The sequence below is a fragment of the Chlorocebus sabaeus genome, chromosome 6, assembly GCF_047675955.1.
Source record: "Chlorocebus sabaeus isolate Y175 chromosome 6, mChlSab1.0.hap1, whole genome shotgun sequence".
Taxonomy (NCBI): Eukaryota; Metazoa; Chordata; class Mammalia; order Primates; family Cercopithecidae; genus Chlorocebus; species Chlorocebus sabaeus.
This window is the reverse complement of record NC_132909.1, coordinates 50,834,717-50,906,433: the sequence shown is the minus strand read 5'-3', so window position 1 is coordinate 50,906,433 and position 71,717 is coordinate 50,834,717. Positions and strand designations below refer to the sequence as shown.

The 71,717-nt window shown below is 43.3% G+C and overlaps 3 protein-coding genes across 5 annotated transcripts in view; all 3 read left to right on the top strand.

The window, feature by feature from the left end:
• Nucleotides 1-9,545, top strand: part of ZNF441 (zinc finger protein 441) — a 16,488-nt gene extending 6,943 nt beyond the window's left edge. For both annotated transcript variants that reach the window (XM_037992289.2, XM_037992290.2), the window contains exons 2-4: nt 2,302-2,428; nt 3,631-3,694; nt 5,299-9,545. In XM_037992289.2, the coding sequence (XP_037848217.2) occupies nt 2,302-2,428; nt 3,631-3,694; nt 5,299-7,186 (2,079 nt within the window). In that variant the 3' untranslated portion in view covers nt 7,187-9,545. The remainder of the gene's footprint in view (nt 1-2,301; nt 2,429-3,630; nt 3,695-5,298) is intronic.
• Nucleotides 9,546-37,782: 28,237 nt separating this feature from the next.
• Nucleotides 37,783-46,446, top strand: LOC103233945 (zinc finger protein 844-like). Of its 2 annotated transcripts, none has more exons than XM_037992319.2 (4): nt 37,783-37,991; nt 44,179-44,305; nt 44,512-44,572; nt 45,765-46,446. In XM_037992319.2, the coding sequence occupies exons 1-4, from the start codon at nt 37,989-37,991 to the stop codon at nt 46,036-46,038; spliced, it is 465 nt and encodes a 154-aa protein (XP_037848247.2). In that variant the 5' UTR covers nt 37,783-37,988; the 3' UTR covers nt 46,039-46,446. The 2 variants fall into 2 exon arrangements, with proteins under 2 accessions (XP_037848247.2, XP_007993534.3); XM_007995343.3 differs by having other exon boundaries at nt 45,597-46,446.
• A 480-nt stretch (nt 46,447-46,926) lies between these two features.
• LOC103233944 (uncharacterized) lies at nt 46,927-67,774 on the top strand. Its single transcript, XM_073016924.1, is given in 8 exon segments — nt 46,927-48,097; nt 61,030-61,165; nt 61,372-61,432; nt 62,430-63,532; nt 63,876-64,350; nt 64,352-64,486; nt 64,692-64,891; nt 64,894-67,774. Coding segments are annotated over 8 exon segments (2,223 nt in total). The 5' UTR covers nt 46,927-48,094; the 3' UTR covers nt 65,004-67,774.
• The last annotated feature ends 3,943 nt before the right edge of the window (nt 67,775-71,717 follow it).

The window sequence follows — 71,717 nt, the reverse complement described above, 5'->3', positions numbered from 1 at the left end:
GATAGATTTCCTGAATGCTAGCAGCTAAAAGTGAAAAAGACATGCCAAACAAAAACCTGACCTCTCCAGTGTTTGTGGATGAGTCTGTGATGTAGTTTAGTATTTGAACACTTAGCCAGACTGCTTAAAACTCTGCTTTAGCCTTCCCTTTCTGTTTTACCAAACCGAGAGATATTGCAGAGCTGAAAATGAGGGCCTCCCCAGGTCTTTTGTGAAAATGTGTTCTTTCCAGTGCATGCATTTCCAGTGCATGCATTCTCAATTCCCCAAAACACTTGAGTGCTTTTGAATGCCCCCCTTTTTTTTTTTTTTTTTTTTTTTGAGACGGAATCTTGCTTTATCGCCCAGGCTGGAGTTCAGTGGCTCGATCTCGGCTCACTGCAACCTCCGATTCCCAGGTTCAAGCAATTCTCGTCCCAAAGCCTCTGGAGTAGCTGGAACTACAGGTGCCCACCACCACGCCTGACTAATTTTTGTATTCTTAGTAGAGACGGGGTTTCAACATGTTGGCCAGGCTGGTCTCGAACTCCTGACCTCAGGTGATCCTCCCGCCTCGGCCTCCCAAAGTGCTGGGATTACAAACGTGAGCCACCGCGCTGAGCCTGAATGCCCTAATTTCTGGGGGAAATTGTTCTCTCCTTTTTTATTCCCAGGACTTAGATGTTCTACCATTTGTCTTAATCATAATTTGTTGTCCCAGTTGTTTGAAGATTTTTTATGTATTTTGCAACATTTTGAAGCAGTTCCTGCCAAGCTTGACCTAATTAGGCTCCATCATTGATGAAATAAAAAAGAGAGCTTTCTTTCAGACCTTTGGATGGTCCACAGATGGATTGAAAAATACAAAGGGGCAATAACTTATAAATAAGATCTGATCTCCTCTCTCTAGAGATCCACATTGGAAATTTGGTCTGCTGTCTTCAAGACTGGCTCTGATGTGAGGAGGGGTTGGGACAAGGACAAACAAAACTCCACAAAGCTTTCCTACTATTTTTCATCTTCCTTATTCTATTTGTTTTTATCTCTGTGTTAATAGTACAGGATACTGAATATAGTATATTCACAATACTTTATCGGTTTTTGGAAAGCTGTTGCTTTTTTGATTAGAAGGATTTTAGCATTTTTAGACGTTTGTGACTTCTATTAGATTTGGTCATGTCATTTTTAATGATGACAAAAAGGTCTGTTTAGGGATTTAGGGAATATTATAGATATTCATGAGAGGTGACACTGAGTTTTTTTCTAAGAACATATGCAATCTTTGCCCTTCTTTTCTTCTTCTTTGACATTACTTAATAAAGTTTAACATTTTTCCATTGGGATGGTAAAATATCCTTATTAGTCTTTTGTCATACTAAACTACATTTGTTCTGCAGAAAACCATTTGCTAGCTTCCAAATGTTCTCTCTTAGTGTAGTCACATAGCACAGGCTAAATTCCCCAAGGCACAAGGGTCACTCATTACAGATACAGTGACCAGAGTGTTTTTCCCTTATTTTTTTATTTTTTTGAGACAGAGTTTCGCTCTTGTTGCCCAGGCTGGAGTGCAATGGCGCGATCTCGGCCCACCGCAACCTTCATCTCCCAGGTTCAAGCAATTCTTCTGCCTCAGCCTCCTGAGTAGCTGGGATTATAGGCATGCGCCACCACGCCTGGCTAATTTTTTGTATTTTTAGTAGAGGCGGGGTTTCTCCATGTTGGTCAGACTGGTCTCGAACTCCCAACCTCAGGTTATCTGCCTGCCTTGGCCTCCCAAAGTGCTGGGATTACAGGCGTGCGCCACTGTGCCTGGCCTCAGAGTGTTGTTTTCATGGCTGTCTTAGTCTGTTTTTTGTTGCTTATAACAGAATACTTTTACCTGGGTAATTTATAAGAAATGATATTTATTTTTTACACTTCCGGAGAGTGGGAAGCCCAGCATCAAGGTTGGGCATCTGGTGAGAGCCTTCTTGCTGGTAACTCTCTTTTACACAATAGGTAGTAGGCCTTTGTCATGACAAGAACTGCAGACCCACTGTAGAAATAGAAATTAGGAGTGATTCAGGCGATAAGACTCACTTTCTTAACTCACCAACAAGAGGCGTGTTCCTATTCAACTGTTACTTTACCAAACATGTTCAATTCTAGCATCAGAATTGTTGTGTGGGATAAAATGGTATAAAGAGAGAATAAGAGTGGGTTTACCATGTCCTTGAATAAATGTTTGGAAACCACAGCATCATGTGAAGGTTATGAAGTGAATCCAGATTCCCAGTGCCTTCAGTTTTAATCTTCCTCCTCTGTAAATGTGGAATGTTTCAGGACTCAGTGGCATTTGAGGATGTGGCTATAAACTTCACCTGTGAGGAGTGGGCTTTGCTGGGTCCATCACAGAAGAGTCTCTACAGGGATGTGATGCAGGAAACCATCAGAAACCTGGACTGTATAGGTAAGGATGACATCATGCCTTCACTTAGTCAATTAGAGACATGTGTTTCTTGGTCATCAGTGCTGTTCAATGATTTGAAATATGAAAAGGGGATATAAGGCCGGGCGCGGTGGCTCAAGCCTGTAATCCCAGCACTTTGGGAGGCCGAGACGGGCGGATCACAAGGTCAGGAGATCGAGACCAGCCTGACTAACACGGTGAAACCCCGTCTCTACTAAAAAAATACAAAAAACTAGCCGGGCGAGGTGGTGGGTGCCTGTAGTCCCAGCTACTCGGGAGGCTGAGGCAGGAGAATGGCGTAGACCCGGGAAGCGGAGCTTGCAGTGAGCTGAGATCCGGCCACTGCACTCCAGCCTGGGTGACAGAGCAAGACTCCGTCTCAAAAAAAAAAAAAAAAAAAAAGAAAAGGGGATATAATTGGCCCTTGAACCAGCCACCCAAGCAGTCATATGTTTTCTTCTCCCCTACAACTTAACCACTAGTAGCCTACTGTTTACTGGCAGCATTATTGGTAACATAAACAATTGATTAATACATGTATTTTATGTCATATGTATTACATGCTATATATTCTTACAGTACAGTAAGCTAGAAAAAGAAAATATTAGGAAACTATAGGGAAGTGGAACATTATTTAGTATTCATAGAAAGTTTTCATTCTGATTTTTTTTTTTTTTTTTGAGACAGAGTCTCACTCTATTGGCAGGCTGGAGTGCAGTGGCACGATCTGGGCTCACTGCAACCTCTGCCTCCTGGATTCAAGCAATTCTCCTGCCTCAGGCTCCCGAGTATCTGAGACTACTGGTGCACACCACCATGCCCAGCTAATTCTTGCATTTTTAGTAGAGATGGGGTTTCACCATGTTGGCCAGGATGGTCTTGATCTCTTGACCTCATGATCCACCCGCCTCAGCCTCCCAAAGGGCTGGGATTACAGGTGTGAGCCACCGTACCTGGCCCATTCTAACTGTCTTTACATTGAGTAGACTGAATAAGAGGAGGGGTTGGTCTTGCTGTCTCAAGAGTAGCAGAGACTGAAGAAATTAATCTGTAAATGGACCTGTGCAGTTCAAACCTGTGTTGTTAAGAGTCAACTGTAGTTTGGTGTGTGAATAATGCATGATTGCAGTGTACATAAAATCTTACAGTCTTTCTGTAATTTTGTAATAATTTATAGTCATTTTTCTGGTTCTAACTTTCAGGAATGATATGGCAAAATCACGATATAGAAGAAGATCAGTACAAAGATCTCAGGAGAAATCTAAGGTAATTTGCACCCACAAGAGAAAGCTGTGTCCTTGGAGTGATTCATAGTATGCCAGAAATGTTATTTTATTTTGTTTGTTTTAGAGACAGTGTCTCACTTTGTTGCTCAGGCTGGAGTACAGTGGTATGATCATAGCTTGCTGTATAGCCTCAGACTCCTGTGCTCAATGGTCCTCCCATTTCAGCCTTCCGAGTAGCTAGGGTTACAGGCATGTACCACCACATGTGGCTACATATTTTGTTTTTGTAGAACTAGGGTCTTGCTATGTTTGACCAGGCTCATCTCAAGCTCCTGTCCTTAAGCATTCCTCCTGCCTTGGCCTCTCAAAAGGCAGGTATTACAGGCATGAGCCACTGTGACCAACCCAAAATTTTAAAAAGAAGCATGGAAAATTAACAAGCCCACCTTAAATTTATTTATTCTTAGAAAATTTTCTTCAAAAACGTATACTTAAATGTGACATAGCTATTCAGTGCTTGCAAAATAATTATCTTGGAAACAGTATTAAGAATTCCCATAGGAATGTCACTGTCTTCAAAACAGCTGGGGTTGAGTTATCTTCCACATCGTTCTGTCCATTCATGTTCAAAGAGGGCATGAAACCTACTATTTGCATGATAATGTTAGAAATGTAAATCCAGGCCAGGTGGGATGGCTCACACCTGTAATCCCAACTATTTGGGAAGCTGAGGCAGGAAGACTGCTTGAGCCCAGGTGTTCAAGCAGTCTGGGCAACGTGGCAAGACCCCCTTTCTACAAAAAATACAAAAATTAGCTAGGCATGGTGGCCTGTGCTTGTGGTTTCCGTTACTTGGGAGGCTGAGACAGGAAGGTTGCTTGAGCCCAGTAGGTCAAGACTGCAGTAAGCCCTGTTCACATCACTATACTCCAGCCTGGGCAACAGAGCAAAACCCAGTTTCAAAAAGAGAAAGAAAGAAAAAGAAAGGCTGGGTATGGTGGCTCACCCTTGTAATCCCAGCACTATAGAAGGTCAAGGTGGGCAGATTGCTTGAGCTGAGGAGTTCAAGACTAGCCTAGGCAACATGGTGAAACCTCATCTCTACAAAAAATACAAAAATCTAATCCCAGCACTTTGGGAGGCAAAGGTGGGTAGATCACGAGGTCAGGAGATTGAAACCATCCTGGCTAACATAGTGAAACCCTGTCTTTACTGAAAATACAAAAAATTAGATGGGCATGGTGGTGGGCGCCTGTAGTCCCAGCTACTTGGGAGGCTGAGGCAGGAGAATGGCGTGAACCTGGGAGGCGGAGCTTGCAGTGAGCCAAGATTGTGCCACTGCACTCCAGCCTGGGCAACAGAGCGAGACTCTGTCTCAAAAAAAAAAAAAAAAAAAATCAGCCAGGCATGGTGGCATTTGCCTGTAGTCCCAGCTATTTGAGAGGCTGAGGTGGGAGGATGGTTTGAGTCCGGGAGGTGGAGGTTGTAGTGAGCTGAGATCACACCACTGCACTCCAGCCTGGGCAACAGAATGAGACCCTGTCTAAAAAAAAAAAAAAAAGAAAAGAAATGTAAATCCAATACTTATTAATACAAAATCATTTATAAACAAACCTTTACTAATATACTTCTTATTTTTTACAGATGTCATATGGTAGAGAGATCCTGTGAAATTAAAGATAATAGTCAATGTGGAGGACCCTTTACCCAGATTCAAGACAGTATTGTGAACGAGAAAATTCCTGGAGTAGATCCATGGGAAAGCAGTGCATGTGCGGAAGTCCTCATGGGTCGTTCATCTCTTAATTGCTACATTAGAGTTGACAGTGAACACAAACCATGTGAGTATCAAGAATATGGAGAGAAGCCATATACACATACACAATGTGGGACAGCTTTCAGTTATCAGCCCTCCTTTCAAATACGTGAAAGGCCTCAGCATGGAAAGAAACTCTATGATTGTAAGGAATGTGCAACCTTCAGTTCTCTTGAAAACCTCCAAAGACACATGGCAGCACACCATGGAAATGGACGTTGTATGTGTAAGTTGTGTGGAAATGCCTTTATTTGGCCTAGTTTATTTCATATGCTTGGAAGAACTCACACTGAAGAGAAACCATATGAATATGAGCAATGTTCTACAGCGTTTCCTGCTTACAGTTCCTCTCTAAGTCATGAAAGAACACACAGTGGAGAGAAACCCTATCAGTGTAGTCTATGTGGGAACACCTTCAGTTGTTCCTGTTACACTCAACTATATGAAATGAGTCACACTGGAGAACAATCCTATGAATGTCAGCAATGTGGGAAAACATTTTATCATCTTGGAAGCTTTCAAAGACACATGATAATGCACACTGGAGATGGACCTCATAAATGTAAGATATGTGGAAAAGGCTTTCTTTCTCCCAGTTCAGTTCGAAGACATAAAAGAACTCACACTGGAGAGAAACCCTATGAATGTAAGTATTGTGGGAAAGCATTCTCTGATTGCACAGGTTTTCGAAGACACATGATAACGCACACTGGAGATGGACCTCATAAATGCAAGGTATGTGGGAAAGCCTTTGATTCTCCCAGTTTATGTCGAAGGCATGAAAAAACTCATACTGGGGAGAAACCCTATAAATGTGAATGTGGGAAAGCCTTTAGTGATTTCTATTACTTTCGAAATCATGAAACTACTCACACTGGAGAGAAGCCATATAAATGTAAACAATGTGGAAAAGCCTTCATTTGTTGCACTTACCTTCAAATACATGAAAGAATTCACACTGGGGAGAGACCCTATAAATGTAAACAATGTGGAAAAGCCTTCAGGTCTTCCAATTACATTCGAGTACATGAAAAGACTCACACTGGAGAAAAGCCCTATGAATGTAAGCAGTGTGGAAAAGCACTTTCTCATCTGAAAAGCTTTCAGAGACACATGATAATGCACACTGGAGACGGACCTCATAAATGTAAGATATGTGGGAAAAGCTTTGATTCTCCCAGTTCATTTCGAAGACATGAAAGAATTCACACTGGAGAGAGACCCTATAAGTGTAAACTATGTGGGAAAGGCTTCAGGTCTTCCAGTTACATTCAACTACATGAAAGGACCCACACTGGAGAGAAACCCTATGGTTGTCAGCAATGTGGGAAAGCATTATCTGATCTCTCAAGTTTTCGAAGACACATGATAACGCATACTGGAAATGGACCTCATAAATGTAAGATATGTGGGAAAGGCTTTGATTATCCTAGTTCAGTGCAAAGACATGAAAGAACTCACACTGGAGAGAAACCCTATGAATGCAAGGAATGTGGGAAAGCCTTCAGTCATTCAAGTTACTTACGGATACATGAAAGAGTTCATACTGGGGAGAAGCCATATAAATGTAAGGAATGTGGGAAACCATTCCATTGTCCCAGTGCCTTTCATAAACATGAAAGGACCCACAGTGTAGAGAAATCCTATAAGTGTAAAGAAGGTGGGGAAACATTTCATTGTATCAGTTCCTTTCATAAGCATGAAGGGACCCACTAGAGAAAACCCCTGTGAGTGTTGAACATGTGGGAAAGCCTTAAGTACTTTCAGCTTCTTACAAATACACAAAAGGACTCACACTGAAAAAAGTTGTATGATTGTAAAAATGTACTAAAACCTTCCATTTTTTTCAGTACCTTTTGAAAACATGACCAAACTCATACTTCAAAAAAATATGTATAATGAATATGAGGAATATGAAAAAGACTTTCTTTAGCTAGCAGACTTTCAAAGGTGGATATTATGACATACTAGCAGTGGACCTTACTACTCTAAGGAATGTAGAAATGCATTTACTAGTCCTAATTCATTTCAGTTACATGAAAGATTTCAAATTGCAGAGAACCACTATGAATGTAAACAATATGGTGAAGCATTTAGTAGCTTCAGTTTCTTTTGAATACAGTCCTCCTTAGTTTCTGAGGTGAATTGATTCCAACACCCTCGGGAATACCTATATTCAGAGATATTCAAGTCCCTGATATTAAACAGCATGTTTGCATATAACCTAGGCACATTCTTCTGTATATTTTAAATCATTTCTAGATTACTTATAATACACAATGCATTGTAAATTCTATATAAGTTGTTTTTGTATTGTTTAGGGAATCATGACAAGAAACAAGTCTACATGTTCAGTACAAACACAGCTGTCATTGTCCTAAGTACATGTTCATGTCAGCAACAATGTCAGGATCTGTGGAGTTTGCGAGTATAAGATCTTTAAGTGTTGAAGGTTCCATCTCTATAATTGCAGCTGCTTTAGCTACAAATATTATAGGAAGCTGTTCCTTCTTTTTCTTTACATCACCAAACCTTCCAGTGGTTATAGGCATTTTGTTATCCTTCAAGTGACCTGGAACCTTTGTTATATTACAGGATTGTACCTGAAGATCACATTCTTTAACAATTGTACCTACTGAATCTATAAAACTACTGGGAGAAAACATTTTGAAAATACTTCAGGACATTGGTTTAGGCAAAGATTTTATGGCTAATACCTCAAAGCACAGACGACAAAGACAAAAATAGACAAATGAGACTATATTATACTAAAAAATAGCTGTGCTAAGTAAAGGGAACAATGAGTGCAGAGAAAACCTGTTGATTATGAGAAAATATTTGCAAACTATGTGACAAGGGACTAATATCCAAATATACAAGGAACTCAAACATCTCAACAGCAAAAAATATAAATAATCCCATTAAAAGTGGAAAAAGGACATGAACAGACAATTCTCAAAAGAAGACATGCAAATGGCCAAAAAGTATATGAAAATATGTGCAACATCACTAATGGTTAGGAAAATGCAAATTGAAACCACAATGAGATACCCTACTTAGAACTGTTTTTACTAAAAAAGATAAAAAAAAAACAAATGCTGATGAGGATGTGGAGAAAAGAAAACTCACTGTTGGTCAAAGTGTAAGTTAGTACAACCACTGTGGAAAACAGTATGTAGATTTCTCAAAAACCTAAAAATAGAACCACCATATGATCCAGCAAACCCAGTATATCCACAGGAAAAGCAATCAATATATCAAAGAGATACTCACACTTGCTTATTTATCACAGCACTACTCACAATAACAAAGATATGGAATCAATCTAAGCGTCCATCAGTGGACACATGGATAAAGAAAATGTGGTTTGTGTACACAGTGGAATACTATTTGGCCATAAAAAAGAATAAAATGCCATTGCTAACAACATGGATGGAGCTTGAGGTCATTATGGTAAGTGAAATAAGCCAGGCATAGAAAGACAAATACCACATGTTCTCACTTATATGTGGGAGGTGAAAAACTTGATCTCATGGAGATAGGGAGTAGAATAGCAGGTACCAGGGGCTGAGAAGGGGAAATGAAGAGAAGTTGGTGAATACGTACAAATTTCCATTTACATCAAAGGAATGAGTTTGAAAGCAGACTAGAGTGAACTATAGTTAGCAATAATATATTGCATATGTTAAAGTAGTTGGAAGAGAGGACTTGAAATGTTACCAACACATAGAAATGATAAATACTCAAGAGATCATGGATACCCCAAATACCCTGACTTGACCATTACACATTCTATGCATGCAACAAATACATGTACCTTATATATATGTAAAATATGTATCAATAAAAGAAAATATATAAAATAGTTTTAAAATAACACTATTGTTAGGTGCGTGTGGGCTGAGGAACAGCCTGAGGTGTAAACTTAAGTTCTTCTCGGGTCTTTTCTTAGTTGCACCTGTCCCTGGGCATGTGTGGTAACTTTCTAATTTTCTCTGTATGGTTATTTTTGCACAACCTAATTTTCAGTGGCTGTCAAAAGGAGGGGAATAAAAACATTATGGGAAAAATAAAAGGCACCAGCCTAGAAGTCACTTCAGATGGAGGGCAAGGGCCTTTGAAAAATGGAGAGAGATGCAGCAGCAGCAATCACCATCCACTTCTTTGTCTGTAACTCTGTGATCAGAAGCAGCAATTATCAAAGAGTGCACAGATCCCCAATATTTGGAAGACAGGTCCTTTTTGTCCACCCTGGCCTCCCCAGAACTGCATGCAAACTGCTGTTAGAACTTATGCATAGCTACCTGTCGTGGAGCTGAGGAGGGGAAATGAGTCAGGGCTGCTGACTCAAGAGTTGAAATTGACCAAACTTAACCAAATTTTATTAGCCAATTTCCCTGGAAGCTGCAAGCTTTTAATAGTATCCACAGTTTCAAAATAGCTACATCAGTTGGATTCTGCTAACGCAAATCCAGTTGGGGATACAGATTCTTCATGCTTTCTATTCTGCCATCTTCCCTGAATCCTCTAACCTGACTTTTTATGCTAATACATTACTTCAGGTCCCATCCCACATGTCACCTCCTCAGCAAGTCTTTCTGTCACCTCAGTTACTCCTTTCCACATGTACATTTTTTTTCAATGCACTTTTCAGAATCGGGGAAATCCAATCTAGGTTTACAGACTTTACTGCTTTCTTATCAACCTATGAAAAGTCAAATCATATAAATGAACCAAGCCGAACAGTGTCACTGTTACTTTTATGAAGTGTTATCCTATAGATTTTAAAAAAAAAAATGGGCACGGTGGCTCACGCCTGTAATCCCAGCACTTTGGGAGGCCAAGGAGGGTGGATCAACTGAGGTCAGAAGTTCAAGACCAGCCTGGTCAACAGGGTGAAACCCCATCTCTACTAAATATACAAAAATTAGCCAGGTGTGGTGGCGGGTGCCTGTAATCCCAGCTACTCGGGAGGCTGAGGCAGGAGAATTGCTTGAATCCGGGTGGCGGAAGTTGCAGTGCGCCGAGATCGCGCCGTTGTGTTCCAGCCTGGGCAACAAGAGCAAAACTTTGTCTCAAAAGAAAAAAAGAAAACTGCTTTGCATCGATTTGCAGAAAAAGAAAGGCAATGAACTCCCTCTTGTGGTGAGGATGGCATTAACATCCACACATACTCCTCTAGGGTGTGGATTTCTGAGTTGTGCTGAGATCTCCAGAATTTAGAGCAAGTGATGGTCAGTTTAAAATATTCTGTGCCTTCAATGAACAGGTGGTGTAGCAGGTTAGAGACAAGAGAAGCAAATAAAATTAATGAGGTCCTCACTTAGGATATCATAATCTCTCCTGGAAGACAGTTTCAAATGAATAAATCAAGGAACATGAGAGAGCCACAAGGGGGTTCAACCTGAGTCCAGTTAGACTCCTTGAAAGGGAAAGCTATTTACACAATACTTTGGATTTAACTGCGGAAATGATTGGATGGGTCAGTGGTGGCGGAGTGGGGTTGAGACCGTTTAAAATAGGTGACCTAAACATGTGAAACCTCAGACACAGAGCCCTTGGTGTTAACCATGATCTGTTGAAAGTCAGAAAGAATGGGGCCGGGCGCGGTGGCTCAAGCCTGTAATCCCAGCACTTTGGGAGGCCGAGACGGGTGGATCACGAGGTCAGGAGATCGAGACCATCCTGGCTAACACGGTGAAACCCCCGTCTCTACTAAAAATACAAAAAACTAGCCGGGCGAGGTGGCGGGCGCCTGTAGTCCCAGCTACTCGGGAGGCTGAGGCAGGAGAATGTCGTAAACCCGGGAGGCGGAGCTTGCAGTGAGCTGAGATCCGGCCACTGCAGTCCAGCCCGGGCTACAGAGCAAGACTCTGTCTCAAAAAAAAAAAAAAAAAAAAAGTCAGAAAGAATGAAGCAGAGGGAATTGTCGGAAGCTCACATTTGATTAGCTCTTTTACATATAACAGTGTGTTGACATAGAAATTATGTATTGACATCTTTTTCTCGAACTAATAATTATTTTGAATTTTTTTTTCCACCATGTAAACATAACCAACTCCTAGGAGCTTCCATGTGTATACTTAAATGTATAATATGTGTAAAGGTTCTATCAGACTTAAATCATCCATTTATCACACTTTAAACACCTATGAATGACCAGCCTGGGCAACATACCAAGACCTCATTTCTACCAAAAAAGTTTATTTCTAATGATCCAGGCATAGTGTCATGCACCTGTAGTCCTAGCTACTCCAGAGGATGAGGTGGGAGGATTGCTTGAGCCTAGGAGGTTGAGGCTGCAGTGATCCGGATGGCATCACTGCATGCCAGCCTGGGTGACACAGTGAGACCCTGTCTCAAATAAAAGAGAATGTCAAATAAGATGAATGTCATTGCTTAACCTCTTCCACACAGAAGAATTTATCAAGATGGTCTTCAGAGGTAGTATCATGAGGAAGCAGTACAGTGCAATGAGGAGAAAACAACAAAAAACAGTTGAAGGGGGCAGAAGACCTCAGTTCTACTCTTTATTTTCCCTAGATGTGAAACAACCTTGGGCAAGTCACTGCGCCTGTTTGAGCCTGTTATTTCATCTGTGAAAAGCTGAGATAATTAATATATCATAGATAATGTAGTGTTCTCAGTAGAAACTGAAACAGCACCATGAGATCAAACTCAGCAATATTCCTACAACAAAATGAGTAAATACTTGAAACAGAACAAAAACGCCAATAAATAGCCTTTTTTTTTTTGAGACGGAGTCTCGCTGTGTCACCCAGGCTGGAGTGCAGTGGCCAGATCTCAGCTCACTGCAAGCGCTGCCTCCCGGGTTTATGTCATTCTCCTGCCTCAGCCTCCCAAGTAGCTGGGACTACAGGTGCCTGCCACCTCGCCTGGCTAGTTTTTTGTATTTTTAAGTAGAGATGGGGTTTCACCGTGTTAGCCAGGATGTCTCGATCTCCTGACCTCGTGATCCACCCGTCTCAGTCTCCCAAAGTGCTGGGATTACAGGCTTGAGCCACGGCGCCCGGCCAATAAATAGCCTCTTATTTCTTGATATCCGATTCGTGCCTACCTTACAAAAGAGTTTTCAGAACTTTTTGGTTTGTAAAACTGAAGAAAAGGGACTGTAGACTCGTGGAAGTGTCTAATGTCAGAAAGTCAGATTTGTCAGAGATGAATTTCTGAAATTAAAACATTTGGGAAGAAATACTTGTAATTCAGGGCATACACACAGACCGAGTGGTCTTTGGTATGTCTGAAAAACAGAGAACATTGGAGGTTTCACGAAAAGGAGAAGTGTTACATATGGTTCTTCAAGAAAGTTCATTGGCACTAGTAAGGTTTTTAGGAGTTGGAAAGTTCTGATCGTAAATGATGGCAATGAGTAAAATTATTCTTAAAACCACAGCAAGTTGTTTCAGTAACTATTAGATAAAACTGGTTTCAGGATACAACTGGCAGTTTCAGCAGCTTAGCAGAGAATGACATGCTTGGAGCACTGGTATGTACCCTGAATGCTTTTCCCCCTTGGCCTGTTGACTCTTATAGTTGAGTTTGGCAAAAATTTATATGATCAATATTCAGTTTGCTAATTCACAACAAAACTATTTTCTGCCACTCCATGACTAATGTTTTTAAATAGCCTTCGACCTTTGGCTTGAACTTACCAAAGGACTTTTCAAACTAAAAAATGTCCACTCTTTTTTTTTTTTTTTTTTTGACGGTCTCGCTCTGTCGCCCAGGCTGAAGTGCAGTTGTGCAATCATGGTTCATTGAAGCCTTGACTTCCTAGGCTCAGGTGATCCTCCTGCCTCAGCTTCCTGAGTAGCTGAGACCACGGGTGCATGCCACCATGCCCAACTAATTTTTATAGAGACAAGGTTTTGCAGTGTTGCCCAGGCTGGTCTCAAACTGCTGGGCTCAAGCAATCCACCTACCTTAGCCTCCCAAAGTGCTAGGATTACAGGCATGAGCCATTTAAAGAACTAATACCAATCCTACTCAAATTATTCTGAAAAATAGAGGAGGAGGCCAGGTGCAGTGGCTCACACCTGTAATCCCAGCACTTTGGGAGGCTGAGGTGGGCAGATCATGAGGTCAGGAGTTCGAGACCAGCCTGACCAACATGGTGAAACCCTGTCTCTACTAAAAATACAAAAATTAGCCAGGTGTGGTGGCACGCGCCTATAATCCCAGCTACTCAGGAGGCTGAGGCAGGAGAATCACTTGAACCAGGGAGGCAGAGGTTGCAGTGAGCTGAGGTCACACTGCTGCACTGCAGCCTGGGTGAGAGAGCAAGACTCAGCCTCAAGAAAAAAATAATAGAGGAGGAAGGAATACTTTCAAACTCATTCTATGAGACCAGTATTACCCAGATACCAAAACCAGGCAAAGACACATTAAGAAAACTATAGGTCAATATCCCTGATGAATATTCATGCAAACATCCTCAATAAAATACTAGCAACCTAATTCAACAACACATCAAAAGGATAATTTATCATGACCAAGTGGGATTTATCCCAGGGATGCAAGGATAGTTTAACATATGCAAATCAATCAATGTGATACATCATATCAACAGAATGAAGGACAAAAACTATATGATCATTTTAATAATGCTGAAAATGCATTTTATAAAATTCGGCATCCCTTCGTGATAAAAAAAAAAACTTCAAAAAAACCAAGTATACAAAGAACATACCTCAAGGTAATAAGAAGCCATAAATGACAGACCCACAACTAGAATACTGAATGGAGAAAAACAGCCTTAAAATCTGGAATAGGACAAAGATGCCCACTGTCACAACTGTTATTCAACATGTACTTGAAGTCCTAGTGGGAGCAATCAGACAAGAGAAAGAAATAAAGGGCATCCAAACTGGAAAGAAAGAAGTCAAATTATTCTTCTTTGCAGATTACATGATACATTGTATTTGGGGAAAACCTAACGACTTCACAAAAAACTTAGAACCAATAAATTCAGTAAAGTTGCAGGGTACTAAATCAACACATAAAAATCAGTAGCATTCTCTTCAGGATCACTGACAGAAAAAAAATAAAAATTAAAATAAAAGCCAACAATCAATAGCATTTCTATATGCTAACAGTGAACAATCTGAAAAAGAAACCAAGAAAGTCCTGTTTATAATAGCTACAAATAAAATAAAATACCTAGGAATTAATTTAACCTAAGAAGTAAGTGAAAGATCTCTACAATGAAAACCATAAACCTTTGATGCAAGAAATTGAAAAGGACAAAAAATGGAAACATATTCCATGTTCATGGATTGGAAGAATAAATATGGTTAAAAATGTGCCTACTACCAAAAGCAACCTACAGATTAAAAGAAATTCCTATCAAAATACCAAGGACATTCTTCACAGAAATAGAAAAAATAATCCTGAAATTTATATGGAACCACAAAAGAGCTGGAATAGCCAACACTATCCTGATCAAAAAGAACAAAACTGGAGGAATCACATTACTTGACTTCAGATTATACTACAGAGCTATAGTAACCAGAACAGCATGGTCCTGGCATAAAAACAGATACATAGACCACTGGAACAGAATAAAGAACCTAGAAATAAATCTATACATTTACAGTGAACTCATTTTTGACAAAAGTGCCAAGAATGTTTATTGGGGAAAGGACAGTCTTGGGGAAAGGACAATCTTTTTAGTAAATGGTGCTGGGAAAACTGAATGTTCATATGCAGGAAAAAGAACCTAGACCCCTATCTCTCACCATATACAAAAATCAAATCAAAATGATTAAAGATTTAAACCCAAGACCTCAAACTATGAAACTACTGAAATAAAACATTGAGAAATGTCTCCAGGACATTGCAGTAGGCAAAGATTTCTTAGGTAATACCCCACAAGCATAGGCAACAAAAGCAAAAATGGACAAATGGGATCACAAGAAGTTAAAAAGGAAACAACACAGTAAAGGAAACTGTCAACAAAGAGACAACCCATAGAATGTGAGAAAACATTTGCAAACTATCCATCTGACAATTGATTAATATCCAGGATATATAAGGAGTTCAAACAACTCTATAGAAAAAAAATCTAATAATCTGATTTTAAAATGGGCAAAAGATCTGAATAGACATTTCTTAAAAGAAGACATACAAATGGCAAACAGACATATAAAAAAGTGCTCAACATCACTGATCATCAGAGAAATGCAAATCAAAACTACAAGGAGATATCACCTTACCTCAATTAAAATAGCTTTTACCCAAAAGATAGGCAGTAACAAATGCTGGTGAGGATATAGGGAAAAAGGAACCCTTGTACACTGTTAGTGGGAATGTAAATTATTACAACCACTATGGAGAACAGTTTGGAAGTTTCTCATAAAACTAGAAATAGAGCTGCCATACAATCCAGCAATCCCACAGCTAGGTGGGATTGGAAATCAGTATATCAAAGAGAAGGAAAGGAAATCAGTATATCAAAGAGATATCTGCACTCCCATATTTATTTATTACAATAGCAAACACATGGAATCAATCTAAGTGTCCATCAATGATGATTGGATAAAGAAAATGTGTTATATATACACAATAGAATACTATTCAGCCACAAAAAGAATGAAATTAGGTCATTTGCAACAACATGGATGTAACTGAAGGTCATTATGTTAAGTGAAATAAGCCAAGTGCAGAAAGACAAACTTCACATGTTCTCACTTATTTGTGGGAGCTAAAAATTGTGACAATTGAACTCATTGAGATAAAGAGTAGAAGAATGATTATCAAAGGCTGGGAAGGGTAGAGCGGGTGGGGAATGGGAATGGTTAATGGGTACAAAAAAAAAGAGCAGGGAGGGGGGAGGGGGGAGGGATTGCATTGGGAGTTATACCTGATGTAAATGACGAGTTGATGGGTGCAGCACACCAACATGGCACAAGTATACATATGTAGCAAACCTGCACGTTGTGCACATGTACCCTACAACTTGAAGTTTAATAATAATAAATAAATTTAAAAAAAAAAAAAAAAAAAAAGAGCAAAATGAGTAAGACCTAGTATTTGTTAGCACAATAGGGTAACTATAGTAAAAAAAATTTAGTTCTACGTTTTAAAATAACTAAAAGTATAATTGGATTGGTTGTAACACAAAGGGTAAATACTTGAGGTGATGACCCCATTTGCCCTGATGTGATTATTATGCACTGCATGACTCTTTCAAAATATCTCATGTAACCTATAAATATATACACTTACTATGTACCCACAAAATTAAAAATAGAACAAGAAAGGAAGAGAAAATATTTTAAATTTTATTCATATAAATTTATGTAAGGCCAGGCATGGTGGCTTACCCCTGTAATCCTAGCAGTTTGGGAGGCCAAGGTGGGTGGATTGCCTGAGCTCAGGAGTTCGAGATCAGCCTGGGCAACACGGTGAAACCCTGTCTCTACTAAAATAAAAAAAATTAGCCGGGTGTGGCGCCTGTAGTCCCAGCTACTTGGGAGGCTGAGGCAGAAGACTCGCTTGAACCTGGGCGGCAGAGGTTGCAGTGAGTTGAGACCCCGCCACTGCACTCAGCCTGGGCAACAGAGCGAGACTCCATCTCCAAAAAAAAAAAGAAAAAAAAAAATGTGTAGTACTAGTGTAATTTTGTAACATGGATATATTTGCATAGTGGTGAAGATAGGGCTTTTAGTATATCCATCACTGGGAAAAAGTACATTGTATTCATTAAGTAATTTCTCTGTACCCTTCCTTCCCACTCCCCACCCTTCTAATTCTCCACTGTCTATTATTTCACACTCTATGTTTATGTGTACACATTATTTAGCTCCCACTTATATATGAGAACATGCGGTATTTGTCTTTCTGTGTCTGAGTTGTTTCACTTAAGATTGGGCCTCCACTTCTATTCATGTTGCTGCAAAAGATATAATTTTATTCTTTTTATGGCTGAATAGTATTCTATTGTGTATATATAACACATTTTCTTTATCCAGTCATCTATTCATGGACACTTAGGTTGATTCCATATGTTTGCTATTGTGAATAGTGCTGTGATAAACATACAAGTATAGGTATGTTTTTGAAATAATGATTTCTTGTTTTATGGGTAGATACCCAATAGTGGGATTGCCGGATCAAAGGGTAGTTCTATTTTTAGTTCTTTGAGAAATCTCTATACTGTTTTCCATAAAGATTGTACTAATTTACATCCCACCTACAGCATATAAACATTCCCTTTTCTCTGCATCCTCACCAACATCTGTTATTTTTTTTCCTCTTTTTAATTATAGTCATTCTGACTGGTGTAAGATGATATCTCATTTTGGCTTTAATTTGCATTTCTCTGAGGATTAGGGATGCTAAGCATGTTTTCATATGCTTGTTAACTATTTGTATGTCTTCTTTTGAAAAATATCAGCTGGGCATGGTGGCTTATGCCTGTATTACCCACATTTTGGGAGGCCAAGGCAGAGAATTGCTTGAGGCCAGGAGTTTGGGACTAGCCTGGGCAACATAGTGAAACTCTGTCTCTCTCTCTCTTTTTTTTTTTTTTTTGAGATAGAGTCTCACTCTGTTGCCCAGGCTGGAGTGCAGTGGAAGGATCCCGGCTCACTGCAACCTCCGGCTCCTGGGTTCAAGCGATTCTCCTGCCTCAGCCTCCTGAGTAGCTGCGCTTACAGGCGCATGCCATCATGCCTGGCTAATTTTTGTATTTTTAGTAGAGACGGGGTTTCACCATGTTGGTCAGGCTTTACTCGAACTCCTGATCTCATGATCTGCCTACCTCAGCCTCCCAAATTGCTGGGATTACAGGCGTGAGCCACCACACGCGGCCCAACCCTGTCTCTTTAAAAAAAAAAAAAATTAACTGAGTGTCATGACATGTGCCTGTAATCCCAGCTACTCAGAAGGCTGAGGCAGGTGGATCTCTTGAGCCCAGGAATTTGAGTGGCTAATATTGTATCACTGAATTCTAGCTTGGGTGACAGAATGAGCCACTGTCTCTGAAAAAAGAAAAAGAGAGAGAGAGAGAGAGAGAGAAAAGGAAAAGAAGGAGGAAGGAAGGAAGGGGGAGGGAGGGAGAAAAGAAAGGAAGGAAAAATGTCTATTTATGTCCTTAGACCACTTTTTACCTTTTTTTTTTTTTTTTTTTTTTTTTTGGAGACAGACTCTCACCCAGGCTGGAGTGCAGTGGCGTGATCTCAGCTCACTGCAACCTCTGTCTCCCAGGTTCAAGTGATTCTCCTGCCTCAGCCTCTTGAGTAGCTGGGATTACAGGCACCTGCCACCACACCCAGTTGAGTTTTGTATTTTTGGTAGAGACGGGGTTTCACCATGTTGGCCAGACTGGTCTCGAACTCCTGACTTCAGGTGATCCACCTACCTCAACCTCTCAAAGTGCTGGGATTACAGGTGTGAGCCACGACGCTCAGCCTTTACCTTTTCTTAATGGGGTTGTTTTTGTTGTTGTTGAGTTGTTTTGAGTTCCTTGTGTATTCTGGATATTAGTATTATGTTAATGTATAGTTTGCAATTAATTTCTCCCATTCTTCAGGTTGTTTGTTCACTTTATTGATTATTTATTTTGCTGTGCAGAAGCTTTTCCATTTACTTAAGTCGCATTTGTCTATTTTGTTATTGTTGCCTGTGCTTTTGAGGTCTTAATCAGGCATTTTTTGCCTAGACCAATGTCCAGAAGAGAGTTCCTTAGATTTCCTTCTAGTATTTGTATAGTTTTGGGATTTACATTTAAGTACATTTTGAATTGACTTTTGTATATGGAGAGAGATCAGGATCCAGCTTCATTCTTTTCTGTATGGCAATCCAGTGTTCCCAGCACCGTTTATTGAAACAGGTGTCCTTACCCCAATGCATGTTCCTGTTGACTTTGTAAAAAACCAGTTGGATGTAAATATGTGGATTTAGTTATAGGTTCTCTATTCTGTTTCATTTACCTCTGTGTATGTTTTTATGCCAGTACCATGCTGATTTGATTGCAATAACCTTGTAGTATGACTTGAAGTTAGGTAATGTGTTGCTGTCAGAGGCATTCAAACCAGAGCGACTCCATTTTGAAGGCTAGGAAATTGAGGCTGGGAATTGCTGGGCTTCATTCCCAGAAAGTTAGGCATACCTAGCCTCTAGATGTTTACAGTTAAGGGAACAAATTAATAATGTTTATTAAACAGACCCGGGCTTTGTAGCGTCCAGATATCCCAATATCTGGAGAACAAAAGCATTTCTAATTTTGCTTTAAAGATAATAATATCAATTCTTGCAAAATATAGTAATTAAGAAAATTAATCCTTTATTATGAGCCCTTGTAGCAGAGCACATCTCCCCATATATACAAGCATTGTACCTAGGGTGGATACGTTCCTTCTCTTACTTACAGAAACGTCCACCTCTTTCTATGGAGTAGCTGCTTTTTCACCACTTTACTTTCTTAATAAACTTGCTTTGACTTTCCACTGCAGACACGCCTTGAACTCTTTCTTGCAGGAAATTAAAAAACCCTCTCTTGGGGTCTGGATTCGGACCCCTGTCCTATAACATTGCCTCCCACTTTGTTCTTTTTGTTTAGGATTGCTTTGGTTATTCGGGCTCTTTTTTGGTTCAATATGAATTTTAGGATTGTTTTTCCTAATTATGTGAAAACTAACGTTGGTATTTTGATAAGGATTGCATTGACTCTGTAGACTGCTTTGGGAAGTACAGTCATTTTAATGATATTAATTATCTCTGAATAATTAATGAAATGAATTCTTCTGATATTAGTTCTTTCCTTAAGCATGAAATGTTTTTTTCCATTTGTTTGTATCATCTACAATTCCTTAATCAGTGTTTTATAGATTTTTTCTTTTTGTAGAGGCCTTTCACCTCCTTGGTGCAATATATTCCTAGGTTGGGCAGGGGTGTTATTTGGTCGCTCTCGTAAGTGGTTTTGCTTTCTCGATTTGGTTCTCAGATAGATTGTTATTGGTGTATAGAAACACTGCTGACTTTCGTACATTGACTTTGTATCCTGAAACTCCTGCATTAATTTATCTAATCTAAGAGATTTTTGGTGGAGTCTTAAGGATTTTCTAGATGTAAGATTATATATCACTGAACAGGAATAATTTTATTTCCTCTTTTCCAATTTGCATGTCTTTTATTTCTTTCTCTTGCCTGATTGCTCTGACCAGGACTTCCAGTACTAGGGTTGAATAAGAGTGGTGAAAGTAGGCATCCTTATCTTGTTCTACTTTTTATCTTTCAACTATTTCCCCATGCAGTATGATGTTGGCTGTGTGTTTATCATGTGTGGCTTTTGTTATTTTGAGATATGTTCCTTTTATACCTAGTTTTTTGAATTTTTATCATGAAGGATGCTGAATGTTATCAAGTGTGTTTTCTAAATCTATTGAGATGATCATATGGTTTTTATACTTCATTCTGTTTTTGTGATGTGTTACATATATTAACTTGTGTATGTTGGACCATTTTTGCATTCCTGGTAGAAAACCTAGTTTATCATGCTGTATTATCTTTTTAAGTGCTGTTGGATTCAGTTTGCTAGGGTTTTGTTGAGGATTTTCACATTTGTGTTCATCAGGGATATTGGTCTGCAGTTTTGTTGTTGTGTCCTTGTCTGTTTTTGGTATTAGGATGATACTGGCCTCACAGAATGAGTTAGGGAGATTTCCCTCCTCTGTGATTGTTAGGAACAGTTTCAGGAGTATTAGTATAGTTCTTTTTGTATGTTTTGTAGGATTTTTTCCATGTTAATTTTTAAATTTTTATTTTTTTGCTTAGAGATGGGGTCTTGTTATGTTGGCCAGGGTGGTCTCAAACTCCTGACCTCAAGCAATCCTCCTGTCTCAGGCTCCACAGTGCTATGATTACAGGCATGAGCCACCACATCTGGCCTGTTTGGTAGGATTTAGGTATAAATCCATCTGGCCCAGAGCTTTCATTTTTGGGAAATTTTTTATGGCTGATTTAATATTGCTACTTATTATTGGTCTATTCAGGATACCTGTTTCTTCCTGGTTCAATCTTGGAAGGTTATACGTTTCAAAAAAAAAAAAATCTATAGGTTTTCTAGGTTGTGAGCATATAGTTGTTCTTAGTCTCTGAAGGTATTTCTGTGGTATTGGTGTAATGTCTTCTTTTTCATTTCTAGTTTTGTTCCTTTGAATCTTCTTTTTTTCTTGGTTCATCTAGCCAGAAGTTTATTACTTTTGTTGATATTTTCAAAGAACCAACTTTTTGTTTTGTTGATCATTTATGTTGTTTTTTAGTCTTGGTTTTGTTTAATTCTGCTTTGATCTTTGTTATTTCTTTCTTTTTTTTTTTTTTTTTTCCTGCTAACTTTGGATTTGTTTCGTCCTTGTTTTTCTAGTTCCATGGGGGTACCATGTTAGGTTGTTAATTTGTGATCTTTCTAGTTTTTTGACATAGGCATATAATTCTATAAACTTCCCTCTTAGCATGACTTTTCCTATATCCCAGAGGTTTTGATATGTTGTGTTGCCATTTTTGTTCGTGTCAAACACAATTTTTATTTTCTGTTTTTATTTCTTCTTTGACTCAGAGATCATTCAGGAGCACATTGTTTAATTTCCATGCATTTATATAGTTTTCAAAGTTCCTCTTGGTATTGATTTTTAGTTTTATTCAGCGGTCAGAGAAGATGCTTGAAATGATTTTGACTTTAAAATTTGTCAGGACTAGTTTTGTGGCCTAACATATGGTCTATCTTGGAGAATGTTTCATGTACTTATGAGAAGAATGTATATTCTGAAATCGTTGGGTTCTGTAAATGTCTGTTAGCTTCATTTGGTCCAAAGTCCAACTTAAGTCCAATTTTTTTGTTGATTTTCTTGATGATATATCAAGATGTATCAGTAGGCCGGGCGTGGTGGCTCATGCCTGTAATCCTAGCACTTTAGGAGGCCGAGGCGGGCAGATCACAAGGTCAGAAGATTGAGACCATCCTGGCTAACACAGTGAAACCCTGTCTCTACTAAAAATACAAAAAATTAGCCGGGCGTGCTGGAGGGTGCCTGTAATCCCAGCTACTCAGGAGGCTGAGGCAGGAGAATGGAGTGAACCCGGGAGACGGAGGTTGCAGTGAGCTGAAATTGCGCCACTGCACCCCAGCCTGGGTGACAGAGCAAGACTCTGTCTCAAAAAAAAAAAAAAAAAAAAAAAAGATGTATCAGTAATCCCAACACTTTGGGAGGCCAAGATGGGTGGATCACTTAAGGTCAGGAGTTCGAGCACAGCCTGGCCAACATGGTGAAATCCCATCTCTACCAAAAATACAAAAATTAGCTGGGCATGGTGGCAGGCGCCTGTAATCCCAGCTACTTGGGAGGCTGAGGCATGAGAATCACTTGAACCTGGGAGGCGGAGGTTGCAGTGCACCGAGATCTCGCCACTGCACCCTAGCCTGGGTGATAAGTGACATTCGGTCTCAAAAAACAAAACAAACAAACAAAAAAAAAAACAACAAAAAAAAAATCAAATTCTGATTCAATTCAGAAATCATTAACTAAGCATAAAGTTATATTTAAAGCATTGGGCTGGAATTTCAGGGGCATGGAGGAGACACAGGTCTTTTAGGGAGTTTAGAATGAGAGAGGAAGAATATACATTTACAAATAATTATAATTAAAGACAACATGCCACCAGGCATGGTCGCTCATGCCTGTAATCCCAGCACTTTGGGAGGCCGAGGCGGGCAGATCACTTGAGGTCAGAAGTTCAAGACTAGTCTGGCCAACATGGTGAAACCCCTTTCTACTAAAATACAAAAATTAGCTGGGCATGGTGTCATGCACCAGTAATCCCAGCTACTCTGGAGGCTGAGGCAGAAGAATCCCTTGAGCCTGGGAGGCAGAGTTGCAGTGAGCTGAGATTGCACCACTGCACTCCAACCTGGGTGACAGAACAAGACTCTGTTTCAAAATAATAATAATAAAGACAGTATGTGAGGAAAGGGCAATAACAGTGCCCCTAGCAAAAAGTTACAGAGATACAAAGATGAAATTAATTCTGGAGATAGTTGACTGGAAAAAGTGAGGTAAGAAAGACTTTAAGAAGGAGAATAAATTTTTTGTTAGATTGAAGGCAGAGTTGAATTTGAGAGTTGAATGCTTGAGTAGCAAGGAAGAGCATTCTACCAAAGAGAATAGGAACAAAATGAAAATGTAGAGACTGAAAAATGCAGGGTTAAGTTGGAGGAAAGGCTGTAAGGAGATATTAATAGAGTGAGAGGTAAGGAATAAGTCTAAAGAAACCCAGGTTTGGTCAAGTCATACAGGATCTTGGATGCTGGCCTATGTAGGTAATGAGAGCCATTCAACATTTTTCAGTGAGAAGTAAAATAATTAGAATTGTAACTTTAAAAGTCTTTGGGTCAGGCATAGTGCCTCCCATCTGCAACCCCAGCCCTTTGGGAGGCCAAGATGGGAGGATTGCTTGAGTCTAGGAGTTTAAGACCAACCTGGGCAACATAGTGAGACCTGGCCTCTACAAAAAATAAATAATTAGCCAGTCTTGGTGGCATGTGGCTGTAGTCCCAGCTACTCAGGAGGCTGAGGTGGGAGGATTACTTGAGCCCAGGAGGTCAAAGCTGCAGTGAGCCATGATTATGCCATTACACTTAGCCTGTCTTAAAAAAAAAAAAAAAAAAAAAAAAAAGTATTCATCGGGTTTCTTTGTTACCTCCTCTTACAGAACCAAATTCTTTTCTTTCAGAGCATTCAGTTTATAATCATACATTCATTGGTTGCCTTTCCCACTAGACTACAAATCCCAACAGAACAGCAACCATGACTGGCCTGACACATAAGTGTTCAATAAATATTAGCTAAGAATAAATAAAAATTATAATAATGTAGCAGCAGTATATATTATAGCATGGAATATAGAAAGTGGCATTAACCATGAGGTTATTGCACTATATGGAAGATGATGACCTGAACTACATCATAAAAAATGAGGCTTAGGCCGGGCATGGTGGTTCATGCCTGTAATCCCAGCAGTTTGGGAGGCCGAGGTAGGCAGATTGCCTGAGCTCAGGAGTTCAAGACCACTGTAGGCAACATGGTGAAACCCCGTCTCTGCTGAAATACAAAAAAATTAGCCAGGCAGTGTGGTGCCTGCCTGTAGTCCCAGCTACTTGGGAGGCTGAGGCATGAGAATCACTTGAGCCCTGGAAGTGGGCACTGAGTGGAGATCGCACCACTGCACTCCAGCTTGGGCTACAGAGTGAAACTCCTTCTTAAAAAAAAACAAAAAAACAAACAAACAAAACGGTGCTTAAATATCAAGATATACAATTTAGTGAATGATTACATGAGGTGGTAAGGAAGAAAGAAGAATAAAATATGAGTCCAGAGTTTTGAGCCCACAGCAACTAAAGAAGAGTAATTCTTAGGGGAGAAAAAGGTACGAAGGTTTCAGAAATTATGGACTGAAGTACGTTTTAATTCAGATGTCAGGCCGAGTGCGGTGGTTCAAGCCTGTAATCCCAGCACTTTGGGAGGCCAAGGCAGGTGGATCACGAGGTCAGGAGTTCAAGATCAGCCTGGCCAACATGGGTGAAACCCCATCTCTACTAAAAATGCAAAAAATTAGCCAGGTGCGGTGGCATGCAATTGTAGTCCCAGCTACTCAGGAGGCTGAGATAGGAGAATCGCTTGAACCAGGGAGGCAGAGGTTGCAGTGAGCCAAGATTGTGCCACTGCACTCAAGCCTGGCGACAGAGCAAGACTCTGTCAGAAAAAAAAAAAAAAAGCAGATGTCAAATATAAAAAAATTCCCAGGCCAGGCATAGTGGCTCATGCCTATAATTCCAACACTTTGGGAATTATAGGGAGATGGGAGGATCACTTGAGGCCAGGAGATCAAGGTTACAGTGAGCTGTGATCATACCACCATACTCTAGCTTGGACAACAAAGTGAGACTTTGTCTCTAAAAGAAAGAAAGAAAATAACTTCGCTTCCGTGTATACTTTTTGGGTTCATATACCTCATAATCTTCACAATTCCATTCCTGTTCTTATACTGCCATTTCTGATAGCCTTCTTTAGGATTTTGCTCTAGAAGCATCAGTTCCAGAAAAAAAAAAAAAAAATCTAAATACTGGGATTCACTGAAAATTTCAGCATCTGTAACTGAAGTTTATAAGGTATATTCTTGAATATCCACTTAGGCTCACATGAATGAAAGTTCATCCCAACCAGACTCAAACTGCCTAGGAATGTTGCTAGGACTATTGCTGGTAACATACCAAAAGCCCATTGGCTGTACTTTTTTGTAAGTAGTGTAAGATAGAATAACTCTTTCTGAGTTTCTCTTCATAGGGTTTAGCCTGTTAACTTCCTTATCCTTTGTTCTCAAACTCAACTTTCTTGTTCTTCCTTGCCCCTAGTTACCATAAACAGCCTACTCCTTTCCCGTCAGCTCTAATCAATAACTCACATCTGTTCCCTTGGTTACCTGTACCCATTATTCCCCCGAAACTGCACGTCTCACACGCTCCACCTCTGTACCTCACATCCCCCTCCCCTTCTATATTTAGGAAAATATGTACAAGTAGCCAATCGGGTCAGCTCAGATTGTGCAGTCCTACGCCAGCCCATGCGGAAGTAACACAGAGGCAGGGACTATGTTAAGGATAAAACCCCCCGATCTCCTTTATTTTCTGTACACTTGTGATCTTAATTGATGTGAGTGACACCATTCTGCAAAAATAAATTGCCTTGCTGAGAGGGTTAAACTTTTGCCTGCGTGCTGGTTTTACTTCGCAGCACCGAGCATTTATTCCTGGAGCATTTTATATCCAACAGTAGGATAGAAGACACATTGCTGCCTTCCTCTACAAATACTGAACTATAGTCTAAGAAACTATAGGCACCAGAATGCAATGCAGCACCAGCATGCATGTCTAATTGCAGGATCTGAATTTCATTCTGTGGTTTGGTTTCCAAAGATTTCACAACGCCTACTATGGCCAAGTTCCAATCCATTTCCCTATACTCCACTTGACACCGTCTCACTACTATCTCACTATCTGCAAAAACGACTGTTTTTAATAGAAACCTTTCAAAAATCTGACATTCTGGTGGAGCACTTCCCAAAACAAGCTTTAGATTGGCCGGGCGCGGTGGCTCACGCCTGTAATCCCAGCACTTTGGGAGACCGAGGCGGGCGGATCATGAGGTCAGGAGATCGAGACCATCCTGGCTAACACAGTGAAACCCCGTCTCTACTAAAAATAAAAAAAAATTAGCCGAGCATAGTGGCGGGCGCCTGTAGTCCCACCTACTCGGGAGGCTGAGGCAGGAGAATGGTGTGAACCCGGGAGGCGGAGCTTGCAGTGAGCTGAGATCGCGCCACTGCACTCCAGCCTGGGTGGCAGAGTGAGACTCTGTCTCAAAAAAAAAAAATAAAAAGCTTTAGATTACCTGTAAATTAGTAATGTGTGACAATTGACTGGGAAGAAAAGCAAAGCACTCCCAGGATTTTTTTTTTTTTTTTAAGAAATGGGGTATCGCTCTGTTGCCCAGGTTGAAGCACAGTGGCTAGATCATAGGTCACTGAAGCCTCAAACTCCTAGGCTCAAGATCTTCCCACCTCAGCCTCCCAAGTAGCTGGGACTACAAGTTCAGGACACCATGCACTGCTATGTTTTAAATTTTATTAGAGAGGAGGTCTGGCTATGTTGCCCAGGATGATGAACTCATGGGCTCAAGCAATCCTCACACTTCAACCTCCAAAAGTGTTGGGATTGTAGGCGTCAGCCACCGCACCCTGCCTGGAAGTCTTTTAATTCACTTCAATTATCTTAGAATTTTCCTTTTCCACTTTATACATAAACACAGTGGAAATGAGGGTGTTTGTCTCAGGTAACCAACCGACCAAGGAGGTGAGTAACCTGCAGGGAGCAACAGAGCCTAAGGCCAGTGAATCCCCGCTGAGGCCAGTCTGGAACCTGCAAAGGGAGGTAAAGGGAGCTCCCCTGGGTGTTTCCTGGGCAGCCTGCCCTCCACTACAGGTGGTCTCCGGCTGCCCAGAACAACTGCAGAAGGAATGTGGATCCTGAGAAGCTACAGAGTCCTGGAAAGCAGGAGACTCACATGCAGATGCACTTTGTGTAGGGGGTTGAGGGGGGAGGTTCTGTCCTTTCTGGGGTTGTACCTAGAGCCTAGGGATGTTTTGTGGGGGCAGTGTTTGCTTTTTACATGCAAAGTGTCCCGGCGGCAGACTGTTACTTGTACATACAAAGACAATCTGTGAAGGTCAGGTTCAGTAAGACTTGTCTGACATTGAAATGAGACCACCACTTCCCCTGCTGTCTTTCCCAGCTTCTCCTCTACCTTCTCTTTCCTAGTTTATAAGACAGGAAAAAAAGGAGAAAGCAAAAAGTTGAAAAGAAACAGAAGTGAAATAAATAGACGACCTTGGTGCCACCACCCGGCCCTGGTGGTTAAAATAATAATAATAATAATATTAACCCTTGACCAAAACTACTTGTGTTATCTGTAAATTCCAGACATTGTATGAGAAAGCACTGTAAAACTTTTTGTTCTGTAAGCTGATGCATGTAGCCCCCAGTCACGTTCCTCATGCTTGCTTGATCTATTATGACCCTTTCACGTAGACCCTTTAGAATTATAAGCCCTTAAAAAGGCTAGGAATTTCTTTTTTGGGGAGCACGGCTCTTAAGATGTGAGTCTACTGATGCTCCTGGCCAATTAAAAACCTCTTCCTTCTTTAATCCTGTGTCTGAGGAGTGTTGTCTGCGGCTCATCCTGCTACATTTCTTGGTTCCTTGACCAGGAAGCGAAGTGATTAACAGACGGTCGAGGCAGCCCCTTAGTGGCTTAGGCCTGCCCTGTGGAGCATCCCTCCAGCCAGCTTGAGTGACACGGATCCTGGGAGCACTCCCGGATAGGCAATTGCCCCGGTGGAACGCCTCGTCAGAGCAGTGCACAGCAGGCCCCCACGGAGGATCAACGCAGTGGCTGAACACTGGGAAGGAACTGGCACTTTAAGTCCGGACATTTGAAACTTGGTAAGACTGATCTTTGGAACTCGCCCACTCCATTTGAGTGGAAGCGTGGCCTGATCATCCACGGCGTGCCTGTACCAGCACTTTGGTTTTGGTTTTTGACTTAACTCGAATGGATTGATACTCTGGTTTTGGTTTTGACCTGGCTTAAATTTCTGGATACTCTGATTTTGGTTTTGATTCTGGTTTGGTGTAAACTAAAAAAGTGTGTGTGTGCCCTTTTTACCCCTTCTTTGTTCTGTGGTGTGCGTGTGGTGTGAGCATGGTGTTTTGTCTCGAGGAAACGTGGGTCAGACACAAAATAAGCCCACTCCACTAGGAACTATGTTAAAACATTTTAAGAAGAGATTTAATGGAGACTATGGGGTTACTATGACACCAAGGAAACTTAGAACTTTGTGTGAAATAGATTGGCCAGCATTAGAAGTAGGTTGGCCATCAGAAGGAAGCCTGGACAGGTCCCTTGTTTCTAAGGTATAGCACAAGGTAACTGGTAAGTCAGGACACTCAGACCAGTTCCCATCCATAGACACTTGGTTACAGCTGGTGCTAGACACCCCCCCTCAAAGTGACTAGGCGGGCAGGCAGCAGCAGTGCTAGTAGCAAAGGGACAGATAGCCAAGGAAGGATCCCACTCCACCAGCCGAGGGAAATCAACTCCTGAAGTTCTGTTCAACCTGACATCAGAAGACCCATTGCAGGAGACGGCACCAGTGATTCCAGTGGTGCCCTCCCCTTACCAGGGAGAGAGGCTCCCCACTCTTGAGCCCACAGTGCTTGTGCATCTGCAAGACAAACATATCCCTAGGCCACCCAGAGTAGACAAAAGAGGAGGTGAAGCCTCGGGAGAAACCCCTCCCTTGGCAGCTTGTTTAGGACCCAAAACTGGGATACAAATACGCCTGAGAGAGGAGCGGTATACTGGGATAGATGAGGATGGTCACATGGTGGAGAGGCATGTTTTTGTGTACCAGCCCTTCACCTCTGCCGACCTTCTCAACTGGAAAAACAGTACCCCGTCCTATACTGAAAAGCCACAAGCTCGAATTGATTTGCTCCAAACTATTATCCAGACCCATAACCCCACTTGGGCTGATTGCCACCAGCTGCTCATGTTCCTCTTTAACACAGATGAAAGGTGGAGAGTGCTCCAGGCAGCAACTAAGTGGCTAGAGGAACATGCACCGGCTGATTACCAAAACCCCCAAGAGTATGTAAGGACCCAGTTCCCAGGAACCAACCCCCAGTGGGACCTAAATGAAAGAGAGGGTGTGCAAAGGCTAAACTGATACAGGGAAGCTCTCTTGGAAGGATTAAAGAGGGGAGCCCAGAAGGCCACAAACATTAACAAGGTCTCTGAGGTTATTCAGGGAAAAGAAGAAAGCCCAGCACAATTCTGTGAGAGACTGTGTGAGGCCTATCATATTCCCTTTGATCCCGATAGCCCTGAAAATCAGTGCACGATTAACATGGCAGACATTAGAAGAAAACTGCAGAAACAGGTTGGGTTTGCAGGCATGAGTACATCACAGTTATTAGAAATAGCTAACCAGGTGTTTGTAAACAGGGATGCAGTAAGCCATAAAGAAAACTGCAAGGAGAATGAATGTCAGGCCCGGCGAAACGCCGACCTGTTAGCTGCAGCAACCAGAGGGGTCCCCCCAAAGAGGCAAGGGAAGAGGGGTCCTGGGAAAGAAACTCAGCCTGGCTGTCAGAGTCTGCAGCTTAACCAGTGTGCTTATTGTAAAGAAATAGGACATTGGAAGGACAAATGCCCTCAGCTAAAAAGAAAACAAGGTGACTCAGAGCAGGAGGTCCCAGACAAGGAGGAAGGGGCCCTGCTCAACCTGGCCAAAAGGTTATTGGACTGAGGGGGACCGGGCTCAAGTGCCCCCAAAGAGTCTATGGCCAGGATGATAGTCAGGGTTAAAGACATTGATTTTCTCATAGATAACGGGGCTGAACATTCGGTAGTAACCGCTCTGGTCACCCCCTTATCCAAAAAGACTGTTGACATAATCAGAGCCATGAGGGTTTCAGCAAAGCAAGCTTTCTGCTTGCCCTGGACTTGTACTGTAGGAGGACATAAAGTGATTCATCAGTTTTTGCACATGCCTGACTGTCCCTTGCCCTTGTTGGGAAGGCACTTGCTTAGCAAGCTGAGAGCCACTATCTCTTTTACAGAGCACGGCTCTTTGCTGCTAAAGTTACCTGGGACATGAGTCATTATGACCCTTACGGTCCCCTGAGAGGAGGAATGGAGACTTTTCTTAACTGAGCCAGGCCAAGAGATAAGACCAGCTCTGGCTAAGCGGTGGCCGAGAGTGTAGGTGGAAGACAACCCTCCAGGGTTGGCAGTCAAGCAAGCCCCCGTACTTATAGAAGTTAAGCCTGGGGCCCAGCTGGTTAGGCAAAAACAGTACCCGGTCCCCCAGAGAAGCTCTTAAAGGTATCCAGATCCATCTCAAATGCCTAAGAGCCTTTGGAATTACAGTTCCTTGTCAGTCTCCACGGAACACTACCCTCCTGCCTGTCCCCAAGCCAGGGACCAAGGACTACAGGCTGGTACAGGATTTGTGCTTGGTTAATCAAGCTACAATGACTTTACATCCAACAGTACCTAACCCGTACACATTGTTGGGGTTGCTGCCAGCTGAGGACACCTGGTTCACTTGCTCGGACCTGAAAGATGCTTTCTTTAGCATCAGATTAGCTTCTAAGAGCCAAAAGCTGTTTGCCTTTCAGTGGGAAGATCCGGAGTCAGGTGTCACTACTCAGTACACTTGGACGCGGCTTCCCCAAGCGTTCAAGAACTCGCCAACCATCTTTGGGGAGGCCTTGGCTCAAGACCTCCAGAAGTTTCCACCACAGACCTAGGCTGCGTGTTGCTCCAGTACATTGATGACCTTCTCCTGGGACACCCCATGGCAATTGGATGCGCCAAGGGAACGGATGCCCTACTCCAGCACCTGGAGGACTGTGGGTATAAGGTGTCCAAGAAAAAAGCTCGGATCTGCTGACAGCAGGTACGTTACTTAGGATTTACTATCCGATAGGGGGAGCGCAGCCTGAAATCAGAAAAAAAGCAGGTCATTTGCAATCTACCGGAGCCTAAGACCAGAAGGCAGGTGAAAGAATTCTTAGGAGCTGTGGGGTTTTGCAGACTGCGGATCCCAAACTTTGCAGTATTAGCCGAGTCTTTGTATGAGGTCACCAAAGCGGGGGACCGAGAACATTTCGATTGGGGATCCCAACAACAGCAAGCCTTTCATGAGTTAAAGGAAAAACTTACGTCAGCTCCAGCCCTGAGGCTACCAGATCTGACAAAGCCTTTTACATTGTATGTGTCAAAAAAAAAAAAAAAAAAAGGCAGTTGGAGTTTTAACCCAAACTGTGGGGCCCTAGTGGAGGACTGTGGCCTACCTCTGTAAACAACTAGACGGGTTTTCTGAAGGATGGCCCCCGTGTTTGAGGGCCTTGGCAGCAACTGCCCTGCTAGTACAAGAAGCAGATAAGCTGACTCTTGGGCAAAACCTGAACATTAAGGCCCCCCATGCTGTGGTGACTTTAACGAATACTAAAGGACCTCATTGGCTAATGAATGCTAGACTCACCAAGTACCAAAGTTTGCTCTGTGAATTCCCCGTATAACCATTGAAATTTGTAACACCCTGAACCCCGCCACCTTGCTCCCGGTATAGAGAGCCGTGTCAAGCATGACTGTGTAGAAGTGTTGGACTCAGTTTACTCTAGCAGACCTGACTTCCAGGACCAGCCTTAAGCATCAGTAGACTGGGAACTATACATGGATGAGAGCAGCTTCATCAACCCACAAGGACAGAGATGTGCAGGGTATGCAGTGGTAACCCTGGACACTGTTGTTGGAGCCAGATTGTTGCCCCAGGGCTCTTCAGTCCAGAAAGCTGAACTCATTGCTTTAATTCAGGCCTTAGAACTCAGTGAAGGTAAGACTGTAAACATTTACACTGACTCTCGGTGTGCCTTTTTAACCCTTCAAGTACGTGAAGCATTATATATATATAAAAAGGGCCTATTGAACTCAGGGAAAGTACGTAAAATATCAACAAGAAATCTTACAATTATTAGAAGCAGTATGGAAACCCCACAAGGTGGCAGTTATGCATTGCAGAGGACACCAGCGAGCTTCCACCTTGTTGGGTTTGAGGAATTCGTGCGCCGACTGGGAGACTCGAAAAGCAGCATCTGCCCCTTTCTGGGCATCAGTCACAGCCCCTCTGCTCTCTCAAGCTCCTGATCTTGTACCTACTTATTCTAAAGAAGAAAAGAACTTTCTCCAGGCAGAAAGAGAACAGATGATGAAGGAAGAATGGATTTGGGGCCGGGCGCGGTGGCTCAAGCCTGTAATCCCAGCACTTTGGGAGGCCGAGACGGGCGGATCACGAGGTCAGGAGATCGAGACCATCCTGGCTAACCTGGTGAAACCCCGTCTCTACTAAAAAAAAATACAAAAAAAACCTAGCCGGTCGAGGTGGTGGGCGCCTGTAGTCCCAGCTACTTGGGAGGCTGAGGCAGGAGAATGGCGTGAACCTGGGAGGCAGAGCTTGCAGTGAGCTGAGATCCGGCCACTGCACTCCAGCCTGGGCGGCAGAGCAAGACTCCGTCTCAAAAAAAAAAAAAAAAAAAAAAAGAGAATGGATTCGGTTACCAGATAGAAAAGTAGCTGTGCCACAGCTCCTGGGAGCTGCAGTTGTACTGGCTGTGCATGAAATCACCCATCTAAGTCAGAAGTCACTTGAAAAGTTGTTAGGCCGGTATTTCTACATTTGCATTTGTCAGCCCTTGCCAAAACGGTGACACAGCGGTGTGTTACCTGCCGACAGCATAATGCGAGGCAAGGTCCAGCCATTCCGCCCGGCATACAAGCTTATGGAGCAGCCTCCATTGAAGATCTCCAGGTGGACTTGACAGAGATGCCAAAGTGTGGAGGTAACAAGTATTTACTAGTTCTTCTGTGTACCTACTCTGAGTGGGTGGAGGCTTATCCAACATGAACTGAGAAAGTTCGTGAAGTAACCCGTGTGCTTCTTCAAGATCTTATTCCTAGATTTGGACTGCCCTTACGGATCGGCTCAGATAACCGGCCAAAGTTTGTGACTGACTTGGTACAGAAGAGGGCAATGGTATTGAGGATCACATGGATACTGAATGCCGCCTACCGGACTCAGAGTTCCTGAAAGCTGGAGCGGATGAATCGGACTACAAAAATAGTTTAAGGAAAGTATGTCAGGAAACAGGATTAAAATGGATACAGGCTCTCCCTATGGTATTATTTAAAATTAGATGTACCCCTGCTAAAAGAACAGGATATTCCCCTTATGAAATATTATATTATAGGCCCCCTCCCATATTGCAGGGACCTCCAGGCACTCCCCCAGTTAGGTGAAATTGACTTACAGTGACAGCTACAGGCTTTAGGAAAAATTACACAAACAATCTCAGCCTAGGTAAATGAGAGATGCCCTGTTAGCGTATTCTCCCCAGTTCACCCTTTCTCCCCAGGTGATCGAGTGTGGATCAAGGACCGGAACGTAGCCTCTTTGTGCCCATGGTGGAAAGGACCCCAGACTGTCGTCCTGACCACTCCCACCGCTGTGAAGGTAGAGGGAATCCCAGCCTGGATCCACCACAGCTGTGTAAAACCTGCAGCACCTGAAACCTGGGAGGCAAGACCAAACCCGGACAACCCTTGCAGAGTGACGCTGAAGACGACGACAAGCCCTGCTCCAGTCACACCCGGAAGTTGACTGGTCCACGCACCTCCAAAGCATGAGAAAGCTCATTGTGAAATTCATTTTTCTTAAATTTTGGACTTATACAGTAAGGGCTTCAACTGACCTTACTCAAACTAAGGACTGTTCCCAGTGTATTCATCAGGTCACTGAGGTAAGACAGCAAATTAAAACAACATTTCTGTTCTATAGTTATTATGAATGTATACGAATGTTAAAAGAAACTTGTTTGTATAATGGCACTCAGTACAAGGTATGTAGCCCAGGAAATGACCAACCTGATGTGCATTATAACCCATCTGAGCCCCCTGCCACCACCGTTTTTGAAATAAGATTAAGAACTAGCCTTTTCCTAGGTGATAGAAGTAAAACAACAACCAGAACAGAAGAAAAAGGAATTCCCAAACAAGTAACTTTAAGATTTGATGCTTGTGCAGCCATTAATAGTAACAAGCTAGGAACAGGATGTGGTTCTCTTAACTGGGAAAGGAGCCACAGAGTAGAAAATAAATATGTCTGTCATGAGTCAGAGGTTTGTGAAAATTGTGCCTTTTGGCCATGTTTTATTTAGTCTACTTAGAAAAAGAACAAAAAGGACCCAGTTCATCTTCAGAAAGGGGAAGCCAACCCCTCCTGTGCCGCGGTCACTGTAACCCACTAGAACTCATAATCACCCGTCCCCTAGATCCCGCCAACCCCTCCTGTGCCGCCGGTCACTGTAACCCACCGGAACTCATAATCACCCGTCCCCTAGATCCCGCCAACCCCTCCTGTGCCGCCAGTCACTGTAACCCACTGGAACTCATAATCACCCGTCCCCTAGATCCCCACCAACCCCTCCTGTGCCGCGGTCACTGTAACCCACTAGAACTCATAATCACCCGTCCCCTAGATCCCTACCAACCCCTCCTGTGCTGCCGGTCACTGTAACCCACTAGAACTCATAGTCACCCATCCCCTAGATCCCCGCCAACCCCTCCTGTGCTGCAGTCACCGTAACCTACTAGAACTCATAATCACCCATCCCCTAGATCCCCGTTAGAAAAAGGGAGAACATGTAACCCTAGGGATCCATAAAACAGGGTTAAACCCCCAAGTTGCCATTTTAGTAGATGGGAGGTCCACAAACGCTCTCCCAAAGCAGTGTTTCAAACCTTTTATGATGAGCTGAATCTGCCAGCCCCAGAACTTCCGAAAAAGACAAAAAATTTGTTTCTTCAATTAGCAGAAAGTGTAGCTCATTCCCTTGATGTTACTTCTTGTTATGTATGTGGGGGAACCACTATTGGAGATGGATGGCCTCAGGAAACCTGAGAGTTGGTGCCCACGGATCCAGCTCCTGATATAATTCCAGTTCAGAAGGCCTAAGCTAGCAACTTCTGGGTCCTAAAAACCTCAATTATTAGACAATACTGTATAGCTAGAGAAGGAAAAGACTTCATCATCCCTGTGCGAAAGCTTAATTGTATAGGACAGAAGTTGTACAAACAGCACAACAAAGACAATTACTTAATGGGGCCTAAACCACACGGGAAAGAACCCATTTAGTAAATTTTCTAAATTAAAAACTGCCTGGGCTCATCCAGAATCTCATCAGTACTGGACGGCTCCCGCTGGACTGTACTGGATATGTAGGCACAGAGCCTACATTCGGTTACCTAATAAATAGGCAAGTAGTGGTGTTATTGGCACTATTAAGCTGTCCTTTTCCTTATTACCTGTAAAAACGGGTGCACGCCTAGGTTTCTCTGTCTATGCCTCCCAAAAAAAAAGCAGCCCAGTTATAGAAAACTGAAAAGATGAGTGGCCCCCTGAAAGTATCCCACAGTATTACGGGTCTGCCACATGGGCACAAGATGGCTCATAGGGATACCGAACCCCCATCTACATGCTCAATAGGATCATACAGTTGCAGGCCTTCTTAGAAATAATTACTAATGAAACTGGCAGAGCTTTGACTGTTTTAGCTTGGCAGGAAACCCAAATGAGGAATGCTATCTATCAGAATCGACTGGCCTTAGACTACTTGCTAGCAGCTAAAGGAGTCTGTGGAAAATTTAACTTAACCAATTGCTGTCTACAAATAGATGATCAAGTTCAGGTGGTTGAAAATATAGTCAGGGACATGACAAAGTTGGCACATGTGCCTGTACAGGTTTGGCACGAATTTGATCCTAGGTCTTTATTTAGAAAATAGTTTCCAGCTATAAGAAGATTTAAAACCCTCATTGTAAGTGTATTGCTACTAATAGGAACTTGCTTACTGCTCCCCTGTGTATTACCCTTACTTTTTCAAATGATAAATATGTTTTGTTGCTACCTTAGTTCATAAAAAACTTCAGCACACGTGTATTATATGCATCACGACCAGTCTATCTCGCAAAAAGACTCTAAAAGTAAAGATAAAAGTGACAACTCCCACTAAAAAGTGAAAATTCTCAAAAGGAGGACATATGAAATGAGACCACCACTTCTCCTGTTGTCCCTCCCAGCTTCTCCCCTACCTCCCCTTTCCTTGTTTATAATATAGACAGGAAAAAAAGGAGAAAGCAAAAAGTTGAAAAGAAACAGAAGTAAAACCAATAGCTAGACGACCTTGGTGCCACCCCCGGCCCTGGTAGTTAAAATAATAGTAATAATATTAACTCCTGACCAAAACTACTTGTATTATCTGTAAATTCTAGACGTTATATGAGAAAGCACTGTAAAACTTTTTGTTCTGTTAGCTGATGCATGTAGCTCCCAGTGAGCTTCCTGACGCTGGCTTGATCTATTATGACCCTTTCACGTAGACCCCTTAGAGTTGTAAGCCCTTAAAAGGGCTAGGAATTTCTTCTTCGGGGAGCTCCGCTCTTTAAGACGCGAGTCTGCCGACGCTCCTGGCCTAATAAAAAACTCTTCCTTCTTTAATCCGGTGTCTGAGTTTTATCTGCGGCTGGTCCTGCTACAACGTGTCACCTGGAGAAAGGGTTTATGAAGGTAGTAGTTTACTTAGGTTAGAAGCTTAAACTGACCCCAGGTGAGAACTTCTGCTGGTGAAAATGAAGTCTGGGAGGAGGAAGCGGTTCCACATTCAGGGGTGGGACGGGGGAGTATAAGGAAGTCTTATTCCCAGTTCCCGACCTGCCTCTCCCTCCTGGTGAAGTCTTGCCTGGCCTGGCCTGGGTTTCCTTCCTGCTATGAGGTAAAGGAATGACTCCATTGAACACTGAGTCTGGAATTCCCTGCACAGATTTCTGACACCTCCAGGAAGCTAACAGGGCCCCTTCTAACAATAAGTAGCAAGTTTAGCTGAAATGCAGATATCCAATGACCAGGGCGCAGGGAGGGAGCTGAGCCTTGAAAAGGCTGTAGCTAGGGCCAATCAGCCGGGCTCTTCAGGGCTCCGTTACCCAGGGCGTCCCCTGTCATTCAGCGCCGAGGGGCGGAGCCTAGGACCCCACCCAATCAGGGGCCCTCGGGCGGGGCCCTGCCAACTGTCAATCCGGGGAAGGAGGAGGCGGCACTCGGAGTCTCAGGGGTCCTTTGCTGCTGGGGTCTGTGGCGCTCCGCGTCCAGTCCTGGCTGCTCCGAGAGGCCCCAAGTGCCTCCGCCACGGCTCCTGTGACGCTGTCACCTGCGCTGTGACCTGCTTCGCAGTCATAAAGAGGACGCCGGGACACTCAGAAGCAGGGAAATGGTAAATGTGTCCGGCCTGGCGTCCAGATACGTGGAAGAGGGGCTGGGTGGAACTAACACGATCCTGCTGTGGCGGGACCCAGGCCTCCGCTCTGGCGACCCGGGCGATTGGGACCCGCGTCCCCCATGGCGCGGCTCGGCCCTCGGTCCCCTCGGTCGCCAGGTGGGGCTGGGCCCGCAGCTGGAACCCCGGGCGTCCTGTCCGGTCCCTGCGCGGCGACTGCGGCCCCGGCCCTAGAGCCCTCTCTGGGCAGTTCCGCGCCCGCAGCCCGGCGTCTCCCCAGATTGTGCGGGGACCACGGGAGGGTCATGGCGGGGAATCCCGACTCGTGTGTGTCCAGCCTTTCTTCTGTTAAAAATTAAACCGAGGCTTTGTTAACAGTTAAAGAGTTCGTTGGAGCACACAGCGATTCCTGAGTGAGAAACACTTGGTCATGGCTTGTGACTGAAGAAAAGGCTTTTATAAGTTGCATGAGGAGACAAACCGGATTACATACTTGATTAGTTACAGTGATGCTGTCGCCTTATGTGGACCTGAAATAAAAGGATCAGATTCCAGTTTTTTAAAGTTTACTCAAGCGAGAAGCTGGAAATGGCCCATTTGGGAAAACACAGGATCCACGGAAATGGGCTCAGTGCTTCAAATTTAAAAGTTTAAGTTCTTGCTTATGTAGGCAAAAGGCCAAGAAATTTAACAGGATTACAACGTTTTTTATACAAGGCTAGTTTGTGAGGCACAACAATTTAATTAGTTACAGTTTGGTCCGCCCCGCCCCTCATAGAGCTTCGTGGGGTTTTTTTCTTTCTTTTTTTTTCTTTTTTTCTTTACAGCTGGGTAAAGATGTGAAGAAAAGTCTTTTCTTTTATAATTTAAAAGAGTATATTTAACATTCCAGCCTAAGGCAAGGTGATGCCAGCCTGGACAACATGGCGAGATCCCGTCTGTACAAAAAATTTTAAAAATTAGTCGGGTATGGCCGGGCGCAGCGGCTCATGCCTGTAATCCCAGCACTTTGGGAGGCCGAGGCGGGCCGATCATGAGGTCAGGAGTTCGAGACCATCCTGGCTAGCATGGTGAAACCGCTTCTCTACTTAAAATTACAAAATTTAGCTGGGTGTGGTGGCACGATCCTGTAGTCCCGGCTCCTTGGGCGGCTGAGGCAGGAGAGTTGCTTGAACGCGGAAGGCGGAGGTTGCAGTGAGCCGAGATGGTGCCACTGCAGTCCAGCCTGGCAACAGAGTGAGACTCCGTCTCAAAAAAAAAAAAAAAAAAAAAAAAAAAATTAGGTATAATGGCCGTGCCCGTCGTCCCAGCTAGTCTGGAGGCTGAGGCAGGAGAATTGCTTGAGCTCAGGAGATGAAGGGTACATCAATGACAGTATTGAATTTACAGCTAATGGACAAGAGAGGATGGAAGTTGGTTTAGTGTCAAGAATTAGGGAAGAGATTGTCAAATGTAGGGGGAAAGGGACTTGATTGGATATCAAGTTTGGAGGAATTTTCTCTAAACTCCCTTAGAAGGGTTTTTGGTACCACAGGGCTCTGCAGGAAAAGGCCAAAGCCTAGTCAAGAGGAAGGGGGCTCTGAGGAGCCTGATTCTAGTTTGATCAAGGAGGGAGTTTTTGGGACCCCTCCCCCAGCCTAGTTCTTCCCAGGTATGACAGTAAATCCCTAAATTTCTGGTTTTCTCCTCACATTCAAAAACACCGACTTCCCCTCTCCAATTGACATCCTTATCAAATATGTGTTTCCCATGCTACATTTGAAACAGCTGCCGTATTTTATCATTTTTCCACAGACCAATAAATGGCACTATTTAAAAATGTTATCAACACCTCTGAAAAGAAGTGTTGAAAAGAAGGAAAACCTTTTTTTTTTTTTTTTTTTTTTTTTTTTTGAGACAGCGTCTCACTCTGTCGCCCAGGCTGGAGTGCAATGGCAGGATCTTGGCTCACTGCAACCTCTGCCTCCTGGGTTCAAGCGATTCTCCTGCCCCAGCCTACCAAGTAGATGGGATTACAGGCATACGCCACCATATCCGGCTAATTTTTATATTTTTAGTAGAGACAGGGGAAGGAAAACATTTTAGAAAAAATTTTAGTCCAGATACAGTGACTCACTCCTATAATCCCAGCACTTTGGGAGGCCCATGTGGGAGGACTGCTTGAGCCAAGAAGCTCAAGACCAGAGTGGGCAGGGCAGCATAGCGAGACCTCATCTCTACTGAAAACAAACAAACAAAATAGCGGGGCATGGTGGCACATTCCTGTAGTCCCAGCTACTAAGGAGACTAAGGCGGGAGGATTGCCTGAGCCCGGAAGATCTGAGGCCGCAGTGAGCCATGAGGGCACCACTGCACTCCAGCCTGGGAGACAGGGTGAAACCTTGTCTCACAAAAACAAAAACTTTAGGGCTTGGCGTGCTGGCTTACATCTGTAATCCCAGCATTTTGGAAGGCCGAGGTGGGAGGATCACTTGAGTCCAGGAGTTTAAGACAAGCCCAGCAACATAGAGAGACCTCATCTCTATTAAATGAATAAACAGACCGGGCGCGGTGGCTCACGCCTGTAATCCCAGCACTTTGGGAGGCCAAGGCGGGCAGATCACGAGGTCAGGAGATTGAGACCATCCTGGCTAACACGGTGAAACCCTGTCTCTACTAAAAATACAAAAAAATTAGCCGGGTGTGGTGGTGGGTGCCTGCAGTCCCAGCTACTCGGGAGGCTGAGGCAGGAGACTGGCATGAACCCGGGAGGCGGAGCTTGCAGTGAGCCGAGATCGTGCCACTGCATTCCAGCCTGGGTGACAGAGCAAGACTCCGTCTCAAAAATACATAAATAAATAAATAAATAAAAATTTAAAAAGAAAAAAGTTGTATTTTGTTTATGAATATTTTTTATGAGAGGAAACTATTCAGTAACTACCCAAAACTACATTGGGTAAAACCCATGCCTGAGTCTTGACATTGATCATCTTTTCATGTGCTTGTTGGCCATTTGTGTATGTCTGGGAGAAATGTCATTAAAATCTATTGCCCGGCCAGGGGCGGTGGCTCATGCCTGTAATCTCAGCACTTTGGGAGGCTAAGGTGGGTGGATCATGAGGTCAGGAGTTCGAGACCAACCTGGCCAACATAGTGAAACCCTGTCTCTACTAAAAGTACAAAAATCAGCTGGGCGTGGTGGTGCGTGCCTATAGTCCCAACTACTCGGGAGGCTGAGGCAGGAGAATTGCTTGAACCTGGGAGGCGGAGGTTGCAGTGAGCCGAGATCGTGCCGTTGCCCATATTTTAGTCAATTAGTTTTTTGTTTGGTACAATAGTTTTTCTAGTTAATTACAATAAGAAAAACCTTAAAAATTTCACTAGCTCAAGCATTTTAAGTGTACCATTGAGTTAGTTTGACAATTTTATGTAACTTCTCTAAGAAGAGTCATACTGCATTTTTCTTTTTCTGACTAGTCTTTTGCAGTTAGCATAGTATCATGAAGTTTCATGCCTGTTATAGTATGGGACAGAATGTCATTTTATAAGAATAAATAATATCCCATTGTGTATATATATAAATTTTCATTATCCATTCATCCACTGATTGGCATTTAGGTTGATCTACCTGTTGGCTGTTGTGAACAATGGATTTCAATTTATTTTATTTTTTATAGAGATTGGATCTCGCTCTGTTGCCTAGGCTGGTCTCAAACTCCTGGGCTCAATTGATCTTCCTGCCTCAGCCTCCTAAAAGTGTTGGGGTTACAGGCATCAGCCACTATACCCAGCTGTTAATGATTTTCCAATATTTCTTTGAGATCCTACTTTCAATTCTTTTGAACTGAAAATATAATTCAACCCAAAAGTGGGTTGCTGGAACATTTGGTAATTTTGTTTTTAATTTTTGAGGTACCACCATGCTGTTTTTCATAGCTAAGCCATTTTACAATCCTTTGGACAGCGTACATAGGTTCCGGTTTGCCAGCATCCTCATCAAAGCTTTCCATTTGGCACGTTTGATGTGTTTTTTATAGTTGAATTATGGAAGTTCTTTATATTTGCTGAATATTAAGACCATACCAGATATATGACTTACCATTATTTTCTCCAAAATTGATGAGTTTTCTTTTCCCTTGTTGACAGTGTGTTCCCCTACACAAAAGTTCTTAATTTTCATAAATCACGTTGCCTTTTTGTTAAGACTGCCCCCCACAGAGTTTTTACCTCTAAACCTTGTCCCCATTCAGCCTTCAGCACTTCATCAATTACAATTTATGTTGTCCTACCCCAGTACTATTTCCCGAATGGTTTTGGTCATGAGTTTCTGTTTCAGTTAGTTATGACACTCTTAATCAGTTGGGTCGGTGAGATCCCATGCAAAATTCAGCTTTTGTTTGTTTTTGCATTCGCCTGTGCTGTTTGAATCAGAATCAAATCCACTTTCCAGATACTGTCAAAGGTTAAACTTTGTGAATAAACATTTTCAAGGATATATAGTCTCAGGAGACTGCTATTGTGAGCTTTTTTTCTGCACATGAATTAGTAGGACTCTGTTACGAAAGATGCTGCACACCCACTGTACAAAGAGACATTGGGGTACCCAGGAAGCACATCTTTCTCTCCGAATTCACCAAAAAGATACATTTTCCTATTCTTTTTTTAAAGATGGAGTCTCACTCTGTTGTCCAGGCTGGAGTGCAGTGGCTCGATCTTGGCTCACTGCAACCTCTGCCTCCTGGTTTCAAGTGATTCTCATGCCTCAGCCACCCTGAGTAGCTGGGATTACAGGCGCCTGCCACCACACCCGGCTAATTTTTGTATTTTTAGTAGAGACGGGGTTTTGCCATGTTGGCCAGCCTGGTTTTGAACTCCTGACCTCAGGTGATCTGCCCGCCTTGGCCTCCCAAAGTGCTGGGATTACAGGCGTGAGCCACCATGCCTGGCCATACATTTGTTATTTTGGAATAATTTTAGATATATAGAAAAGTTGTAAAGATAATATACAAAGTTCCCATATACCCGTCAGCCATTTTCTTCTAATGTGAGCATCTTACATAACCATGGTCCATTAAAACTAAGAAGTTATCATTTGTATATTACTATTAATGAAACTCCAGATTTTCAACGGTTTCCCCACTAATATCCTTTTTCTTTTCCAGGACCCAATCCAGTATACCCCCACTGTATTTAGTCCTCATGTCTCCTGATCTGTTCTGTGACAATTTCTCAGTCATTCCTTGTTTTTTAAAAATCACTTTGACAGTTTTAAGAGTGCTGGTCAGGTATCCATAGAATGTTCCTCATTTTGGAATTTTTCTCATGATTAGACTGGAGTTAGGGGTTTTGCGGGAGAATGCCACAAAGGTGAAGTGTCCAGGCTCATCACTAGATACAGCTGGGGACGGTAACCTTGATCACTTGCTTAAAGCAGTGTTTTCAGGTTTCTCCACTTTAAAGTTACTATTTTTTCCTCTTTCCATACTCTGTTCTTTGGAAGTGAGTCACGAAGTCCAGTACAGGTTCAAGAGAGGAGGGCCAATTCAGCTCCATAGTTCTGGATGCTGGGAAGTCTAAGATCAAGGCATGCCGGGCGCGGTGGCTCACGCCTGTCATCCCAACACTTTGGGAGGCCAAGGCGGGCAGATCACGAGATCAGGAGTTTGAGACCAGCCTGACCAACATGGTGAAACCCTGTCTCTACTAAAAATACAAAAATTAGCTGGGCATGGTGGCGCGCACCTGCAATCCCAGCTACTCAGGAGGGCGAGGCAGGAGAACTGCTTGAACTCAGGAGGCAGAAGTTGCAGTGAGCCGAGACGGTGCCACTGCATTCCAGCCTAGGTGACAGAGTGAGATCCCATCTCAGGAAAAAAAAAAAAAAAAAAAAGGAGATCAAGGCACTGGCAGGTTCCATGTCCAGAGGGTCCGTTCCTCATGAACTCCATCCTCTTGCTGTGTCCTCACGTGGCAGAAGGCTACATTTTCCTATTTTGCTGTTGCTTTACCCCATAGTTCCACTCTGGCATCAAAATTGCTGTTTGAGAGGAAGTGAGTGTAGACAGGAGAGTAAGAGGTCTGATGACAGAGGTAGGGAATACATGTTTGGAGTCCACAGCATCATGAGAATTTCTTAGGAATACAGTCTAGGATCCCAGTGCTGTCAGTCTCACCCATCCTGCTCTGCACCTGTGGGATGTTTCAGGACTCAGTGGCCTTTGAGGATGTGGCTGTGAACTTCACCCAGGAGGAGTGGGCTTTGCTGGATCCTTCTCAGAAGAATCTCTACAGAGATGCGATGCAGGAAACTTTCAGGAAATTCATCTCTATAGGTAGGGGTGACAATATTACCTCCCTCAGTGAATTAAGGAACACGTGTTTCTAGCTCATCAGTGCTATTCGGGGATTTGGAATATGGATAGGCAATCCTTCGATAAATAAATCAGGCATGGCTGCAGTGTCCCATAAACATGGAAGCTAATGATTTTTAAATAATCTTATACTAATTCAGGACTATTTTTCTGGGTCTATATTTTAGGGAAAAAATGGGAAGACCAGAACATTGAAGATCAGTACAAACATCCCAGGAGGAATCTAAGGTAATTTACACTCACAAGACAAAGAAATGTCTCTGAAGAAAATCTCAGACTGTCAGAAATTGTTAAAAAGAAGCCAACAAAAGAAATAAGCTCAGCATAAAATGTATTTATTCTTAGAAAATTTTCTCTAAAAACATATTTCAATTGACACAGAGGTTTAATATTCATAAGATAGTTTGCTTGGAAATAGTATTAAGAAACCTCAGGCCGGGCGTGGTGCCTCACACCTGTAATCCCCCACTTTGGGAGGCCAAGGTGGGCGGATCACCTGAGGTCGGGAATTCAAGACCAGTCTGACCAATATGGAGAAACCCTGTCGCTAGTAAAAATACAAAATTAGCCAGGCATGGTGGCACATGCCTGTAATCCCAGCTACTCGGGAGGTTGAGGCAGGAGAATCGCTTGAACCCAGGAGGCGGAGGTTGCAGTGAGCCAAGATTGCGCCATGGCACTCCAGCCTGGGCAACAAGAGCAAAACTCCATCGAAAAAAAAAAAAAAGAAAAGAAAGAAACCTCATGTAAATATCCTTTTTTTGATGACAGATATAGACAGGCCATCCTCTAGAATGTGTGATCCATTCATGTTTAAACAATTCAGACAGGGCAGAAAGCCTACACTTTGCAAGATAATGTTAAAAATGCAGCTGGACATGGTGGCTCATGCCTGTAATCCCAGCACTTTGGGAGACCAAGGCAAGAGGACCACTTGAGGTCAAGAGCCCAAGATCAACCTGGGAAACACAGCAAGACTCTATCTTTACCAAAAATAAAAAATTAGCTGGGTATGGTGGCACACAGCTGTAGTCCAACTTTCTGAGGAGCCTGAGGTGGGAGGATCACTTGAGCCCAGGAGGTGAAGGCTGCAGTGTGTTATGATCACGCCACTGCATTCCAGCCTGGGTAACAGAGCGACACTTTGTACGAAAAAAACCAAAAACATTAAAAATGCAAGTGTAATACTTATTAACAAATATTAAATCACTTATAAACAGACCCTTAATTACGTGCTTGGCATTTTGCACAGAAATTTTATGGGAGAGAGCCTCTTTGAGAGTACAGAAGGTAGCCAGTGTGGAGAAACTTTCACCCAGGTTCCGGAAGACATGCTGAACAAGAAAACTCTTCCTGGAGTAAAATCATGTGAAAGCGGTACGTGTGGAGAAGTCTTCATGGGACATTCATCCCTTAACAGGCACATCAGAGCCGACACTGGACACCAACCGTGTAAGTGTCAGAAATTTGGAGAGAAGCCATATAAGCACAAACAACGTGGGAAAGCCTTGAGCGATAGCCACTGCTTTCGAACACATGAAAGGCCTCACGCTAGAGAGAAACCTTTTGATTCTAAGGAATGTGGAAAATCTTTCATTTCTCCTGCAAGCATTCGAAGACATATGGTAATGCACAGTGGAGATGGACCTTATAAATGTAAGTTTTGTGGGAAAGCCTTGGATTGTCTCAGTTGATACCTTATCCATGAAAGGACTCACACTGGAGAGAAACCATATGAATGTAAACAATGTGGTGAAGCCTTCAGTTGGCACAGTTCTTTTCGAATCCATGAAGGAACTCACACTGGGGAGAAGCCATGTGAATGCAAGGAGTGTGGGAAATCATTCAGTTTTTCCAGTTCTTTTCGCAGACATGAAAGGACACACACAGGAGAGAAGCTGCCTCAGAAATCATCTGACCATGTGTCCTGGTTTGCCAACGAGAATCCTTGATAGTACCTGTTGTCCCAACATAATTTTTCATAGCACCTCATCTTCTTGCCATGGTTATCCACATCTGAACAATGAATATGTATGAGTACTTTCACACATAAGCAAAATTAGGTTTATTAAATGAAGTTTCCAGGAATGTTTAAATTTCAACACCTGATTTGCCTTATCACAAGTTATAGCTGTGCTAATTTCTCTAGGCAATATTCATGGAATATTGAATTTATCATTTTAAGGTGTGGAGCAATGAAGATGCCCAAGAGGCCGGGTTCACACCTGTAATCCCAACACTTTGGGAGGCTGAAGCTGGAGGATCACTTAAGCTCAGCAGTTTGAGATCAACCTGAACAACTGAATGAGACCCCATCTCTACCAAAAATAAAAAACTAGCCAGGCATGGTGGCACGTACCTGTAGTCCCACCTACTTAGGAGGCTGAGGTGGGAGGATTTCTTGAACCTGGAAGGTTGAGGCTGCAGTGAGCAGTGATCGCACCACTGCACTCCAGCTTGGACGACAGAGTGAGACCCCATCTCAAAAAAAGATGCCTAAAACATTTTTTTTTTTTTTTTTTTGAGACGGAGTCTCACTGTGTCCCAGGCTGGAGTGCAGTGGCATGATCTTGGCTCACTGCAACCTCTGCCTCCCGGTTCAAGCAATTCTCCTGCCTCAGCCTTTCAAGTAGCTGGGATTACAGGCACGTGCCACCATTCCTGGCTAATTTTTGTATTTTTAGTAGAGACAGGGTTTCACCATGTTGGCCAGGCTGGTCTTGAACTCCTGACCCCATGATCTGCCGGCCTCAGCCTCTCAAAGTGCTGGGATTACAAGCATGAGCCACCGCACCCGGCCTGCCTAAGTCATAATTTCTATTACAGAATTTCTCATTTACAGCTTCCCCTGAGACCATCTTTCATTTCAGTTAACCCTGCTTCTTGGGGGTTATATGTGAGATAAAAGTGCCATGCTATATCATGTTCCCTGGTTCAGTCCTACACAGCGTGTCCTGAAAAATGGGTCTTCAGTCACTGTCAATGCACCAGGGATAGATATACATAGTACTGAGAGCCTCTAAATCTTTAATAAGTTCTGGCTTGGTTAGCTTTCTTACAAGGAAAACCTTGCAGCAGTCCATAGCAATGTGAGGAAGCCTTGGCCATGCCTCATCCCATTTCCCGCACCCTGAAAGACATCTGCCTCTCTCTCCTGGTGCAGTCATGCCTCTTGCCTGGTCTGGGCTCCCCTCCTGCTCTGAGGCAAGCGTATCTCTCCATTGAACACTGAGTCTGAAATGCCCTGCACACACTTGTGATCCTGTGCAGAAAGAAGGAGCAGGGACAGCTCCTTGAATGAGGAAGCTAACAGTGCCTCTTCTAACCATAAGGAGCAAGTCGCCTTGAAATGCAAATATCCGATAACCAGGGCGCAAGGAAGGCGCTCGCTTAGAGAGGCTGCTCGCTTAGAGACGCAGTGGCCGCAACAAGTCAGACACGATCTGCAGGACCCGGTTACCCAGGGCTTTTGCTGTCACTCAGACGGAGGAGGCGGGGCCTGGCGCCCCATCCAATCAGGGGTGCTGGGGCGGGGCCCTGTCAGCAGTCCATCCGGGGAAGGGGGAGGGGACAGTCGCCCTTCGTCCTTTCCTTTGGTACTGCACCGGCTGCGGTCAGGAACTCGGCGCTCTTGCTCCGAGAGGGACCAGGTTCCTCCACCAGAGCTTATGTCGCTCTGTAACCTGCACTGTGACCTACACTATCGCGGGAGCCACGCAGAGGACGCCGGAACACCCTGGAAGCCGAGAAATGGTGTGTGTGAGGGGGCTGGCGTCCGGGCGACTGGGAGAGGGGCTGGAATCGGCCAGAACCGGCTGAGGCGGGACACGGGCCTCCACGCCGCGACTCCGGGGTCTGGGACGCGAGTCCCCTCGGCCGCAGGGTGAGGCTGGGCCGGCAGCCGTGACTCCGGGCGTCCTGCCCCGTCCCTGCACGGCAACTGCTGCCTGGCCCCGGAGCCCAATCTGGGCAGCTCCGCGCCCCCAGCTCCGCGTCTCGCCACATTATGCGGGGGCCACGGGAGGGATATGGGGGGATCCCGCCTCGGGTGTGGGGTTTGTTAGAAACAAGTGCCCGGTGCCACAAAGAAAACCAGCATCTAAGCAGAAAATTCCTCAGCAAGGCACATTTATTTGTACATAAGTGTGCAGCTTGCGCCAGTCACGGATGATCGCAAGAGCACACCGAGCGGGGTAGGACAGGGGTTTTTATCCTCAACGCAGTTCCCAGCACTTCTGTGTCCTTTCCTCATTGGCTAGGGTTGGACCTCACAATCTAAGCTAACTCGATTGGCTAAGGTTTAAAATTAAATAGGGTCCGGCCGGGCGCGGTGGGTCACGCCTGTAACCCCAGCACTTTGGGAGGCCGAGGCAGGCGGATCACGAGGTCAGGAGATCGAGACCATCCTGGCTAACACGGTGAAACCCCGTCTCTACTAAAAAAATACAAAAAATCTGGCCGGGTGAGGTGGCGGGCGCCTGTAGTCCCAGTTACTTAGGAGGCTGAGGCAGGAGAATGGCGTAAACCCGGGAGGCGGAGCTTGCAGTGAGCCGAGATCCGGACACTGCACTCCAGCCTGGGCGACAGAGCGAGACCCCGTCTCAAACAAACAAACAAACAAACAAAAAAACCCAAAACAAAACGAACAAAAAAGAACTATAATTATCTTGAAAGCACATATTGTTATGGGTATTGGGACATGGGGACGTTCTGTTGTTGTGGGAGTGTAAGGATACTTGCAGGCATCTTCAGGCTGTTTCCTTCATGGGAAACATTTGATGATCATGGGTTGTGACTGGCAAGGAGTGTTTCTTGTTAGTCTCAAAATGGAGCTTAACTTAAACTGGTGTTTCTCTGGCTCCCTAGGCACCTGCTTCCCTAACACTTATATAGGCAAAAGGCAAATAAATACAACAGGATTACGTTTTCCATAGAAGGCTGATGTATGAGATACAGCAGTGTAATTATTATTATTATTATTTTTGAGACAATGTGTTGTTTTGTGGCCCAGGCTGGAGCAGTGGTGCGATCATGGCTTACTGCAGCCTTGACCTCCCCGGCTCAAGCACCTCCGCCTCCCAAAGTACCTGAGACTATAGTTGCCCACTACTACACCTGCTAATTTTTTTTTTTTTTTTCCGGACGTGGAGTCTCCATACGTTGCTCAGGCTGGTCCCTAGCTCCTGGCCTCTAACAGTCTTCCTTCTTTGGCCTTCAAAATTGCTGGGATTACAGGCGTGAGCCACTGCACCTGGCTAACAACCTAATTCATTATGGTTTGCTTTTTTCTCCCAGAGCTTGTTTTCTTTCTAGCTGGTTTTTATTTCCTTTTCAATTTAAAAGAGTGAATTTAACATTCCAGCTGAAGACAAGGTGATAGGCATGAAATCTTTGTGTGAGGAAGTAAAGAGGGAAGTTAGTTTACTCTAGAAATCAGTAGTGAAGAGGGGCCTGGCGGGATGGCTCACACCCGGAACCTCAGCACTCTGGGAGGCCAAGGCAGGTGGATGGCTTGATGTCAGGAGTTCAAGACCAGCGTGGGCAACATAGTGAGACCCCCATCTCAATTATGAAAAATCATATTAAATTAAAAAAAAAATAGTGACGAGGGAAAGGGCCTTTCCTGTTTTCCTTCAGTCATTTACAACATTTTACAAAACAGTATAGGTAAGAAAGAAGGCGAATCTGTAATCAGGGAAAAGAGAGTTCCAGCTGGCTATGTGAAAGCTGTATATCACGTAACTCAACTCCATGATCACATTGCTTCAAGATAATTTAGAGATCTACTAGATTAAATTTTTGAATTACTTGTGTTTTTTTTGTTTGTTTTTCGATTTTTTTTTTTTTTTTGACACAGGGTCTCAATCTGTCACCCAGACTGGAGTGCAGTGGTACAATCTTGGCCTACCACAGCCTCCACCTCCTGGGTTAAAGTAATTCTTCTGCCTCAGCCTCCCAAGTAGCTGGGATTACAGGTGCGTACCACCACACTTGGCTAATTTTTTTATTATTAATAAAGGCGGGGTTTCACCATGTTGGCTAGGCTGGTCTCGAACTCCTTGCATCAAGTGATCCGTCTACCTCGGCCTTCCAAAGTGTTGGGATTACAGGAGTGAGCCACCACACCTGGCCTGACTTACTTGTTCACACAGCCTATATAGGTAGAAGATTTCTAGTCATGTAATCACAGGTTAATTGTTGGATTGTACGTGATTAAGCATAAATTTCATTTCCCTATAAATTAGTAATTTTCAAGAGTTTTATTTAAATTTGATTTTAGTGTCCTTAGGTAGGACCTTAGGATACTACACACAGTTCGGTCTCATTGCTTCTTATTTAAATTTTTTCATACTTTCCAGGGCAAGTGGTTTCCCCCTACCGTTTCCAAATATATGGGATGCAGGGCCTCACATCCTCCACCCTCATACAATAGCCTAACTCTTCAAGGGCTTGCAGTAAAATCTGTTTCTGGACATTTCACATGACAGGAAAGCAGAGAATCACCACTAGACATTTTCCTGAGAAAACTTTTCTGCCTCTCCTCCTTTTATCTTTCCTAGACAGAGACACCTTATCAACCTTATCAGGATGTCTTTGGAACGAGGTTCCTTTCTGGAAACTTTACAGGGTGATGTGTTTTCAGTACACCCTTGTATCCTTTTTTTTTTTTTTTTTTTGAATTGGAGTCTCGCTCTGTCGCCCAGACTGGAGTGCAGTGGCACCATCTCAGCTAACTGCAAGCTCCACTTCCCAGGTTCATGCCATTCTCCTGCCTCAGCCTCGAGTAGCTGGGACTACAGGCGCCAGCCACCACACCTGGCTAATTTTTTGTATTTTTAGTAGAAATGGGGTTTCACTGTGTTAGCGAGGACGTTCTTGATCTCCTGACCTCGTGATCCACCCGACTCAGCCTCCCAAAGTGCTGGGATTACAGGTGTGAGCCACCGTGCCCAGACCTACACCCTCCTATCTTTTCCAGGTTTTGGGTTTTAGAACGGCCTGGGGATGACTCAAAATCCCCACTACTGCCCTGTCTCCTGGAGGATCTGGTGGCCATCAGTGCCTAGGGGAGTGGGGCCTCTTGAGGGAGCCCCTGAATGACTAATGGTGGAGGAGATGCCTGGTATACTCTTCATTTAAATAACCAGTTCTTGGGGTGCTCAGCTTCTCTCTCCCGACTCCAGTTTCCATTAATTGGAGACACATGGCCGTCAGCCAGTTGGATGTTGCTATTGAGGAAAAGGAGAAATGATTCCTGTCCTCTGGATTGTCTCAACTGTGAAGAGAGAAATATCCCAAAAGACAAGGAAAGGCCACCCCAACGGGGTGCAGCAATAGCCTACAAAGCAAAATATACTTGGGGGTACACAGGGGACACAATGCAGTGTTGGTGGGAAACAGTCATTGAGCACTTCTCCTTTCCTCTCATGTGAAGTGTTCAGAGAATCACCCCCAGATACTTTCCTGTCAAAATGTGCATGCTTCTCCTTTCCTCTGTTGTGGAAACACATTTTATCAGATTGTCTTTTGGTTGAGGCTCCCCTTTGGAAATTTCAAAGGGTATCGTGTCTTCAGTGCACTCTCCTATGTTTTCTTGGTCCTGGGTGGCAGAATTGGGGTGACCTAATATGCCCACAGCTGCTCTGTCTCTGGGAGGGCCTCGTGAGTATCAGCCCCTGGGTCTCTCCTCCCAGGGGGCAGAGTGAGGTAGGAGAATGGGGACTCCCAAGAGAGCAGCTGAATGCCTTCTGGTGCAGGGAGACTCCTGGTATACTCTACATCTAGATAGCCAAGCCCTGGAGATGCTCAGCTTTTCTTTCCCACCCCCAGTTTTCATAAGTTGGAGACACACGGCTGGTCAGCCAGTTGGATGGTGCTACTGAGGGAAAGGAGAGATGATTCCTGTCCTCTGGATTGTGTCAACTGTGAAGGGAGACAAAACCCCAAAACACAAGGAAAGCCCACCCCAGCAGGGTGGACCAGTAGCCTGCAAATCAGAATATGGAAGCGGGTACACAGCGGGGTGTAGTGCGGTGTTGGTGGAAAGTAGTCATTGAGCGCTTCGGTGAGGAGGATGGGGGTGGAGAGATGTCTCGTGTGACAGGGTGACCTGTGCTGACACATGAGTCAGACATCACTGTGTTCCAGCCAGCACTGCCCCTCTGTGGGCTTGTCCCTGTAAAGAATTGTTCATACATTGCAGCTTGAGTGTTTCAAATTAACTTTACATTGCATTTTTCACTAGGGCCAAATCCAAGAATGATTGCGTAGGTCAGTGAGACACAGAAGAGACAACTCAACAAAGCCCATGACATCACAGTGCACTGCTCACAATCCCAGGAGATGAGGGCAGCACACCTGCAGAGCAACACAGAGTGGGGGGAACATCCAGGATGCACATTCAACCAGCAGGTGGGGAGCAGGACAGACAGGGACCTGTGGGCCAAAGCTTTTCTCAGGGTCCAGGGAATTGACCAAGGAGGCGTCTCTCGGGGAATCGTTTCTGGTGGATTTAGAGCAAGCAGGCACTAGTTCTGTGAAGTCGCACTGTGATTAAGAGCTGGTCTATGCCATCCATGTGGGGTGTAAAGGTTAGTGAGACAACTCAAATTGGTTATATCTAGCTGTCCCATAGGGAGGTGGTCACCAGAATGCACTCGTGTAAGAAATATATGTGAGTTGACCCCATGGAGGAACTGGGAGGAGGTGGAGAACTAGAAACTCTGTTGAGTTTGGATAAAGTTTTCTTCCGTTATGAGAAAGTTAAATCCATAAAGAAAATGCATGCTAAGGTAACAAATAATTATAAGAACTCACCATATCCAGCAGCTCTAGAATTAATTAAATTATTATATATGGAGACGATGGGTAGCAGATTCATTATTCTCCAGTAGAGGACCATTTGTCCCTGCTTTTTCTGTTAAGTGTTCACCACTTGTATCATTGGCTGACAATACCTGGTTTGTCGTAGTTTCACATTACCTTAAACAGATGCCCAGACTGGGCACGGTGGCTCATGCCTGTAATCCCAGCACTTTGGGAGGCTGAGGCGGGAGGAACACCCGAGGTCAGGAGTTCAAGATCAGCCTGACCAATCTGGTGAAACCCCGTCACTACTAAAGGTACAAAATTAGCCAAGCCTGGTGGTGCATGGCTGTAATCCCAGCTACTCGGTTGGCTGAAACAGGAGAATCATGTGAACCTGGGAGGTGGAGGTTGCAGTGAGCCGAGATCACACCATTGCTCTCCAGCCTGGGCAATAAGAGTGAAACTCCGGTATAAGAAAAACAAAAGCAAACAAACAAAAAACTAGATGCCCTGGTTTCACAATTTGCTGTTTTCCGTTGGCCTATCTTTCCATCTCTCTGATAATACCATTTTCTCTTAATTAGTATAGAGTTCAAAGCTATGGTGTTTAGTGGGTGTGTGTATTGCCTCTCTATATTAGTTATCTTGGGCTGCTGTATCAAATTACCATAGACTGGGTGACTTAAAGAATAAACATTTATTTCTGGCAGTTCTTGAGGTTGTGAAGTCCACGTTCAGGGAGCTGGCAGATCTAGTGTCCGGTAAGGGCCCGCTTCCTGTGTTGCAGATGGTCATCTTCTTGTGGTTTCTTCACGTGATGGAAAAGAGGAAGCCGGCTCTCCTGTGTCTTCTTATAAGAGCACTAATGTCATTCAGAAAGGATCAACTCTTATGCTGTCATCTAATCCTAATGACTTTTCAGAGATATCAACTTCTAATACTATATTGGGGGGTAGGTTATTAATGTGTGATTTTTTTGGAGTGATGCAAATATTCACGCCATAACACCCCCCAGCCATATTCTGTAGAGCATCTTGGCTATTCTCATTGTCTTGTATTTCAGTTTTTAGAAGTAGTTTTTTCTTAATTTTAGTGAAAAAACAAACTGCCTTGTAAATTTCATGGAATAAAATATAACTGTAGTCACATTTCAGAAAGGTTACATCATAGTGCTATTTAATCTTCTTTTAAGGACACATGACATTTTTCCATTTATTTCATTTCATATTGATGTTTTTCAGTGTAGGCTTTTTACATAAGAATCATTTTATATCCTTCCTGAGACTTTTTTGGACTTCAAGAAAATTAGTTTTAATAGAAATTAGTGGCTGGGCATGGTGGCTCATGCCTGTAATCCCAATATTTGGGAAGCGGAGGCGGGTGGATCACCTGAGGTCAGGAGTTGGAGATCAGCCTGATGAACATGGAGAAACCCTGTCTCTACTAAAAATGCAAAATTAGGCCTGGTGGCGCATGCCTGTAATCCCAGCTAGTCAGGAGGCTGAGGCAGGAGAATCACTTGAACCCAGGAAGCCAAGGTTGCAGTGAGCCAAGATTGCGCCATTGCACTCCATCTCAAAAAAATAAATAAATAAAGAGATTATTCTAGTGTCGGCAACATGGCAAACTTTGCCTATACAAAAAATTACCTCATCCTTGTGATGTGTGTCTGTAGTCCCAGCTACTCAGGAGGCTGAAGTAGAAGGATCTGTTGAGTCTGAGAGTTCGAGGATGCAGTGAGCTATGATTGCACCACTACACTCTAGCCTGGGAAGCAGAACGAGACCCTGTTTCAAAAAAAAAAGAGAAGAAAAGGAGCAAGAAAAAAATAAGTTTCAATAGGGTATGCTGTCTTTTAAAAATTATATTCAGCAGATTGTTGCTGATAATTAAAATTCACTGAGATTTATTTCTGTATAGAGTGTGCATTCTAGAAACTTACTAAAACTGTTACATATGCAATAAATACATAAGAGAATTGCACAATGAATTCAAATAATAATGATGGAGCCAGTATTGGGAATGGTAAGATAATTGCCTTACTTTTCCTCCTACTTTCACAACCTGGGTATGCATCCTCATCAGTATGTTTTATTTTTGCATGTTTTTTATGCAAATGATAACCAATATGTGATCTTTTATATCAGATTTTATTTTAACTCAGTTATATGGAACCTTACACAGAATGATAATTAATTCACTTTCTTACTTAGTTGATTTTATGATTTAGAACAGTGGTTGGTTACCCAAAATATTGAGCAGATAATCCACAGAGTTCCCGCATTTTTCTTCCAGGCTCGTAGTTCCCTGTATTTTAAACATCTTGACTGGCCAGGTGCTGTGCCTCATACCTGTAATCCTACCACTTAGGGAGGCCGAAGCAGGAGGATAGCTTGAACTCCAGTGTTGGAGGCCAGCCTAGGCAACATAGCAAGACCCTGTTTCAAAAAAAAAAAAAATAGTTTTAAACCAAAGAAACCATATCGACTTTGTGTGGTGTATCCTACAACTGAAGCAAGAATATATTACATGTGAACATGATGAAAATTGAAGAAGCCAATGCTATTATTACCTAAAGTCCATCTTTTACATTAAACTTTACTCTTTTGTTCTGTAGTTTAAGACAACTGGCTGGGCGCGGTGGCTCACGCTTGTAATCCCAGCACTTTGGGAGGCCGAGGCAGGTGGATCACCTGAGGTCGGGAGTTCAAGACTAGCCTGATCAACATGGAGAAACCCCGTCTCTACTAAAAATACAAAATTAACCGGGGTGGTGGCAGATGCCTGTAATCCCAGCTACTCAGGAGGCTGAGGCAGGAGAATCGCTTGAACCCGGGAGGCAGAGGTTGCGGTGAACCGAGATCACGCCACTGCACTCCAGCCTGGGCAAAAAGAGCAAAACTCTGTCTCAAAAAAAAAAAAAAAAAAAAAAAGACAACTACATATGTCATGTATTCACCATCACAGTCTTATACAGAAGCGTTTCACTGCCCTCTAACTCGCCTGTGCTCCTTCTAATCATACCTTCTCCTCACTCTTTTGCCATCCCTGTTTATCCCTGGAAACAAATGATGATGTTCCTGCCTCCAGAGTTTTGCATTTTCCAGAATATCACATATTTGGAATGATACTGTAAGTGGCCATTTCAGACTTGCTTCTTTCATGTAAAAATATGCATTGAAGGTCTCTAAATATCTTTGTTGCTTGACAACTCATTTATTTTTTATTTTTCTTTATTTATCTAAAGATTTTTGTTTTATTAAAGACAGGATGTAAAACTCCCAGCTCAGGTGATCCTCCCACCTCAGCTTCCCAAAGTGCCTGAATTCCACTTGTGAGCCACCATGTCCGGCCACTCATTTTCTTATTTTTTTTTTCTTCTTTTTTTTTTTTTTGAGATGGAGTTTTGCTCTTGTTGCCCAGGCTGGAGTGCAATGGCACGATCTCGGCTCACCGCAACCTCTGCCTCCCGAGTTCAAGCGATTCTCCTGCCTCAGCCTCCCAAGTAGCTGGGATTACAGGCGTGTGCCACCACACCTGGCTAATTTTGTATTTTTAGTAGAGATGGGATTTCTCCATGTTGAGGCTGGTCTCAAACTCCTGACCTCAGGTGATCCACCCGCCTCGGCCTCCCAAAGTGCTGGGATTACAGGTGGGAGCCACCGCACCCGCCAGGGTCACTCATTTTTTTTCATCACTGAGTAACATTCCATTGTACAGATGTTACCATAGTTTGTTTCTTTATTCACCTGTTGAAAGGCTCATCTTTAGCCTGGTGTGACGCCTCATCCCTGAGTTCCCAGCACGTGGGAGACTGAGGTAAGAAGATTGCTTGAGGCCAGAAGTTAGAGACCAGCCTGGTAGATACAGTGTAAGACCTCGTCTTTTTTTTTTTTTTTTTAAAGACTCACCTTGTTTGAGTCTAGTTTTTGGCAGTTATGAGTAAAGCTGCTAAAAGCGTTTGTGGGAGGACTTTTGTGTGGACATCAGTTTTCAGTTCATTTAGGTCAGTATGTAGGAGTGAGACTACTGAATCAGTAAGACCACGCTTATTTTCTTCAGAGTTCCGCGGACTGTCTTCCAAATGGGCTGTAGAATTTTCCATTCACATCCATAGTGAAGGAGAGTTCACTGTCATTGGCATTAGGAGGTGTCAGTGTTTTGGATTTTAGCTACTCCACCAGGTATTTGCTTATTTGCTGGTGCTTCATTGTTTTCCTTTTTTTTTTTTTTTTCCTTTGGAGATGGAGTTTCATTCTTGTTGCCCAGACTGGAGTATAATGGCACGATCTCAGCTCACTACAGCCTCTGCCTCCCAGGTTCAAGCAGTTCTTCTGATTCAGACTCCCCAGTAGCTGGGATGACAGGTGTACACCTCCACGCATGGCTGCTGTTTGTATTATTACTAGAGACAGGATTTCACCATGTTGGCCAGGCTGGTCTCAAACTTTTGACCTCAGGTGATCCATCCGCCTCAGCTTCCCAAAGGGCTGGATTATAGGCGTGAGCCACTGCGCCTGGCCTGTTTTCATTTGCTGTTTAATGACATGTAATGTAGAGCATCCTGTCATATGTTTGCCATAATTACATTCTTTAGGGGGAGGTATACTTGGAAAGATTGGTTTGTTATTTTTTTATTTTTTATTTTTTTAAGACTGAGTCTGGCTCTGTCACCCAGGCTGGCGGGCAGTGGCGTGATCTTGACTCACTGCAACCTCTGTCTCCCGGGTTCCAGTGATTCTCCTGCCTCAGCCTTCTGGGTAGATGGGATTACAGGCTCACGCCACCGGGCCCAGCTAATTTTTGTATTTTTACTAGAGACGGGGTTTCACGATGTTAATCAGGGTGGTCTCAAACTCCTGACCTCGGTGATCCACCCATCTCTGCCTCCCAAAGTGCTGGGATTAAGGCATGAGCCACCGCGCCCGACCTTTTGCTTATTTTTTGATTGGCTGGGTTTTTTTATATATATATAGAATTTTATGAGTCCTTCATACCTTTTTGGGTACCAGTTCTTGATCAGATAAGTGTTCTGCAAATATTTTGTCCCAGTCTGCCACCTGTCTTTTTATTCTGTTAACAGAGTCTTTTCCAAAACATTTTTGTTTTCAATGAAGTCCAATTTATTGATTTTCTCATTCACAGATCATGTTTTTTGTGTTGTGTGTAAAACCTTATTGGCAAATCCGAGGTTGTCTTGGTTTTCACAAGTGTGAAAGAAGTTGTGAGTTTTGTGTTTTCCATTTAAGTAAATGATTCATTAGGAAATAGTTTTGTAAAAGGTGCAGTTCTTGTGTCTGATTCATTTCTTTGCGTTTGCTAATTCAGGTGTTTCAATACCATTTGTTTTGTGCCACCATGCCTAATTTTTTATTTTATTATAGAGACGGGGTCTCCTTATGTTGCCCAGGCTGGTCTCAAACTGCGGGGCTCAATTGATCTGTCCACCTTGGCCTCCGGGTTTGCATTTTTAATACATGTCTTTATAGTAGGTTCTTCTGTGTTCCTAGTGCCTCTCTTGTCATCTTATGGAATCTTCTCTTGTATATGTAGTTTATTGAATGTTTCTAATGATCAGGAGATATTAACACATTTATGCTGGAGGTTGCACTTTTTTGAATTGCAGACGTGTGAAAAATCAGACTTTGGCCATGACCTTGAGCAGTAGGATATAAATAACTCCCACATGCTTAGTGTTCCAAAAGTGGAACATTAGGCATAAATGGGTTAAGATTTGTCAGATGCCTTTTCTGCCTCTGTTAGGACATTCTCGTGGTGTTTTGTTTGTTTGTCTTAAGATAGAGACTCACTCTGTTGCCCTGGCTGGAGTGCAGTGGCATGATCTCGGCTCACTGCAACCTCCGCCTCCCAGGTTCAAATTATTCTCCCGCGTCAGCCTCTCAAGTAACTGGTACTACAGGCACGTGCCACCACGCCTGGCTAATTTTTGTATTTTTTTAGAGATGGAGTTCTACCGTGTTGGCCAGACTGGTCTCAAACTGCTGACCTCAGGTGATCCGCCTGCCTCAACCTCCCAAAGTGCTGGGATTATAGGCATGAGCCACCATGCCTGGCTGCTACCATGATTTTTTATCATTACTTATCTTAAAAGAAAATATAAAACTTACCAGCGTAAGAAATTTTACATGTACAGTTGAGATGGTTTGATAAATCTATGTAAGTTCTCTAAGATGAATTCTATTGTATTTTGCTTTTTTCAATTATTCTGAGATTTCATGAATGTTGCAGTACAGGCCAAGATGTTATTTTCTTTTTCCTTTTTTTGTTTTTGAGTTGGAGTTTCACTCTTGTTGCCCAGGCTGGAGTTCAATGGTACAATCTTGGCTCACCGCAGCCTCCACCTCCCAGGTTCAAACAGTTCTCCTGCCTCAGTCTCCTGAGTAGCTGGGTTTACAGGCATGTGCCACCACACCCGGGTAATGTATTTTTAGTAGAGATGGGGTTTCTCCATGCTGGTCAGGCTGATCTCAAACTCCGACCCTCAGGCGATCCACCCACCTCGGTGTTCCAAAGTGCTGGGATTACAGGTGTGAGCCACCATGCCCGGCTAAGATGTCATTTTCTAAGAGTAAATAATATCCCATTTTATGTATATGCTTACCACATTTTGTTTTTCCATTCAGCCGTCAATGGATATGTGGGTGGCTGTATTGCTCATTACTGCCACCTCAGGAAGGTCGTATAGTGGGTAAATCTGTGCTTATTACACCTGGGTATCTCTTAGGAGTTTCTTGTTTGCCCTCTTGTGTACATACGGTGCCAGGTTTTTTTTGGGAATGTCCCCTTTGCTCTGTCAGCATCTATCTAGCTACATTCTGACAGGATAACTGCAAAGTGAATGATTCCTGGACATCATAATGGAAGTTTCTTTCTACTGAGGTGATTCCCCTACTCTCTGCTTATATCTAGCATGCCTGTTTCAGGTGGTCCCTGGGGGTGTGAGATTTCCCAGGGGTTCCCCCTCGTGCTCATTGCTAGCTATCTGCTTTCTCTGACAATATCAACAAAGATTACACTTTGGGAAAAGGCATTTTCAAGGATGCACGGCCTCAGGACTGCTAATGTTAACTTTGTTCCGCATATGAATTCGTAGGTGTCTATTATGACAGGTGCTGCAGACCCACAGTCCAAAGAGATGTTAGGGACAGCCAGGCAGCTCACTTTTCTCCCTGGGTTCAGTGAATACACACATTTTCCTATTCTGCTGTGGCTTTACGCCTTGTTCAGTTCTAGCATCACAATTGCTTTTTGAACTAGCCAGGTGTGGTGGCACATGCCTGTGGTCTCAACTACTCAGGAGGCTGAGGCATGAGAATCACATGAACCCAGGAGTAAAACGTTGTAGTGAGCCAGGATGGTGCCACTACACTCCAGCCTGGGTAATAGAACGAGACGCTGTCTTGAAAAAAATCAATTGCTGGCTGGGCATGGTGGCTCACACCTGTAATCCCAGCACTTTGGGAGGCTGAGGCAGGCAGATCATCTGAGGTCGGCAGCCTGACCAACATGGAGAAACCCTGTCTCTAGTAAAAATACAAACTTAGCTGGGTATGGTGGCACATGCCTGTAATCTTAGCTACTCAGGAGGCTGAGGAATAAGAAGTGCTTGAACCCCAGCAGTGAGCCAGCATCACGCCATTGCACTGCAGCCTGGGCAACAAGAGTGAAAACCTGTCTCCAAAAAAAAAAAAAAAGTTGCTTTATGGAAGAAGGTAAGTATACACAGGGAGAAAGGGATCTGATGAGCAAAGCAGGGAATAAATGTTTGGAGTACACAGCATCCTGAGAACTTCTTGAGAATAGAGTCTAGGCCCCCAGTGCTGTCACTCTCACCCATCCTCCTCTACACATGTGAGATGTTTCAGGACCCGGTGGCCTTTGAGGATGTGGCTGTGAACTTCACCCAGGAGGAGTGGGCTTTGCTGGATATTTTTCAGAAGAATCTCTACAGGGAAGTGATGCTGGAAACTTTCAGGAACCTGACCTCTATAGGTAAGAATGACAATATTCCTTCCCTCAGTCCATTAGTGAACCAGTGTTTCTAGCTCCTCAATGCTGTTGAGTGATTTAGAACATAGACAGGAAATACTTTGATGAATAAATGAGGTATGGCTGCAGTAAATCATGGGCATAGAATCTAATAATTTTTTCACAATTTTATAATGCCTTGGGACTATTTTTGTGTGTCTGTATTTTAGGAAAAAGTTGGAAAGACCAGAACATTGAATATGAGTACCAAAACCCCAGGAGAAACTTCAGGTAATTTGTACTTATAAGACAAAGCAGTGTCTCTCTAGATAATCTTAGAATATGACAATATATTAAAAATAAGTAAAACAAAGAACTAAGTCCAGGATCAAATTCATTTATTTTTAGAATATGTGATCAAAAAACATATATGTAAATGTGGCCTAGGCTGTGGACTCAATCCTGTAGTCCTAGTCCTTTGAGAAGTGGAGATAGGAGGATAGCTTGAGGCCAGCAGTTCAAGAACAGCCTGGGCAGCATAACAAGACCACAAGTCAACAACAGCAAAAAATTAGCTGGGCATTGTGGTCTGTACTCCCAGCTACTCAGGAGACTGAGGCAGGAGGTTCACTTGAGCCAGTTAAGGCTGCAGTAAGCTATGATGATATCACTGCACTCCAGCGTGGGCAACAGGACTAGACCCTGAAACAAAAGAAAATTGACACACAGTATTTAGTATTTGTAAAATAGTTTACTTGGGAAGAGTATTAAGAAGTCCCATATAAACATTTTTTTAAATAATAGTTATGGCTGGGACACCTTGTAGAAAATGTTGTCCAGTCACCTTGAAACAATTCAGCCAGGGCCGAAAGCCTACACTTTGATGGACAGTGTTAAAAATGCAAGTGCAGGCCGGGCGCGGTGGCTCACGCCTGTAATCCCAGCACTTTGGGAGGCCGAGGTGGGCGGATCACGAGATCAGGAGATCAAGACCATCCTGGCTAAGACGGTGAAACCCCGTCTCTACTAAAAATGCAAAAAATTAGCCAGGCGTGGCGGCAGGCACCTGTAGTTCCAGCTACTTGGGAGGCTGAGGCAGGAGAATGGCGTGAACCCGGGAGGCGAAGCTTGCAGTGAGCTGAGATTGCGCCACTGCACTCCAGCCTGGGCGACAGAGCGAGACTCCGTCTCAAAAAAAAAAAAAAAAAAATGCAAGTGCAGTACTTGTTGTTGAATATAAAATTACTTATAAACAAACCCTTTGTAATGTGCTTCTCACTTTTGACAGGAGTCTCATGGAAGACAAAGTCAATGAAATTAAAGAAGACAGTCATTGTGGAGAAACTTTTACCCAGCTTCCAGAAGACAGGCTGAACTTCCAGGAGAAGAAAGCTTCTCCTGAAGTAAAATCATGTGACAGCTTTATGTGTGGAGAAGTTAGCATAGGTAACTCATCTTTTAATATGAACATCAGAGGTGACATTGGACACAAGGCATATGAGTATCAGGAATATGGACCGAAGCCATGTAAGTGTCAACAACCTAAAAAAGCCTTCAGATATCGCCCCTCCTTTAGAACACAAGAAAGGGATCACACTGGAGAGAAACCCTATGCTTGTAAAGAATGTGGAAAAACCTTTGTTTTCTATTCAAGCATTCAAAGACACATGGTAATACACAAAGGGGATGGACCTTATAAATGTAAGTTTTGCGGGAAAGCCTTCCATTGTCTCAGATTATATCTTATCCATGAAAGAACTCACACTGGAGAGAAACCATATGAATGTAAACAATGTGGTAAATCCTTCAGTTATTCTGCTACCCTTCAAATACATAAAAGAACTCATACTGGAGAAAAGCCTTATGAATATCAGGAATGTGGGAAAGCATTTCATAGTCCCAGATCCTATCGTAGACATGAAAGGAGTCACAAGGGAGAGAAGCCTTATCAATGTAAGGAATGTGGGAAAGCATTCACGTGTCCCCGTTACGTTCGTATACATGAAAGGATCCACTCTAGGAAAAAATTTTATGAATGTAAGCAGTGTGGGAAAGCATTATCCTCTCTTACAAGTTTTCAAACACACATAAGAATGCACTCTGGAGAAAGACCTTATGAATGTAAGATATGTGGGAAAGGCTTTTGTTCTGCAAATTCATTTCAAAGACATGAAAAAATTCACAGTGGAGAGAAACCCTATAAATGCACACAATGTGGTAAAGCCTTCCCTCATTCCAGTTCCCTTCGATATCATGAAAGGACTCACACTGGAGAGAAACCCTATGAGTGTAAGGAATGTGGGAAAGCCTTCAGATCTGCCTCACACCTTCGAGTGCATAGTAGAACTCACACTGGAGAGAAACCCTATGAATGTAAGGAATGTGGGAAAGCCTTCAGATATGTGAATAACCTTCAAAGTCATGAAAGGACACAAACACACATAAGAATACACTCCGGAGAAAGATGTTATAAATGTAAGATATGTGGGAAAGGCTTTTATTGTTCCAAATCGTTTCAAAGACATGAAAAAACTCACACTGGAGAGAAACTCTATGAATGCAAGCAATGTTCATTAGTTCCAGTTCCTTTCGATATCATGAAAGGACTTACACTGGAGAGAAGCCATATAAATGCAAGTAATGTGGATAGCCTTCACAGCTGCCTGAGTCCTTCAAATGCATGGTAGGAATCACCCTGAAGAGAAACCCTGTGAGTGTAACCAATGAGGGAAAACCTTCAGATCTGCCCCACACCTTCGAATGCATGGTAGGACAGACAATGGAGAGAAACCCTATGAATGGAAGGAATGTGGGAAACCCTTCGGATCTGCCCGGAACCGTCAAATTCATGAAAGGACACAAGCACACATAAGAATGCACTCTGTAGAAAGACCTTATAAATGTAAGATATGTGGGAAAGGCTGTTATTCTGCCAAGTCATTTCAAATACATGAAAAATCTTACACTGTAGAGAAGCTCTACGAATGTAAGCAATTTGGTAAAGCCTTTTTTTCTTTCACTTCCTTTCGATATCATGAAAGGACTTATACTGAAGGGAACCCCTATGAGTATAAGCAATGTGGGAAAGCCTTCACATCTACCTCACACCTTCTAAAGCATGGTAGGACTCACACTGGAGAGAAACCCTATGAATGTAAGCAATGTGGGAAAGCCTTCAGATCTGTCAAAAATCTTTGAATTCATAAAAGGACACACTGGAGAGAAACCCTATGAATGTAAGGAATGTGGAAAAGCATTCCATAATTTCTCTTCTTTGCAAATACATGAAAGGATGCACAGAGGAGAGAAGCCCTATGAATGTAAGCATTGTGGGAAAGCATTCAGGTCTGCCAAGATCCTTTGAATACATGCAAAACACACACTGGAGAGAAACCCTATGAATGTAAAGAATACAGGAAAGCATTCAGCTTGCCTACTTCCTTTCATAGACATGAAAAGACTCACACTGGAAGGAAACCCTATGAAGGCAAGCAATATGGCAAAGTTTGCACTTCTTCCAGTTCTCTTCAATATCATGAACTCACACTAGGGAGAAACCCTGTCAATGTAAGCAATGTGCGAAAGCCTTTATTTTTTCCACTTCTTTTCAATATCATGAAAGGATTCACATGGGAGAGAAACCCTATGAGTGTATGCAGTGTGGGAGAGCCTTCATTTCTTCTAGTTCCCTTCGATATCATGAAAGAACTCACATTGGAGAGAAGTCCTGTGAATGTAAGCAATGTGGAAAGCCTTCAGATCAGCCTCACACCTTCAAATCCATGGAAGGACTCACACTCAAGAGAAACCCTATGAATGTAAGCAGTGTGGGGAAGCATTCAGACCTGACAAGATTCTTTGAATACAGATAATGAATGTAAACAATTAACTGTTTATAATAACTGTATACTAACAAATGTTATTCTTTTTAAATAATTAAGAAGCTATAATACCCCATTGGTGTCATGTATTAGATCAACCTTATACTGTTAAATTGTTATTACTTGGACATTGTGAGTCAGCATAACCATGTGGATAAAATGCCAGGCATCTTTTTTTTCGGAAATTTTATTTTTCATACTTAGGTACTTACATTTTTATCTAACCCTAATCAAGCTTTCCTTCTTTCTTTCTTTCTTTCTTTTCTTTTTTTTTTCTTCCAGAAAGAATCTCACTCTGTCGCCCAGGCTGGAGTGCAGTGGCATGATCTCAGGTTGCTGCAACCTCTACCTCCAAGGTTCAAGCGATTCTCCTGCGTCAGTCTCCTGAGTAGCTGGGACTACAGGCGTGCGCCACCATGCCAGGCTAATTTTTTGTATTTTTTATTAGAGACAGGGTTTCACCATATTGGTCAGGCTGGTCTCGAACTCCAGACCTCATGGTTTGCCCGCCTCAGCCTCCCAAAATGCTGGGATTACAGACATGAGCCATCGTGCCCAGCCTCAACCCTAATTTTTTATTCACTCATAATACCAATAGTTATCTCACGTACCTCTGAGTGCTGCCTTCTCCAAAACCAGCAGTACCATACCTGCTATCAGCAAGGATGCAATATACCATAGTGATAAAGATGGCCAAAAGCCATAAATGACTGTGAGATGTATGAGAATTACAAGTCACATTAGTAAGAAGAGAAAAATTTTGGTCATGTTTATGGTTTGAAATATGTTTTCCTCTGTCACATTTAGAAATATAGTTACAAAATGCCCTTGTTTTTGTGCTGATCCATCATGGTCACTGAGGAGCATCATGTCATGCGCCTGGTATGTGACATGTGTCTCTCCAACAGTAAAAGACTTGGCCTTGGCTGGGCATGGTGGCTCACACCTGTAATCCCAGCACTTTGGGAAGCTGAGGTCAGGAGTTCGATACCATTCTGACCAATATGATCAAACCCCGTCTCTACTAAAAATACAAAAATTAGCAGGGCGTGGTGGCATGCTCCTGTAATCCTAGCTATTCAGGAGGCTGACACAGGAGAATCGCTTGAATATAGGAGGCAGAGGTTGCCGTGAGCTGAGGTTGCACCATTGTACTCCAGCCTGGGCAACAACAGTGAAACTCCATCTCAAAAAAAACACAAAAAACAAAAAAAAGACTTGGCCTTAGGGCCAGGCAAGATGGCTCATGCCTGTAATCCCAGCACTTTGGGAGGCTAAGGCAGGTGGATCACTAGGTCAGGAGATCGAGACCACCCTGGCTAACACAGTGAAACCCTGTCTCTCCTAAAAAATACAAAAAATAAGCCGGGCATGGTGGCAGGCGCCTGTAGTCCCAGCTACTCGGGAGGCTGAGGCAGGAGAATGGCGTGAACACGGGTGGTGGAGCTTGCAGTGAGCCGAGATGGCGCCACTACACTCCAGCCCAGGTGACAGAGCGAGAGCGAGACTCTGTCTCAAAAAAAAAAAAAAAAAGACTTGACCTTGTGGTGAAGGGAGGTCATCTGTAGATTCCTGGACCCGTTTTTGCCTTACTTATTCTCTAAAGACTAAAATATTTCCTAAAATGTATGGGCACTGTTTATCAGAAAGTACCTTAGTTAAAACATATAAATTCGTTTATGCCTTATAAAGCTACATTTTTTCAAATTGCTTTACTGAGTCATAGGAGGCTAAAAATTTGTGTAAATTGTCTAAATACAAGCCTGTCTTTCTCTGATAATGTGCTGTTGATGCTAACTTGTCAACAGCCTGCTTATGTCAGCGGTGTAAAGTTAACAGCAACATGGAAAAGTTTCTTTTATATATTATGCAATGGCATAGACCAGTCACTTCCTTTAAGGTGCCAATGAAGCTGCTCTTCAGAAATGCTTATTTAAGGCCGGGCGCGGTGGCTCAAGCCTGTAATCCCAGCACTTTGGGAGGCCGAGACGGGTGGATCACGAGGTCAGGAGATCGAGACCATCCTGGCTAACCCGGTGAAACCCCGTCTCTACTAAAAAATACAAAAAACTAGCTGGGCGAGGTGGCGGGCGCCTGTAGTCCCAGCTACTCGGGAGGCTGAGGCAGGAGAATGGCGTAAACCCGGGAGGCGGAGCTTGCAGTGAGCTGAGATCCGGCCACTGCACTCCAGCCTGGGCGACAGAGCGAAACTCCGTCTCAAAAAAAAAAAAAAAAAAAAAAAAAGGCTTATTTAAAACTCCCTAAGTTCAAAATCCAGGCACCACAGGATGCAGCATCAGCCACTGACCAAACCCTGTCTGTGTGTGGAGGTGACATACCCAGTCCCAGATAATGTATCCATATCAGTGAAGGGTGGAATCATTGATTGTCAGATCACACAAAGTAACTCAGAGCAGGGAAGACAGGGCAGTGAAACCTGACCAAGAACGGTGGCTCACACCTGTAATCCCAGCACTTTGCTAGTCCAAAGCAGGTGGATCACTTGAGGTCAGGAGTTCAAGACAAGCCTGGCCAACATGGTGAAACCCTGTCTCTACTAAAAATACAAAAATTAGGTGAGCATCGTGGTGTGTGCCTGTCATCCCAGTTAATAAGGATGCTGAGGCAGGAGAATGGCTTGAGCCTAGAGAGAGGTAACAGTGAACTGAGATCACACCTTTGCACTCTCCAGCCTAATCAACACAAGTGAGACTCCATCTCATGGGAAAAAAAAAAAAAAGGTTGGATGCACCTGAATCCAACTCCTGTTTCATCCTTCTCCCTTGAAAGCCAAATACACCCTGATACTTTTCACCAAAGAGTAGAAAGAACACAGTTCACTTGATCCCAAATGTGACTTTCCACGGGATGCAAGCACAGTGTTGGAATGGCCAATGACAGTGACAATGAAAGTGCAGGGTGAGGGTGATGAACAGAACACACTGGAGACCCTGACATTGCCCTGGATATGGGGGTGTCTTGATGCTTCACAAAAAGCCCAAGGAGCACCCCAAAGAGGACACTGGAGCATAGTCCCAAAGGATCTTCATATGCCAGGAAGGCCACTAATTTTGGAAGTCAGCGACATTGGTGCCTGTTTTGAGTCCTGATGCTTCATCTATAACATATGCTTTTCTGCATCTGGTTAGACAAGGAAATCTGAAATTTTTGTTTCAGCATTTAGAAATAAGATATTTAAGCAATCCTCAGACTCATAGTTTATGCTGGAACTACTTCAGACACACAGCTACAGATAGGGAATCTAATGAGTATTTCCAAGGCTACACTCTGTAGGAAAAAACTCTTCATGAAGTCAGTGGGACCCTCTCATGGGAGGGTTTTAAGACCCACAATCAAAAAAGTGGGGAAACTAAATTAGAGTGGAAGGAGGACAGGAGAAGGTCAAGGACTTTCCTGGAGGCCTAACACACCCAACATTATTACCCTGGATGAAAACCAATACATATCCTAACACACACTCTCTTCAATGTTTAACCGACAAAATGAAATGTATTCAAAGCTAAACTTCCAGAATTCTGCTTTACACTATTAATGACGTTTTAATATCCCTCAATGTGGATACTAGGGCATTATTAAATACGAATACCGTTTTCTGGTTATATATGAAAAATATCTTGATTTCTGAGATACGAAAATGCTCATTTTTAGATATGCATGTTCTTGCACTTTTTTTTTTTATAAAATAAAGTGAAAAGACAGGAAAAATGTTTTCAGATCATGGAACTTGGATTAAGTCATACAAACTTATTTACCATTTATATATGGGAGCCTTCAGAATGAAGACCCAACCAACAGTAAGACAAAAAAGCTTATATACCATTTTGAGGCCAGGAAAGAATGCAGATGTGGCTGGCCAAAAAATCCCGGATTTGGTGGGTAAGTCAGGTTAAATGGCAAGACAGATTAGGGAAGAGGAAGGGAAAAAGCTTGCCTTCTGTGTAGCTAAGGAGACCTTGTTATGTAGATGAAGGCTCCCTCATAGAGAATAGGTGGGAAATGCTGCTTTTCAGACTTTCATTTTGAATTTTAAATAATAGGGACAGGATTACGCTATGTTGCCCAAGCTGTTCTGTAATTCTTTTTCTCAAGCAGTCCTCCCAGCTCAGTCTCCGAAAGTGCTAGGATTACCAGCATGAGCCACTATGCCCAGGGAGTTTTGTGGGATTTTTTTTTTTTTTTTTTTTTTGAGACCATGTCTCGCTGAAGTTAGTATGTCAGCATACTAACACATTAACTGCAGAGCTGTGTCCCAGTCCCAAAGTGCCCCTTTCTCATAATTCTGCATATTGGTATCAAACGTTGGACTAAGTGTCAGATAATGCTCTCCAATAATCTGAAGACCAACAAATGTCTGGATTTCTTTTTTCTTTTTTGTTTTTTAAGAGACATAGTATGGCTCTGTTTCCTAGGCTGGAGTGCAGTGGTGGGATCATAGCTCACTGCAGAAACTCCTGGGCCCAAGGGATTCTCCTGCCTCAGCCTCCTAAGTAGCTGGGAATAAAGGCACATGCCACCATGCTGACTGATTTTAAATTTTTTGTACAGATGGAGTCTCACTCTATTGCCCAGGCTGTTCTTGAACTCCCAGACTCAAGTGATCCCCCAATCTTAACCTCCCAAAGTGCTGAGATTACAGTCATGAACCAATGCACCCAGCCCTGAAAAGGAAATATTTCGAAGGGAAATTCAAAGGGAAAATATCTAATGTTCAAGTTGTTATCTATAGAGCAGTTAACAGGAACTATCATTTAGGGTCTAAGGGGTTGTAGGACACTAGGTATGAAGCAAATATGAGGAAGGTCAGAGAACAAGCTGACCCAATGATTAATGCTGAAGGTGCTGCAAGCTTGGTTAAAGTTTTCCTCCTCCCTTCCTCCCTGATGAATCTGATAAAGTTTAAAGGGATGGTTTTACCAGGGCCTTTTCCATTGACTGCAAGGAGGCCATCTCTCCTGGTAAATCCTCAATAGTCCAAGCCTCTTAAGTGGCTGGAATGATCCAGTCCATAAGGAAATGTCACCACCTGCTGTGTTTTGCACTTAGATCATCAAACGGGGTCAGCATTTCCCCAGGGAGTTTGGTAGGATTTTTATTTTATTTTGTTTGTTTGTTTTGAGACAGTGCCTGGCTGAAGTGCAGTACCCAATTACAGCTCACAGCAGCCTCAAACTTTGGGGCTCAAGTGACCCTTGTGTCTCAGCCTCCTGAGTAGCTGAGACTGTAGGTACACACACTTCTCCTGGGTAATTTAAAACATTTTATGGAGATGGGAGGGTCCCACTTCACTGCTCAGGGTGGTCTCCAACCTCTGGCTTCAAGTGATCCTCCCACTTTGGCCTCCCAAAATGTTGGGTTTACAGGCATGATCCACAGCACTGGGCCTCCCAGGCTGTTGTCGAAAGGTCTTTGCAATCTCTTCTGCAGCAGTCTGCTCCCTGACAGTGAGAGTCTCATCCTTTGACCCCATTTTGCAGCAGTAGTTGAGTGTTCACTTTTCTTTCCATAAGGGGGCAAGCTTGCCAGTGACCCTCATCCCCCTCCTCATCGATGACTTCTTTGTCATCAGAGCCTTCCTCTTCATAAATTCCCACAGAATCCAAGTTTTCACGTCCCAATTGGGCTTAGTTATGATAGCTACTGGCCCACACCAGCTGCCACAGCACCCCGGTCCCATGGAAATCGCCCAACTCCTCCCCGAATGTGCTGTCCCAGGAGCCCCCATCTCTGCTCTCCCGGGCTCCGGGCCCTAGAGCCGCGCTGCTGCAGATCCCACTTCCCTGGGCTGCTCCCTCCACCTATCCACATCCATCTCCAGCTTTCTACCCTCTCTCCGACCAGCCTGGCCTGGAAGTGCTGCAGTGTCACTGAACGTAGGTCCCTGAGCTGCCACCTCCACCACAATCTGGAAATCTTTTAAATGCACTTAAATTATCTTAGAATTTTCCTCCCCCACTTTATACATAAACATAGGAGGAGAGCAGGGACTGTGCTTGTGTCTTACTCACACGATGGGATTGAGGATGTTTGTGTCATGGAACTGATCAACGGGGTGAGAAGTAGCTGAATAACCTGCAGGGGGCAGCAGAGCACACTGAGGCCAGTCTGGAGCCTGCCAAGGAAGGGAAAGGGAGCTCCGCGGGGCTTCCGGTCAACCCTCCCTCTCCTACTGGTGGCCTCCAGCTGCTCAGAGCAGCTCCAGAAGGAGTGTGGATTCCGAGAAGCTGAAGAGCCCTGGAAAGCATAACACCGACATGCACACGTATGTATGGGAGTTCTGTCCTTTCTAGTGTTGTACCTCTGGAGCCCGGGGCTGTCTTCTGGGCAGTGTTTGGGGTTTGACATGCATGGGGCCTCTGGGGTCCGATTTGTAAGATACAGTGAATTTCTTTGAGTTTTTCTCTAAAGATTCAGCCCGCTAACATCCTTGTCTTTTGTTTTCAAACTCAACTTTCCTGTTCCTCCTTGCGCCTAGTTACCTTAAAACAGCCTACCCCCTTCTCATCAACTCTAATCAGTAACTCCCATCTGTTCCCTTGGTTACCTGTACCCATTGTTCCCCTGAAACTGCACGTCTCACAGGCTCCACCTCTGTACCTCATGTCCCCCTCCCCTTCTATATTTAGAAAAATATATACAAGTAGCCCAAGTAGCCAATCGGGTCAGCTCAGATTGTG

Excerpts from the sequence above, each read along its gene's own strand:
- LOC103233945 (XM_007995343.3), top strand. Across the intron at positions 44,306-44,511 it reads CAGGAAATTCATCTCTATAG|GGAAAAAATGGGAAGACCAG; the intron begins GTAGGGGTGACA and ends TCTATATTTTAG. Across the intron at positions 44,573-45,596 it reads CATCCCAGGAGGAATCTAAG|AAATTTTATGGGAGAGAGCC; the intron begins GTAATTTACACT and ends CATTTTGCACAG.